At 34.7% G+C, this 72,089-nt stretch overlaps 1 protein-coding gene across 1 annotated transcript; it reads right to left on the reverse strand.

Moving 5' to 3' along the window:
- Nucleotides 1-34,802: 34,802 nt before the first annotated feature.
- LOC131162666 (uncharacterized) lies at nt 34,803-53,371 on the reverse strand. Its single transcript, XM_058119271.1, has 2 exons — nt 53,251-53,371; nt 34,803-35,017 (listed from the first exon to the last, which is right to left on the reverse strand). Exons 1-2 carry the CDS (start codon nt 53,369-53,371, stop codon nt 34,803-34,805), a joined length of 336 nt encoding a protein of 111 aa, XP_057975254.1.
- Between the last annotated feature and the right edge of the window lie 18,718 nt (nt 53,372-72,089).

Raw genomic sequence — 72,089 nt, forward strand, 5'->3', positions numbered from 1 at the left:
GTCACCCGAATAGACACATGAGAAAAAGTGAAGGTTTCATGTTCAAGTGCTTGAGGAATTGTTCAGTTTGCTAAACAAAATTCAGAAACACTATGCACACGGTTTAGGTGCCTGGAGCAAAGTTTGGTTGACCGAACTCAAGTGTTCGGTCACCCGGGGCCTATTTTGAACTAAAGTGTTCAGTAGCCCGAGTTGGTGAAAAGTGCTCTAACATGGGTTCAGCTGCCCGAGAGAGATGGGGTCATTTTTTTGTTTGGTCGCCTAAAGCCAGGTCAACCCGCTGACTTCTTAGCGATTCGGGAGCCCGAAGTGAACACAACGGGTTCGGTCGCCTGACCTCTCACAGTTTTGCCTATATGGTCCAATTCATTTTCAATTTGATCTCCTGATTGAGCAAGTTATTGTGGGGATTGTTTGTGCATATGTGTAGGGACCCAAGGTATTTTCTAAGGTCATTTTGAGATAGTTCCAAAAATTCGGCACCGGTCGACTAAAGGGTGCCCTAATGACATTCAGTTCCTTATGTTCAGTCTATGGTCATGTTGAGCATTTAGTCCAATCATGGATGCCATGCAGTTTATTACAAACCATATTATATTACAGACCAAATAAAAATGAATGCAAATACAATAGAAAATAGGTCTTCATTCTTTCGATTCTTTAGACATCATAAATGAAGCTTGATCTTCATAGTTTGTATGACTTGCTTAAGTTCCTACCAACAGTGCATACTTAGGATAAACCTGATCAAAAGATTCAGTGCACAGGTGAGAAACATTGGTTTTTTCATAATCAAAATGGGATCAGACTCATAGAGTCAACATTCTCCCCTTTTTTGATGATGACAAAACAACTTGCAAAAGTGGGCAAAGCAAAACAAGCTCCCCCTAAGTATATGCATAGAATTTAAATTTTAAGTGTAGGCATTTGACAAATGAAGACAAACATACACAAATTATGCATTCAGTTTTAATTGTTAATTAAAACTCAAATAGTATAAAATGATAATATGAATTGGGATACATTTAACGTCAATTAAAACTAAAATAGTATGAAGTGATAATATGAACTAAGATACACTTAACTTTCCCAACTTTGCATTAGACACTTCTCCCCCCTTTTTGACATCAACAAGAAGGGGCTAAGGTGGGAAAGGAAACACAAGACATAGTCAATTAAGTGAATGATTTAATTTTGGGAAGAACATTTTTAGAAAATTCGGCAGTATGTCGTTTGAAAATGGAGCATGTTCCCAAAAATTAAACCAAAGGCCTGATTGATTCCAAGTATGCACATCATTCAAATCAATCATGCAAGATATTTAGTATAGTCCAAAATAGTGCATTCTATTATTCAAATACATCCAAAATTCATGATCAGTATGAAGCACACAACTCAATATATACATTAAGAACATGAATGAAAGTGCTAGAATTGTTAAGGATTTTCAAAGCCGGAGAATTTTAAGTTAAGTTGCTCCCCCTAACAAATCAAGATTCATTTCATTATGCCTAGTAGTATAAGTTTCTTACGAACTATACTGGATATTGATTAAAACATAAAAAAAAAAATTAAACCAGTATAATTATCCCAACAAATCATACATGCATCAGAAAAATGATATTGAGTCATAACATGATGCTTATAAACCAAGAACAGTTCATATTAGATTATGAAGCTTTAAGTACTGGATATAATGTTCAAGGTTTTTCTGAAGAGTCTCAATATTTCAATAAACGACAATGATGCATATAAGATCTTTAAGTTTTTTCTCTAGGGATGGATCTTAACCTTTCTAAATATTTGATGATTATGCTATGATGAAGTTTAATATATTCAAATGATTTGCACTCATCCTTTCAAAAATATTTTAACATTAATTTTATCATTATCATCTTTATACATGGATTTGTTTTGGGAAAATTTCACCAAAATTTCGGTAGCATGCCGTCTGTAAATTGAACATTTCCCAAATTTTCATGCACCAAAACTTGATATATTCAAGCAATCAATTCAAAATAATTCAGTTTAAGCATGTGAGAACCTATAATCCACTACTAGCATGCAATTCACATCAACTGCATCCGTCATGCAAGAGGCATTCTAAACTAAGCATGCAATCAAGTAGTTCAAATATATGCTATCCAACAAATGATATAATCATTAGAAAAACAATGGATAGTGGGCTGCAGAGCTATTCTCATCAAGGCACATAAGCAAATAATAATGTGAGAGCATTAAATTTATTTAGACATGAAAGAGGGATGCTCCCCCTGAGTTATGTACTTATTCATTTTATGTCATTCTTTATCTTTTCAATTTCTCAAGTTCTTTAGCCAAATGTTTTAAGCTTTTCAATTATTTAGACTCGACTTTACATGATTAGGCTTAGAGGACGAAAAGGTCACAACTAATATTTCTTTTAAAGTCATAAGCCTACAATGCCTCTTCTCTTATGAATTTCAATATGTAAGAGGCCCCAAGTTGGAATGGCTTTCGATTTAAACTCCATGTGCATAGGTCACTTTGAGATATGCGCATTTTTCAAGATTAGGACTCAGGCAACCAATTTAGCCATTAAACACAATCAAGGTATATAGAGCTCTAAATGATTTGATTTAGAAGTTGAGAGCTTATGAGAGAATTTGAATAAATACTCTTAAGGATTAAATTTCTATTAAGGACAGAAGAGTATTCATTATAAGTGAACAAGAATTAAAGTATTTTCGTGAAAGTAATCATATCCAGGTTTGGGCAGAGAGCATATAGGAGAATATGAATAATTTTTTTAGCAATGCTCTTCAGAGAGTGGAAAGTATCCTATAGATATGATCAAGATTTGTAGCAAGGATGCAAACTGATGGATAGGTATAGACTTTATCAAATATGATATTGGTTTGGTAAAGAGTTCCTATGGAGGAAATAGGTTAACCAAGATTAGAGAATTTATATTTAAAACTCGAAAGGAATACTTTGATTTAACAGTGAAACTTGAATCCCCTAGTGAATGTCTCTAATTTTGATTAAGAAAAATATGTCTTTTAATAAGCACCAAGAGAATAAGGAGATGTGATTAGTGGTGCATAAACCTAGAGTGATGACTAAGAATTTTATTAGGCTTTTAAGGCTCCAAGATGAGTTTAGGATTAGATGATGCTTAATGTATTATTTATTTTCTAAAGCTTAGTCTTATGCAATGGACAGATTAGGCTTAACATTAGATATTCATATTTAAGCACGAGTTACGAAATTTGAAATTTAAATATAAGGCAAAAATGCCATGTCCATTTGGAAGTGAATTTTTATTCAAGCAGCCAATAATTTCATATATCAACTAGTGAATATATGCATTAAGTATAGATTGGCTATGTAATAACCCCAAAAATGGTTATACAAAAGTAGTAGGGTGATTTCAAAAAACTAAAAATAAAAAAATAAAAAATTAAATTAAATTAATAATAAATAAATAAAAATAATAATTAATTTTTTATTTTTATTTTTATTTTTATTAATTAAATAAATTATTATTATTAAGTAAATATTATATTATTATTATTTTATCATTATATATATATATATATATATATATATATATTAATACTTCTTGAAGCTTCAAAAGAAGCTTCAGCCTTAGTTGCAGGGAAGGAGCTATGCAACAGAGATCCCCCAGTCTCTCATCTCTCACTCCTCGTTCTCTCTCCCTCTTTCCTCATTCTTCTCGATGAATACTCACTTGATTAGAAATCAAAAGATATCATTGGACTCCATTTTCCATCGCCGTCATTTCTACCGGAGCGAATTGGTGGTAGTAGCCGCGTAAGCGTATCTACTGGAGTAAGCTAAATTTTCCCTTTTACCTCAATTTCTTGTAAATTTTAAGTCCAATTGATGATCGGACACCACTATGAGAATCTAGGGATAATTCTTTACAAGTCTAGCGGAGCAGATTTCTCGTGGGGTCATCGTAAGCATAACTCCAAATTTGGGATAAGGGGGTTATTAAGAGGCTAATTGTTATTTAATTAGTATTGATTTAGAAATGCTAGAATATTGAGCATTTGAGGTTGAAGTAGGATATTTGAAATTTAGGGCCTGGGGGAGTGCCACGAGTGTAATTTCGGGACCCCACAGGCATAGTTCAAAAAATCAGGTGAGGGTGTTAAATACTAGTTTAAATGTTAATTTGGGGTATATGGAGCCTAGGGATGATTATATGGGTATTATTTTAGAGAAATGAGTTAATTAATCTGGGAAAAATGGGAAGTGCAGGAGTTGAGTTTCGGACGCTAAGGGCGTAGGATTTGAGTTTTAACAAGACTCTCACTAAGTCAGGTAAGGGAAATAAATTATAGCGGTATTTTTTAGAACTACTGTTGAATTGATATGTGAAAATGAGCATATGATATTTTGTCTGAAAATTATTATGATATAAAAAATCAGATAAATTGTGTGACATTTGAGTAATATTAAATTGTGATATTTTGGAATATGAAATATGATTATAGAAATATTGTCTATAATAAATGGGGAAATATGAGAATATGATTTGTATTATTGAAAAGTGTGGGAATTTATGAAATGTGTTATATATATATATATTAATTTGAGATTGAAATATGTATATTGAGATGGGGAATTCTGAAATTGTGAATATTGGAAATGTGAAAATTGCATTGAGAATTCTGTAAGGTAAATACTAAAATGTGAAAATGGGAAATACGAATATTGTAATGTAAATGCTGCAATATGAATAGTTGAAACATGAATATTGAAATGGGTATACTGAAATGTAAATATGATGTTGTGAATATTGAGTTGAAATTTAATTATTGAATTGGTTATACTGACTGTGAATATTGGGAAAACATGAACATTGCAAATTGCAATTGCTACAAAGGGATCATTGAAATAAGATTGATGAAATGCCAATACCACATAATGATTGCGGGTATATGGTAATGATAACCCTAATGGATGGTTATGGAAACCCTAATGGTAGGTTATATTGAGCACGGTACCATTGCTAGTGGTGTAGTGCAAACACATAGACTCTTGGAGCGTGTGGCGTGACAATCGACTGAGATGTTTAGTAGAGTTGTTGTGCCCCCTAAGTCCAGATCAGGGCTACAGGCCAGCCAGTCATACTACAGACGCGAGATATATGATATGATATTTTGATCTAACCGGGTCAGCCAAGCGCAGTTAGATCTAGCCTTCAGGCCGCACAACCTTAACCATGGGGGGAAGCATGGCGTGAAAAGAAAGATCTTCAGGGTAGCCATGGGTTACAAACACGATGTTGGTACTAGATACCAAGGACACTCATGAGCCAAATAGTGAAGTGGAAACGGAAAGTGAAAGAATGATAGAAATGGGCTAAAATAAGAAGTGAAAGAAATAATGGAAAATGAGAAATAAGAATGATAAAATTGAGAAATGGATCTGAGTGAGTTAATGATATAAATAATTGAAGCAAAGTGAAACTCTCCACTTGAGGGCTTACTGAGTAAGGTGAGTGCCCTGTTAGGTATTAGATATGGTCATACCTGACTGCATAATGTGTTAGGGCAGAGTGAAGTTACTTGTATGGGCGGGTAGTCTTCCCTATTCTTAGGAACTTTACAGGTAAATATGTGTGAGAAATAATTGAATTTGAGAAATATTTTTAAAGCTTATAAAAACTTGTATTGTATATCTATATGATTATGAGAATATGTTTATTAGTGTATCTTTCTCAAATGAAATGATGATTTGAAGTAAAGTGTGTTATAACTGAACTCATATGGCCACACACTGTAAATAATTTGTTCCTTCTTACTGAGATGTGTCTCACCGAAATCATCTAAATTTTTCAGGGAACAGGGATAGGCAAGGTGATAGAGCTCCGAGACCATAGAGAGCTGAGACCCTGACACACAGGGTGAGTTCTTGGACCAGGGAGGGGTGTAATTCTCCTAGAGTTGAGTTGTTTTTGGGTATGTGGTTGTAATGTATTTATATATGTATGTTGATACTTTGGAATTGTATTCTAATTGTTATGTATATACCATCTTCTGCTATTAGGTTACATAAATGAAATGACTTTTTACCCGATACCCAGTGTGGGTCGAGTCATATGAGTGGTAACTGGGTTGTTGACATGGTCTATTTGTGAATATTGTTGATGATGAGTGAATATTTATTATTATTTATAAAAAAAATTTGTACAAAAATCGAGGCATCGCAGTTTTTTATCAGAGCCTAGGTTGCTAGGTTTTGTAGACTTTAGTAGATAGCGGAATACAATACCAGAGTATACGAGTGGATTTCGAGGGAAATAGGAGATGGGTAGATTGAAATGTGTTAGTGATTGTTAAAGGATGAGGTGAGAATTTAAGGTTCTATCTTGTGGCCTAGAGACAGGAGTACCAGGGTTGTTTCTATTTTTTTCCTCGGGTTACGATTTCAGGAAAACCATGGATACTATCGCTGGGTCTTGTTTCTAAATAGTAGGACTGAATCTTAAATGGGGATTAAGGATGTGAAGATAAATGGTCATAGAAGAGTAATTTATGAAATATAGCAGTGTATTGGTTGTGTGATAGTAATTGGATGCTAAGATTAGTTGCTCCCTTCGTAGGATGGATCCGGGGAACAGTAACACGAATGCAAGAGGTGATGGAGTAGGACCTTCCAATATGGGTGGTGGAGACCCTAACGCAGTGTTGCGTAGTGTGACCCAGCAAGTGATGGCTAAGATGGCCAGGAGCTCGGGGGAGCGAAGCTGCACGATCGAGTAGTTCATGGTATGTGACCCCCATCTTTTGCTGGACGAGCGGACCCACTAGTAACAGAGAACTGGGTTAAGGACATAGAGGACATATTGGAAAATCTCTCACGTACAGACGAGCAGAGGGTGTTATTGGCCACATTTAAATTGACCGGGGAAGCAAAGTGCTGGTGGAGGTCAGTGAGATTACTGGAGTGGCAGAGGCTTAACCCTATAGCAATGATGTGAAGTCGCTTTAGGGAGATCTTCTTTGAGCGGTACTTTCTCACCACGGTCTGGAGTGCAAATGCATCATATTTTCTATATTTGACACAAGGGCCTTTGATGGTGCAGTAGTATGCAGTGAGATTCATTGAGCTATCTTGGTTCTCCCCGTGTTTGGTTCCAGATGAGGAGAGGAAGGCAAGGAAGTTGGAGGAGGGCCTGAGGTAGAACCTATATGAGCTGGTGGTAGGTTTCTGAGCTCAGAACTTCTCAGAGATAGTGGACAGGGCTGCAGTAATTGAAAGCGGCCTACAGAGAGGCGCAATAGCACAGAGCTAGAGGAAGTGGCCCGTGCCTTCTAATTTTCAGGCAGGGTTCAATCGAGGGCTATGGAGGAGATATGACAGCAGAGGGGATGATGACAGGGAGGAGGAGATCGAGCAGTACAGGGGAGATAGATGCCCCCTCTTTGTCCTAGATGTTTCAGGAAGCACCCAGGAGAGTGCCAAGTGAGGGAGGTTGTTTGTTATTAGTGCCACCAGCCTGGACATATCGTAAGAAACTATCACGCACTACCAGTGGTAGTGCCTGCTGCTTGACCAAATAGAGGAGGCTATCAGGCACCTCGAGGTGGACAACATAGGATTACTGCTCCAACACTAGTTTATGCACTGACACCGGGAGATGTTGAGGCAGTATGAGATGTGGTGACAAGTACTGTTTCAATATTGTCATTTAAAGCTACTGCCTTATTTGATTCAGGGGCGACTCATTCTTTTATTGCTCGGGAATATGTTAAGTTATGTGGGTTTGAACCTCAGCAGTTAGATATTAGTCTGTCTATTGCTACATTGACTGGGGTTGTAGGGATATGTAGAAAGGTACTCAGGGACTATCTAGTGGGTATTTAGGGAAGGTCTTTGTCAGCTAATTTGGTGGTTTTAGATATGCATGGGTTTGAGGTAATCTTGGGAATGGACTGGCTAGCTGCCCTCTATGTTAGCATTGATTGCCATAAGAGAGAAGTAGTATTCAGACTCCCAGAGGGATAGGAGTACAGGTTCGTGGGATCATGTGTGTGCACCCCACCTCAATTACTATCTACTATTGAGGCATATAGATTGCTATCAGAAGGCTGTCAGGGATATTTAGCCTATGTGAAGGTAGTATCAGAAGAGGAGCTAAGGGTAGAGGATATCCCAATGGTGAAGGATTTTCCTGATGTATTCCCCGAGGATTTGCCAGGACTACCTCTTGATCGTGAGGTAGAGTTTGTTATTGATCTGGTTCCGGGGACAACGCCGATTTTGAAGGCTCCGTATAGAATGGTAGCGGAAGAGCTGAAAGAATTGAAAGAACAGTTGTAGGAACTATTAGATAAGGGGTTTATTCGGTCCAGTGTGTCGCTCTAGGGAGCACTGGTTTTGTTTGTGAAGAAGAAGGATGGATCGATGAGATTATGCATCGACTACTAGGAAATAAATAAAGTAACTATCAAGAATAAATACCCGCTCCCTCGTATCGATGATTTGTTTGATCAGTTATAGGGGACACAAATCTTTTCGAAAATAGGCTAGCATTGGAATGGCATTGTGTGAGGTGTTGTATGGCAGAAGGTGCCAATCCCTGTTATACTGGGATGAAATTGGGAAGAGATAGATATTGGGGTCAGAGCTGATACAGTAGACTCAGGATAAAGTCAGACTTATCAAGGACAAGATCAGAATAGCACGGAGTCGGTAGAAAAGTTATGCAGATACTCGCCAGCGAGAACTAGAGTTTGACATAGAAGATCACGTATTCCGGATGGTGGCACCAATGAAGGGAATTTATGAGGTTTGGGGGGAACGATAAGCTAAGCCCTAGGTATATTGGGCCATTCGAGATTTTTGAAAAGTGGGTCCAGTTGCCTATTGATTGGCATTACCACCTATCTAGGATCCATGACGTATTCCACGTTTCTATGCTGAGGAAATACGTCCCAGACCCCTCCTATGTGATCAACTATGAAGCACTGGAGTTGGGTGATATTTTAACTTATAAGGAAGTGCCAGGGCAGATTCTTGAGTGGAAGGAACCAGAGTTACGCACGAAGAAGATTCCACTGGTGAAAGTTTTATGGCACAATCATGCCATTGAGGAAGCTTCCTGGGAATTGGAGGATCAGATGCGCCTGAGATACCCACACTTATTCAGTGGAGTTTAATGTTTTCCAGTCAGAATAAAGTGAATAATATTGTGTATTTTGATTTGTATAGTGTAACGTAGGATAGAAAAAGTTTTTTGTTTTGGAATGTGAATGGCTTTGGGAGAATTTTGAATAGTCGTAATCTCTCAGAACCCTCTTTGTAATCACAGTGTTCCTCTACTATAAGTGAGGGTAATTAATAAAATTGGAAGTGTTTTCTCTAAGGAAGGGAAGTAGACGAATAGCAAATTTCGATGATGAAATTTTTATAAGGAGGGGACAATGTAATAACCCCAAAAATGGTTATACAAGATTAGTGGGGTGATTTAAAAAAAAAATTTAAAATTAAATTAAAAAAATAATAAATAAATAAAAATAATAATTAAATTTTATTTTTACTTTTATTTTTATTAATTAAGTAAACTATTATTATTAATTAAATATTATATTACGATTATTTTATAATTATATATATATATATATATATTAATACTTCCTTAAGCTTCAAAAGAAGCTTTAGGCTTAGATGCAGGGAAGGAGCTGCGCAACAGAGATCCCCCAGTCTCTCGTCTCTCACTCCTCGTTCTCTCTCCCTCTCTCCTCATTTTTCTCGACGGTACTCACCTAATCAAAAATCAGAAGATTTTGTTGGACTCCGTTTTCCGTCGTTGTCATTTCTACCGGAGCGGATTGGTGGTAGGAGTGGCATAGGCGTATCTCCTTGGGTAAGCTAAATTTTCCGTTTTACCTCAATTTCTTATAAATTTTAAACCCAATTGACAATTGGACACCACCACGAGAATCTAAAGATAATTCTCTACAAGTCTAGTAGAGCGAATTTCTTGTGAGGTTGTTGTAGGCATAACCCCAAATTTGGGATAAGGAGGTTATTAGGGGGCTAATTGTTATTTAATTAGTGTTGATTTAGAAATGCTAGAATATTGAGCATCTGAGGTTGAAGTAGAACTTTTGAAATTTAGGGTCCGGAGGAGCGCCGTGGGTGTAATTTCGGGACCCGGCAAGCATAGTTTAGAAAATCAAGTGAGGGTGTTAAATATTAGTTTAAATGTTAATTTGGGGTATATGGAGCCTAGGGAAGATTATATGGGTATTATTTTGGAGAAATGAGTTAATTAATCTGGGAAAAATGCGAATTACAGGATTTGAGCTTCGGGCACCAAGGGCGTACATAGGATTTGGGTTTTAACGAGACTCTCAGTATGTCAGGCAAGAGGAATAAATTATAGCAGTACTTTTTAGAACTACAATTTGAATTGATATGTGAAAATGAGCGTATGGTATTTTGTCTTGAAATTATTATGATATAAATATCAGATAAATTGTGATATTTTGGAATATGAAATATGATTATAGAAATATTGTCTATAATAAATGAGGAAATATAAGAATATGATTTGTATTGTTGAAAAGTGTGGAAATTTATGAAATGGGTTATATATATATTAATTTGAGATTGAAATATATATATTGAGATGGGGAATTCTGAAATTGTGAATATTGGAAATGTGAAAATTGTATTGAGAATTCTGCAAGGTAAGTACTGAAATATGAAAATGGGAAATATGAATATTGTAATGTAAATGCTTCAATATGAATAGTTGAAACAAAAATATTGAAATATGTATATTGAAATGTAAATATGATGTTGTGAATATTGAGTTGAAATGTAATTATTAAATTGGGTATACTGAGTGTGAATATTGGGAAAATGTGAACGTTTCAAATTGCAACTGCTACAAATGGATCATTGAAATATGATTGATGAAATGTCAATACCGCATAATGATTGCGGGTATGTGGTAATAATAATCTTGATGAATGGCTATGGAAACCCTAATGATGGGTTGTGATATTGAGCACGGTACCATTGCTAGTGGTGTAGTGCAACCACACGGACTCTTGGAGTGTGTGGCGTGATCGTCGGCTGAGCTGTTTAGTAGAGTTGTTGTGCCCCCTGAGTCCAGATCAGGGCTATAGGCCAGCCAATCATACTAAAAACGCGAGATATGTGATATGATATTTTGATCTAACCGGGTCAGCCAACCGCGGTAAGATCCAGCCTTCGGGCTGCATAATTTTGACCATGGGGGGAAGCATGGCGTGGAAAGGAAGATCCTCAGGGTAGCCATGGGTTACAGACGCGATGTTGGTACTAGATACTAAGGATACTCATGAGCGAGATAGTGAAGTGGAAACGGAAAGTGAAAGAATGATAGAAATTAGCTAAAATGAGAAGTGTTGACCTTATAGGTCAAGGTCGATTTTGATTATGACAAATACTCATTATATCTAATGGGTGTTTGAGGTTATGAGTAGGAACTTAAATTGAAAGTTCTTAATGCACATGGAAGAAAGTGAAGATTTAAGACCCAATTTTTATGTTGTAATATATTTCATTCATCTAAAGGGTCTGTAATATTAATTAGAGCTTTTGTGTTGTAGTTGGTGTGATCCCAAGAGAGGGGGGGGGGGTGAATTGGACATTTAAAACTTTTTAACTAGTATAAAACATTTTGCCGATTCACCACAACTTATATCCCATTCAACATATATAAGTGCATGTAAAATGAGTTTAACAAAAAAAATGAACATACACGTGTGCAGTATCTCATTTAAATCAAATGTGTGCATGCAAATAACTTTGATATTAAATAAACATTCATACACATGCTGAAATTAAGTTGCAAGAATTTAAATAAGATAGAGAGAGCAACAACAGATTTATCGAGGTTCGGCCAAACCAGCCTACATCCCCACCTCAGGCATACCCCCCAAGGATTCCACTATACTTGCTCACTTAACCGGGTGGAGCAAAAGCCTTTTACATTCTTTCCTTACGGAGCAAGGAAAACCCTAGCTCAATTACCAGGCTGAGCCGAACTAGTCTCACTTATGGGGGTGAGACTCCCTAGTTTAATTTTGGGCTGAACCGAATCAGTCTTATTTACGAGATTGAGACCTCCTAGTTCAATTCACGGGTTGAACCCAACCGTTACAATAAATCCATTTTTGTTCATGCAAATGCTTCTGAAAAATACAAGCAGAGATGTACACAATAAGCTCAATAAAAGTATGCATTCCAATGATATGAAATAATGCTCAAAGGAGTAACGGTGCTTAACTATATTTAAACCCTAATAAAAAGTTTTCTCCAAAAAGGTATTTCAATGAAGATATAGGAGATCCTAGGGTTTTTCTCTTTCAATGATTTTTGCACAAATAGAATGTATATGAAAGATTTATGCAAGTTAGAAATACTTGGAGAATTTAAGAGTTAAACTCAATAAAATATTTGTGCAATGAATAACTTCTCCCAAAATATATTTATCAAGGATATAATCCGGGAGAAAACCAAATTAGCTTTGGTGTATTTCCAAAGGGGGGGGGGTGAATTGGAATTTAAAACTTTTTCTCCTAGGTTAACTGGTTTTATCAACAATACATTCACAACCTAGGTCTATCTACCTAAATGCGTAGATAAGTATAATATGCAGAATTTAAATCATGCGCGTCATTCATAAAATAACATACACGTACGGTAAATATAAAGTGCGAAAATATAAACAGTTACACGATATGTTATTGGGGTTCGGCTAACTGTGCCTATGTCCCCTCCTCTAGCTCGCAAGCCCGAGGATTCCACTAATCCTCATTTAATGGGTGGAGCGGCACCGATTACAACCAGGTCAATTAGCACAGAGTTGATCTCAACCTTTGCAAATTCTCCTTGCGGGGCGGAGAAGGCCCTAGGTCAAATTCATAAGGCTGACCTCAAGTTGATCCTTCTAGGCTAGATCAAACCCCCTCAGGCCACGCCTGGAAATACAATAGTATTTTTCACAAAGTAACCGGTACAGTGATTATGCTTTCATGTAAAGTAGATATGTACCCAAATGCGCGCAATATAATCAATGCACCTCAATGATGTATGAACTATAAGCTCCGTACTCTATGTGTGCAATCAACACTCAAAATATTGACTTTATCAAATGAAGCACAAGCGTGTATATCAAACAAGCTATTCTTTGAAAACTAGATAAACTAAATCTCAATGTCAGATTAGGGTTTCAAAGATGTTAGCAATAATATTCAAACAAACTCAAAGATATTTTCTTCAATGTAGCAAGCACAAGAGTTGCTTGAAAACAAGCTTTGAAAATGATTTTTGCACACAAAAGTATAAGCTTAGGTTACTTGCAATGACAATGCAAGAACCACAATCTTCCAAGTCTTCCCACTCAAGATTTATCAAGTTAAATTAGAAGAAGAACTTGATGCTTTTACTCTCAATAAAATCAAACAAACAATAAAATCTTATGAGAGTATGAGCAAGCTAGATTGGACACAAAAACTTTAAAAATACTCACAACACTTGAAAGATCTAAGAAAATGAAGTGTATGGGTGTTTTTGAGTAGTATAGGCTAAAATAGGGTTTTGGATTTTGAGAGAGTTTTGCCCTAGTCAAATTTGCTAATCCCTTGCTAATTAAGACAAATGAATGAGTATATATAGGCAAGGAGGGATTTTTGACCGTTGGGGATGTAATGGGTATAATTAAAAAAGTTTAAAACAGGTTTACAAAAATTAACCCCATTTACCTCTTTAAAATAATTAGTAAAAATATTTTAACCCGCAAGGTTCGGGTGCCCGACCGGAGGTTTGGGTGCCTGAACAGACATAGTTAAAAATTCATTTTAAAACAGTTCGGTCGCCTAAAATTATGCTCGATGGCTGATTGAAAGTCAGTAGCCTTTGCCGCGCGGTTCGGGTGCCTAGTTCATTGTTCGGTTAGCCGAATTGCTCAATTCGATTGCCCGAGCCCATTTTTGAACGTAATCATTTGGTCGCTTGAGTAGTTGAAAAGTGCTCTGATATAGCTTCGGGTGCCCGAGGAAGATACATTCAAAATAGGTTCGGGTTCCCAAACACCAAGTCAACATGTTGACTGGTTCTGTCGCCCGAGCCATTTTACACGGCATAGGTTCGGTCGCCCGAACCATCTTAATGTTTTCTATTAAGTTCATTTTTAGCCTGACTTGATTCCCCTTATATAGTAAGTGATGTTGGAGACTTTCTTATGTACAAGTGCTGGGACATAGGGTCTTTTCTAAGGCCTTTTATAGTACACCAAAAACCTGGCGTCGGTTGACCAAAGGTCGACCGAAGGGTGTTTCCTAAGGTCTATACGGTCTTTGAGCTTTAGTTACTACATGCATATCATGCATAAATTATTACAGACCGTTCCTATATTACTATTACAGACCCATATAATATAAATTATAACAAGAAATAATCTTCTGGGTCCTTATGCTTTGCTTTCATGTGCCATTACTTGATCTGCTACAATGAACCTGCGCATACACTTGAAAGCCATCAAATGGCTGAGTATTTTTCATTATCAAAACCGGGTGTGACCTATAAGGTCAACATTCTCCCCCTTTTTGATGATGAGAAATACATTGTGTGAAAATGGGTATAGCCCTAGAAGGCTCCCCCTAACAATATGCATAATGTATATCAGTGCAAATATTTTTTATTTAAGTTCAATTCAACCCAATTTTTGCCTCTTCATCTCTCCCTTTTGGGAATAGCAAAAAGGGTCAGAAAAATAACTGCTCTAGGCAATGGGTAAACATCATTTTTATACATTACAAGTTTGGAAAGTTTTGAAAAATTTTAGCAGAGTGCTGTTTGAAAATAGGACTTTCCAAAATAAATCCTGTATAAACAATAACCTGTTTGAGTTAATATAACCTAGAAATTTATCCACAACTACTCAAACATTTCCAGTATGATCAAGATATATTACTTTCAACATCCAAAGAAATAATAATATAACCATACAATGGACAATGAATGATAAAGTATGAGATACAGCAATGACGCACCCAAACAATATAACTGGTTATTTAAAGAATTAAATGACATAACAAACATAATTAGACCAGAATTATCTACACACCATAACAGCGTAAATCATATCATAAGACCCGTGAAAGATTTGAGTTAAAAGCACATGATATATGATACCAAATAGTAGGTTTGAGCATAAAAATGATCTAACTAGTTCACATGTATTTCATGTATTTATCAATGAACCAGTTATGTGACTTTAAAACCATATATAATAATGAGGCAAAAGAGGAAAAAAGAATTTAGTTTTGAAATTAATTCTTGCCATAAAATATTACCATAAATATATATATGTATATACATGTAAATATATATCCCCCTTATGATGTTTGCAAAATAGTGCTGGGGGTTGTTTGCCAAAAAACAATTTAAAGATAATGGAAGCAAGCAACATTTTTCTGGTTATAGCATTTAAGTACAACTCATAATATAACCAGAAAATCACAACCACAATGATCCTAAAGATGTCAAACAATTTAAAGCATGGATCATATGGCAAAATCAAATGATTGTGGCAAATCAACATATTTCAAATTATGATTTTCAATAATGACTTTTCATTCAAGCACATGCCACACTTGATTTAATAACAAATCTAAGCTAAAAGTATTTGTGAGCAGAACAAGATGAATATTTAATTTTAGATGCTTCCCCTATCAATTTGAATTCTAACTTAGATGCAATAAGCTGCTTATACCAATTAAAGATCATTTTCAATATGCTTAGTAGTATAAGCCATCATTTTAAATCTCTTGAAATAAATATACAGGTAAAGATTAATTTACTCTTCCATGCAACCAGTATAGCTATCCCTATGTATTACACATGCATCAGAAAAGATATACTAAAGCATGAAATGATACTCATAACCTAGAACAATCCATATATATTCATAAACCATTAAGCACATGATATGATGTTTAGGGTTTTCTGAAGAGCCTTGATATTCAAAAGGTGAATTGATGCAGATGAGAGCATTATTCTCTTTCTCTAGGGATGGAGCTGGGCTCCACTAAATATGTGATGATTATGCAAGGATGAAAATTTGATATTTCTATTTAAGTTTTCACTCATCCTTTCAAAAATGTTTTAATATTAATTTTATCATAATCATCTTTAGCACAAGATTTTATTTTGTGAAAATTCTTGTTAAAATTTAGGCAGCATGTCATCTGTAAATCGAACATTTTCCCATAAAACTTGTGCCTAATAGGTTCAAATAAGCAATATATGATTCAGTTCAAAGCACACGAGAACCTATATCCACTACCAGCATGCAATACACATCAACTGCATCCACCATGTAGGAGGCTTTCAACATAAGCATGCAATCCAGCAGTATAAACAACTCAAGATATTCAATATAGCTTAATAGAAGTTCGTGCCAAAAAAAATATAAACTATCCATCAAAGAAATTTTAATCATTTATTGAATCATGGATAGTGCGGTGATGCTGTACACATATATAAGCATAAGGCATAACCGATACAAGGATATGAGAGCATTTTAATTTATATAGATATGAAGGATAAAAGCACCCCCTATGTTATGCACACAACCAAATCATGCTTTTCTATTTTTCAAATTCTTTATCCAAGTGTTTTAAGATTTTCAGTGATTATATCTTTGCGGTAGATGCATAGGCTTTAAAGGACCAAAGAGTCACAATCAATATTCCTTCAATGAATAAAGCCTATAGCTGCCTTTTTTCTTATGATCTTCAAAATGTGAGAGGCACAAGATTAAATGGCTTTGAATTATAAATACATGAGCATAGGTCAATAGAGACCTAGTGCAATCATATTAGTCATTCAACTTATCTCTAAGGATATGAAGCTCTAAAGGATATGACTTAACGTTTTGAGAGCTATGCGTGTGGAGTATATTAAATACTCTTTGAAAATTTAAATCACTAATGGGTACAGAAGAGTATTTACAATAGGCAGGACATTCATTAAAATAGTTTTATGATAGTGAATATGTCCAAACCATTTAGACAAAGAGCAACTAGAAGTATATGAGTTTTTGAACATTGCTCTTTGGTGATTGGAAAGTATCCTTCAGATATGATCAAATAGAGGAGCAAGGATACGAACCAAGGACGGTGAAACCTCACCAACTATGATCATGGTTTGGTAGGGATTTCCTATAGATGAGATAGGCCAAAATTAGAGGATTTTTATATTTTTGGTTCAAAGGGAGCATTTTGATTTTAATAAATGAAATTTGAATCCCTTAGTGGTTGCCTCTAATTTTGATTGCGAATGATGACTTTTAATAAGCACCAGCAGAATAAGAACTTATTATTAGTGCTTAAACCTAGAGTGATGACCAATTTTTGACTAATGAGATTAGGGAAAAGTGATACAAGGCAAGACGAATCCTAAAGCTCAATTCTGTGTAATGGACAAAAGTATGCTTAAACTTGTGATTTTCATGTTAGCATGGGTTAAGCAAATTTGAGTTAAATACCATGTCCAATTGGAAGTGGATAAAGTGTCTTAGTATAACAAGATAGTTTAGTGAGTGTGTATACTAAGAATTTCATTTTAAGCAACAATCACTTCCCAAACCTACAGTCATCACGACCCCTTTAACCTAAGCCTAGGAACTAAGGAAAAATTTAATAAAGTAATATTAATTTAAATCCATTTTTCCTTAGGACCTACGGGGTTTGCTTTCATGATAAGCCATATATTTTTCTTATTTAAGCCATGAGCATCTCTAGATGAACAATTACGTTTAGTGTGCCTCTTTCTTTTGCAGTGTAAGCAAGTTATGTATGTGCGTGACAGAGTATGCTTTTTGATTTTATGTTTGCCTAAAGAAGCATGATTGTGGGATTTATAATATGAACCCTTTTTGAAAAATTTATTTCTTTTGAATCTTAAGGGTTTATTATGATTATTCTTTTCACTTTTAATTTCGAGTGTTATGCTAAAATAATCATTTATTTCTTTCTCTAAGCAGATGATTTTCAAAATCTTCTTAACCTTTTTCTTTTCAAGGATGGCATGATACTCTTTTAACTTTTCTAATTGCTTTGCCAACCTATTACTCTCATTTTTCAAAAAGGTTTTCTTCTTAGACATCCCGACTAGAATCTTATGCATTTTAAATGATTCATTTTCTAGTGCTATATGTGAGGGCATGCTTTCATTGTAAGATTCAATGCATGATTCATCAGAAAGGTTATCACTATAACATTCATATGAATCAATGCATATAGTATTATCATCAGAACCAATAGATGACTCATCATACAATATATCATAGGATTTGACACAAGAGTCATCACAACATGCATCACATGGATTATTACATAAGCTAATAGAATAATTATCACTAGGGCAATCGGATGATTCACTGCATGATATATTCCAATATTCAACATGAGAATCATCAAGTGCATCAATAACATAACTATCATAATATTCAACAGATGATTCAGCATTAGGTACATCATAGCATTCAGCAATAGAATCATCAACGGAGGCTGAGATAGGAACATATACCTCACTGTCTGTTAATGCAATTGGCCTATTATTTACCACTTCCTGAGTGGTGGTCTCATTCTCCTGAAACTCTTCATATTTCCTTTTGAGTTCATCCAAGATATCCTGTGCACTACTACATGCTACAATCTCAACAAAAATATTAGTCTCTAAAACACAGTACAATATATCCATGGCATTAGAATTAATCATATTAAAATCATTTTCATTTATTTGTGCACATCTTCCTTTAGCAATCACAACCCAGACCCTCCAGTCCATAGATTTCAAAATTATGGTCATTCTAATTTTCCAAGTGGTGTAATCAACACCACAAAATAATAGAGGACTGGAAAGTGATTGTCCCTCACTGAATGGGGATACACCAATGTGAGCCATCTCGATCTTTTAGCAAAAATGTTTAAGTCAATGCTATGAGGCTCTGATACCAATTGCTAGCTTTGGTGTATTCCCAAGAGGGGGTGAATTGGAATTTAAAACTTTTTCTCCTAAGTTAACTGTTTTTATCAATAGTACATTTACAACCTAGGTCTATCTACCTAAATGCGCAGATAAGTATAATATGCAGAATATAAATCATGCGCGTTATTCACACAATAACATACACGTGCGGTAAATATAAAGTGCAGAAATATAAACAGATACATGATATGTTATCAGGGTTCGGCCAACTGTACCTATGTCCCTGCCTTTAGCTCGCAAGCCTAAAGATTCCACTAATGCTCACTTAATGGGTAGAGTGACACCGATTACAACTAGGTCAATTAGCACAGGACTGAACTCAACCTTTACAAATTCTCCTTGCGGGGTGGAGAAGGCCCTAGGTCAAATTCACAGGGCTGACCCCAACCTGATCCTTTTGGGCTAGATCAAACCCCCTTAGGCCATGCTAGGAAATACAATAGTATTTTTCACAAAGTAACTGGTACAGTGATTATGCTTTCATGTAAAGAAAATATGTACCCAAATGCGCGCAATATAATCAATGCACCTTAATGATGTATGAACTATAAGCTTCATGCTCTACGTGTGCAATCAACACTCAGAATATTGACTTTATCTAATCAAGCACAAGAGTGTATATCAAACAAGATATTCTTTGAAAATCGGATAAACTAAATGTCAATGTCAGATTAGGGTTTCAAAGATGTTAGCAATAATATTCAAACAAACTCAAAGATATTTTCTTCAATGTAGCGAGCACAAGAGTTGTTTGAAAACAAGCTTTGAAAATGATATTTGCACACAAAAGTATAGGCTTAGGTTACTTGCAATGACAATGCAAGAACCACAACCTTTCAAGTCTTCCCACTCAAGATTTATCAAGTTAAATTAGTGGAAGAACTTGATGCTTCTACTCTCAATAAAATCAAAAAAACAATATAATCTAATGAGAGTATAAGTAGGCTACATTGGACATAAGAACTTTAGAAATACTCACAACACTTGAAAGATCTAAGAAAGTGAAGTGTATGGGTGTTTTTGAGTAGTATAGGCTAAAATAGGGTTTTGGATTTTGAGAGAGTCTTGCCCTAATTAAATTTGCTAATCCCTTGCTAATTAAGACAAATGAATGAGTATGTAGGCAAGGAGGGATTTTTTACCGTTGGGGATATAATGGGTATAATTAAAAAAGTTTAAAAAAACTTTACAAAAATTAACCCCATTTACCTCTTTAAAATAATCAGTAAAAATATTTTAGCCTGTGAGGTTCGGGTGCCCGGCTAGAGGTTCGGGTGCCCAAACAGACAGTTAAAAATTCATTTTAAAACAGTTTGGTCGCCTAAAATTATGCTCGAGTGGCTGATTAAAAGTAAGTAGCCTTTGCTGCGCGGTTCGGGTGCCTGGTTCATTGTTCGGTTAACCGAATTGTTCAATTCGGTCGCCTAAGCCTATTTTTGAACGCAATTATTTGGTTGCCCGAGTAGTTGAAAAGTGCTCTGATATAGCTTCAGGTGCCCGAACACCTTGTCAACATGTTGACTGGTTTGGTCGCCCGAGCCATTTTACACGACATAGGTTCGGTCGCCCAAATCCTCTCAATGTTTTCTATTAAGTTGATTTTTAGCCTGACTTGATTCCCCTTATATAGTAAGTGATGTTGGGGACTTTCTTATGTGCCAGTGCTAGGAACTAGGGTCTTTTCTAAGGCCTTTTATAGTACGCCAAAAACCTGGCGTCGGTCGACCAAAGGGTGCTCCCTAAGGTCTCTACGGTCTTTGAGCTTTAGTTCCTAGATGCATGCCATGCACTAATTATTACAGACCATTCCTATATTGCTATTACAGACCCATATAATATAAATTACAACAAGAAATAATCTTCTGGGTCTTCATGCTTTCCTTTCATGTGTCATTACTTGATCTGGTGCAATGAACCTGCACATACACTTGAAAGCCATCAAATGCCTGAATATTTGTCATTATCAAAACCGAGTGTGACCTATAAGGTCAACAAAAGCTATACTCTCAAAACAATTTTCAAAGAATAAAGAATAAGTGAGAGTAAGCATGTAAAAATAAATACCCAACTATAAATATGTTCTCTTCAAGAGTAATTTTGAAATGAAAGAGTGGGAGAGAGTTGGAGAGTTTGTATAAAAATTTGGCCCCAAAATAATGATTTAAAACAATAAAAAAATTTTGGGAGAACTTTGATTAATAATGGATTTGAGAGAAAATTTGAGTTAATCAAAGTTACTAATCTAGAGTTATAAGAGGGTATTTATAGATTTTCAATAAATCTGACCATTGAGGGATACGCTCGGTATTTTGGAAAAGTTTAATTAAGTTTTAATGATGTTTTAAAGCTTAAAAAAAATTCCAACCCGAGAGCACCAGTTGACTAGGACAAGTTCGATCGATCGAAGTTCTTAAGGTTTGGTCAACCGGGTAGAAATTGAACTGGAAGCTCGGTCGACCAGGTAAGGGTCCTAAAGGCGATTTTTCTAAATAGCGCAGTTCGGTCGATCGGGAAGATTTAACCTATTAAGTTCGGTTAACCAAGGCGTTGGGGCATCTCCCGAGGACCCTCAGTCGACTAGAGCATTGGAATACATTTTGGGCTCGGTCGACCAAGTGGTAAAAAATTTGACTCCAACGTAGTTCGGGCGACCTAGCATAAATGAATTAAGTGAGTTCGGTCAACCAGGCTATGGTCAATCTATTGACCTAGTTTGGGTTCTATCAACCGGGAACTTCGGTTGACCGAGTGTGCACACTTTGTGCATTTCGGTCCTGTTTCAGAAAAAAAAAAACACCCTATTTAAAATGACTAACATATATAAGTGTATGAGTGAGTGTCCTAGGGTTATTTTTATGTCCTTTTCATAAACTTCGTTTTAGCCCCGATTTTGACCCCAAAGCTATTCCAAAAACTTTGTATGATTTTAGTCCTTTTAGAAAAAGGTTTTTGGTGAGATATGTTGGTCCCTAGGGTCTATCTACAATCATTCTAAGCATTCAAACACATCATGCCGATGCATGCATTATTAGAAACTAGAGATATAAAATTAAATGCATGTACTAATTAAAATTAACGTCTTTGTATTTTGCTCTTCAGTATTAAGGGAATACACCTGAAAAGTATGATCTCGGGTTCCTCTAGGTTTCCATGTACTTTACCTCATGTGTGTGCTGAATCATGAACCTGTTAAAAAATACTAAATGCACACATGAGATACTTGTGCTTTGTCAGCATCAAAATAGGGATCATAACCAAAAAGTCAACATTTTGGTCTGTAATAATCACACACACATCACATGCATGATCTAATAGGTAAGCTCAAAATGAATCATAAATAAAACTGGACTTATAAAATACCCTAGGACTCTCACACACTCACTTGTATGTGTTAGGCACTTGAATAGGGTGATTGTTGGATGAAACAAGACTAAATTGCACAAAATGTGCACATTTAGTCGACTGGCACCTCATGCGTATTTTGCCCCCGGTCGACTAAACCTTGTCCGGGTCAACAAGTTGACCGCAGCCTGGTCGACCAACCTATGTAGTTCATTTGACCCTGGTTGACCGAACTTGTCCTGGTCAACCGGTGCTCTTGGGTTGGACTTACTTATTTTTTTTATCGTGGTTAACTTGGTAAAACAGGTTTAAAATAATTAAGAATCATTGAATCTTTTCTAATTATTCCAACCATGTCCTTAACGGTTATATTTCAGGGGAAGTCTATAAATACCCTCTCATTTGAAATAATTAGCATGGGATTAAAAAAATCTTGAGAGAAATTCTCTAAAATTTTAAAACTCCGTACTACTCATTTTCACACTCCATTCACTCATACTTACGTTCTCCTATTGCCTAAATCCTTCATAGGTTTGTTTTGAGTGATTGTTTGCTCTAAGAGGGTTTACTCTCCTTTGGTGTGTGATTGTATGATATAACTTTTCTTGAGAGCCAAACCTTAAGTATTCTTAGGGGACTTTGTTAATAAGTCTATCCTAAGAAGACTTTGTTAGATCTTCTGAGATTGCATTTCATTGCAACATCTTGAGAAGCTCGTATTTCATTTTGGTTGCAAAATCTTTTCTAAATCATTTTCAAATATCTAGTGCAGTTTATCTTGAAAAATATTTGAATAGATATTTGTTTATGAGGTGAAAATCGTTGTTGCAATATTCATTGAGTTATATCTTCTATTGAACACAAAGAATGAATTCTCTTTTTGCAAACCAAAGTTATACGTTGCTTAAGCTTTATATATGATTGAGATATTTAGCTAATTGAAATATATGAGAGTTGATTGATATCTTTTTGTGAGCATTTAGATTGAATACTTATTGTGATAGAAAGATCATATTGGTTTGCACTTTCATGCATTGATTAGATTGATTGCAAATATATTTGAGAGTTAATATATTAAACCACATTGAGCTTACATATTATATCATTTGGTGGTGTATGTGATTGCTCGTAAATGGGTACATGTCTGCTTCACAAGACATAATCACTGTACTAATTTCATTTGATTGTGAACATATTATTGTATTTTTAGGCATGGCTTAAGGGGGCAGTAATCCAGTCCGGTAAGGATTGTGTAAAGGTTGGGGTCAACCCTGTGAATTTGACCTAGGGCCTTCTCCGCCCCGTAAGGAGAGTTTATAAATGTTGAGGTCAGTCCTATGCTAATTGACCTGGTTGTAATCGGTGCCACTTCACCCGCTAGGTGAGCCTTTAGTGGAATCCTCGGGCTTATGAGCTAGAGGCGGGGACGTAGGCACAGTTGGCCAAACCCCGATAACATATCATGCATGTTCTTTATATTTTCGCAAATTTATTTTCCACACTTTTATTTTCAGCACATGTATGTTGTATGCTTGATTCATTATATGTAGTACATGTGTTGATTGGGTTTATAATTAAATAAAAAGATCCTAGGTTTGTGTAATGCTGCTGCTAGATTAGCTAAACCTAGGAATAAATTTCAAATATCCAATTCACCCCCCTTCTTGGGAATACACAAATTCTAACAATTTGTATCGGAGTCTCATTACACATGACTTAAACGTTTTTGTAAAAAGATCGCAATGGCTCAAATAGGTGTATCCCCATTCGGTGAGGGTAAGTCACTTTTCAGTCCTCCTATATTTTGTGGTGTCGATTACACCATGTGGAAAATTAGAATGAACATTTTATAAAATCAATGAACTAGAGAGCCTGGGAGGTAATTGTAAATGGAATTTGTATGCCTATAAAAAATAATATTAATTCGATGCATGCAAAATCATATGCCATGGACATGCTATATTGTGCTTTAGATACTGATGTTCTTCATGAGATTATGGCATGTAGTAATGCACAAGAGATCTGGGTTAAGCTGGAAAAGAGATATGGAGAGACCTAGGACAAGGAAATTGCCACTTTAGAAGCTCCAAGATCAGATGATTTGATAGTGGCGAATCATGAGCTAGTAATCAACGAGAAAGTATATGATTCATCTTCTGTTTGTTATGCTATTGATGACTTTTATGCTGATTGTTGCAAAATATCATGTGAAGAATCATTTATGGCTCTTTGTGAAAATACTGGCGTTATCGCATGCAATGATTTATGTGAAAATTATTGTGCTAATTCGTTTAATGAATCATTTGATATTTCTTGTGAAATTACTATTGATATAGCATGTAATGATTTATGTAATAACAGTGATATATCTTATGATAAATCACCAATTGCTTTTGATAATAGTACTGTATGCATGGATTCATATGATAATTATAGAGATAAATCGTGTATTGAATCATGCAGGGAGGTGTGTGATGAAAGCATATCATTGAATAGACAACTAGAAAAGAAGTCATTTAAAATTCACAAGTCTCTAGTTGGAATGTTGTATCATAAAAATTTTCTGAAAAATGAAAACAAAAGGATAGTTATACAATTGAGAGAATTAAAAGAATATCATGCTATTCTTGATAAGAGAAAAATTAAAAAGATATTGAAAATTATCCGCTTAAGGATAGAAGTAAGTGATTGTTCTAGAGCTTCACCCAAAGTAAAATGTGGAAAGAATAATCTTACTAAACCCTTGAGGTTCAAAAGAAATAAATCTTTCAAAAAGGGTATATGTTCTGTTCAGCAAACCCACAGTGATTCCTCAATGAGTAAAGCTAAAATAAACAAGCATAATCCTTCACATATGTATAAAGTTTGCTCATCTTGTATGAAAAAAGGGCACGTTTGGTCTAATTGTCTAATCAGAAGTGCCAGAGGCTTGGAAAGAGAAATGGATTGATTGGTCACGATAGAAAATCCCTTAAGACTTAAGGAAAAGTGTGTTCAAAGTGAAATCATCTTCTAATTGATCCTTCGTTAGTCTTTAAGGTTAGGGATTGTGGTAACTGCAATACTAGGAAGTAATCTATGTTTAATATGTCAAATCTTGGTACGTGCTTTAATTATATGATATTACTTCTCCAAGGATCCTTAAAAATCATGTTAATATGAAAATATATGTAACATATCAAATCTGAACTTAAGGAAAATTTTTGGTAAAAATAAAGTCAAATCACAGAAATTAACTTGGACGATTCCATACTCTTAGATATGTACTAAACCCATTTCCCACTGCACTTCATGACAAGTTTAGGCATTTCTCTATCTCCATTGCTAGCCGGTTCACAGATTTGGAGAGGACCATGGCAATTAACTTCAATGAGTTAAATGACCGAATTCAGGAGATGCAGGACGAGCGAGACTGGATGACCATGGATTTCGACTTCGATGTAGGTGATGGTGTCGATGGCGGTGTTGATTGGGGAGACATCTAGATTTAGGAGTGCAGTCTGCAGATAAGAATTTATGGTTATGATTCATTTTTCATATATCATCTGGTCTGTACTTATGGAACAACTGTTACTTTTTATTTTCTTTCTTTCCTTTATTTCCTATTTTGTTAGATACTACACTTTGACCTTGGTTTATTTTGGACTCTGTTGATGACTGGGTTATCTAGCTTTATCTATTGTGTGTGTGTGTTATGCTTTGATGATTGTCTGTTGCTCTCTAGTTGAATATCACAAAAGCCATATATATATATATATATCACCATCTACCTACTTGCATGTTTAGGATAGAATGCCTCCTGCATGGTGGATGCAGTTGATGTGAAATTACATGCTGGTATTTGATATAGGTTCTCGCATGCCCTAAATCTCTGAAATATTAAAAATTAAGAATCTTTTATGTAGGTTTATTCAGGAAATGTCCAATTTACAGATGGCATGCTGCCGAAATTTTGACAAACTCTTCCCAACATAAAACCTTATCCAAAGATGATTATGATGAAATTTGCTTTAAAATATTTTTTGAAAGGATGAGTGAAAACTTAAATAGAAATATTAATCCTTCATCCCTGCATAATCATCACGTATTTAGAGGTGCTTAACTCCATTCCTAGAGACAAGTAAATAATAATCTCGTATGCATCATGGTTTAACTTATTGAATATTAAGGCTCTTCTAAGAACCCTGATCGTCAATATATTTTGTATGCTTTGATATGGATGGTTTTTCGATTATGTGCTTCACTTAATGCCTTAGTGTACGTATTTTGATGCTCGCGTGATTCTTAGGGGTGATTGCACTAATTGACTAAGAAAATGAACAAATCAGCAATCTAGGACATTTACATTTAAAAGACTTAAAAATTAACTTCTTATACTTCTTGTGATTCTTAATGAAATATCTATCTACTTAGTCTAAGCAGTTGCTTTTTATCCTAGCTTAAATTCAATTTGCTAGGGGGAGCTCTCAAGTAAAATTTACAAGTCTTAGCAATTAATATTATTGTTGATATGTCTTCCTGCCTTAGACTTTGTGAATGTTGATTATTGCTAATGTGCATAATTCCTGTATCTACTACATGATGTCATTGGACTCTATGTTTTATTGCATGGATCATTCCAAAATTGTTTGAGTAGTTGTGGATAAACTTCGAGGATTTATAAACTCAAATAGGTTACTATTTATACAGGATTCGTTTTGGAAAGACCAGTTTTCAAACGGTACTCCGTCGAATTTTTTTTAAAAAAAAACTTTCCAAAATTTACGATGTATAAATGTAATACTTACCCATTGCCAAGATTAATTAACTCTTATAGCCCTTTTTTCTATTGCCAAAAGGGGGAGATCGAGAGGAAAAAATAATTGGGTAAAGTAATTTGGTTAAAATAATTGGATGCATATTGATAGGAGGAGCCTTCTTAGGCTTATGCCTATATTTTTGCTGGCTGTATTTGTCATCATCAAAGAGGGGAAGAATGTTGACCTTATAGGTCAAGCCCAGTTTTGTTTATGACAAATACTCATTATAGCTGACGGGTGTTTGAGGTTATGTGCAGGAACTTACATTGAAAGATCTTAATGCACATGGAAGAAAGTGAAAATTAAAGACCCAATTTTTATGTTGTAATATATTTCATTTATGTAAAAAATATGTAATAGTAATTAGGGCTTTTGGTTTGTAATAATCACACACACATCATATGCATGGTCTAATAGGTAAGCTCAAAATGAATCATAAATAAAACAGGACTTAGAAAATACCCTAGGATACTCACACACTCACTTGTATGTGTTAGGCACTTGAATAGGGTGATTGTTGGATGAAACATGACCAAATTGCACAAAATGTGCACCTTTGGTCGACTGGCACCTCATGTGTATTTTTCCCCTGGTCGACCGAACCTTGTCCGGGTCAACAAGTTGGCTGCAGCCCGGTCGACCGACCTATGTAGTTCATTTTGCCCCAGTCAACCGAACCTCCTAGGAAGTCAACATTTTGACTTCCTAATCGACTGAGAGAAAAATGTATATCACCAACCTGGTCAACCGAGTTCCCACGTGTGGGAACCCAATGGTCTGATCGACCGACTAGTTTAGTTTAAAATGACCCTGGTCAACAGAACCTCACAAATATTAAAAAATAGCCCTCAGGCATACATGTCCAATCGACCGAACAAGAGGTTCATTTTTGGCCCGGTCGACCGAACCCCAACAACTTGGGTCAACCGAACTTGTCCTGGTCGACCGGTACTCTTGAGTTGGACTTATTTTTTTACCGTGGCTAACTCGGTAAAACAGGTTTAAAATAATTAAGAATCATTGTATCTTTTCTAATTATTCCAACCATGTCCTTAACGGTTATATTTCAGGGGAAGTCTATAAATAACCCCTCATTTGGAATAATTAGCATGGGATTAAAAAATCTTGATTAAGAGAAATTCTCTGAAATTCCCAAAATCCATACTACTCATTTTCACACTCCATTCACTCATACTTACCTTCTCCTATTGCCTAAACCCTTCATAAGTTTGGTTTAAGTGATTGTTTGCTCTAAAAGGGTTTGGCCTCCTTTGGTGTGTGATTGTATGATATAACTTTTTTTGAGAGCCAAACCTTAAGTATTCTCAGGGGACTTTGTTAATAAGTCTATCCTAAGAAGACTTTGTTAGATCTTTTGAGATTGCATTTCATTGCAACATCTTGAGAAGCTCGTATTTCATTTTGGTTGCAAAATCTTTTCTAAATCATTTTCAAATATCTAGTGTAGTTCATCTTGAAAAATATTTGAATAGATATTTGTTTATGAGGTGAAAATCGTTGTTGCAATATTCTTTGAGTTATATCTTCTGTTAAACACAAAGATTGAATTCTCTTTTTGCAAACCAAAGTTATACGTTGCTTAAGCTTTATATATGATTGAGATATTTAACTGATTGAAATATTTGAGAGTTGATTGATATCTTTGTGTGAGCATTTATATTGAATACTTATTGTGATACAAAGATCATACTGGTTTGCACTCTCACTCATTGATTACATCGATTGCAAATATATTTGAGAGTTGAAATATTAAACCACCTTGATCTTACATATTATATAATTTCATGGTGTATGTGATTGCTCGTAACTGGGTACATATATGCTTTACAAGAAAGCATAATCACTGTACGAATTTCATTTGATTGTGAACATATTGTTGTATTTCCAGGCGTGGCCCGAGGGAGTGGTAATCTAGCCCGGTAAGGATTGTGTAAAGGTTAGGGTTAGCCCTGTGAATTTGACTTAGGGCCTTCTCCACCCCGCAGAGAGAGTTTGTAAAGGTTGAGGTCAACCCTGTGCTAATTGACCTAGTTGTAATTGGTACCGCTCCACCCGCTAAGTGAGCCTTTAGTGGAATCCTCAGGCTTGCGAGCTAGAGGCGGGGACGTAGGCACAATTGGCCGAACCCCGATAACATATCGTACGTGTTCTTTATATTTCCGCAAATTTATTTTCCACACTTTTATTTTCAGCACATGTATGTTGTATGCTTGATTCATTATATGTAGTACATGTGATGATTGGGTTTGTAATTAAATAGAAACACCCTAGGTTTGTGTAGTGCTATTGCTAGATTAGCTAAACCTAGGCATAAATTTTAAATATCCAATTCACCCCATCTCTTGGGAATACACCAATTCTAACAAGAAGTGAAAAAAATAATGAAAAATGAGAAATAAAGTATGATAAAATTGAGAAATGGATCTAAGTGAGTTAATTATATAAATAATTGAAGTGAAGTGAAACTCTCCACCTGAGGGCTTACTGAGTAAGGTGAGTGCCCTGATAGGTATTAGATGTGGCAATACCTAGCTGCATAATGTGTTAAGGCAAAGGGAAACTACCTGTATGAGCGGGTAGGCTTCGCTATTCTTAGGAACTTCGCGGGTAAATATGTGTGGGAAATAATTGAATTTGGGAAATATTTTTAAAGCTTATAAAAGCTTGTGTTGTATATCTATATGATTATGAGAATATGTTTATCAGTGTATCTTTCTCAGATGAAATGATGATTTGAAGTAAAGTATGTTATAACTGAACTCATATGACCACACACTGTAAATAATTTATTTCTTCTTACTGAAATATGTCTCACCCAAATTATCTAATTTTTTAGGAGATAGGGATAGACTAGGTGATAGAGCTCCGAGACCATAGGGAGCTGAGACCCTGACACATAGGGTGAGTTCTTGGACCAGGGAGGGGTGTAATTCCCCTTGAGTTGAGTTGTTTTTGGGTATGGGGTGGTAATGTATTTATATATGTATGTTGATACTCTGGGTATTGTATTCTAATTTTTATGTATATACCATCTTACGTTGTTAGGTTGTATAAATGAAATGACTTTTTACCCAGTACCAAGTGCGGGTCAGGTCATATGAGTGGTAATAGGATTGTTGACATGGCCGATTTGTGAATATTGTTGATGACAAGTAAATATTTATTATTGTTTATACAAAAAATTTGAACAAAAATCGGGGCGTCACAGGTTATTTTCTAGGATTCGCAGACTGGCTTGATTCTTAAATTATCTTAGTATACCAAAGGTGGAATGAATTTTCTAGGATTTGACATTTTAGAGATGAACCACTTCGTATGCCAATAAACATCACTCCCCCAAAACCTAGAACCGAAGAAAAGCATTTATGTAACTCCTATTGGAATTCGTTCCTCCTTAAGTTCTAATGAGTTTCCTTTCCTTACAACCCATATCATTTTTCTATCTTTGAGTCTTGATGGGTTAGGACTAGGTGGTACTTTGACTCTCTAGGCCCGTTTGGATTTCACACCTTTCCTTTTAAACGGGCAATCAAATTTTATGTGCCCCTTCTTTTTACATAAGATGCATGTGGTGTGAGTGTATGGACTAGAGGAGGTACTAGCATAATGTTTAGATTCTCTTACAAAGTATCCCATGCATAGGTTCTTCCTTTTCCTATTTTCAATCTCATAAAAACCTATACCTTCTTTATCTAAGGTCATTTTTTGTGAGCCTAAGAGCTTGTCAAAGTTTTCTTTACCTCTAGTGAATGTATGGATGATCTTAGATTCGTCTTTTACTTTGTTTTCTCACTCTTGCATTTTTAAGTTCTTAAGACCTTTACAAACATCTTTTAGTTTAATAAACTCTTTAGTCATGTTGTTTTCTTTGCATTCAAGTTCTGCAATGAGAAGATGATGTAGGATGGGAATGGTTGACCTATGTTCTATGATTCAACCCTCACACAAGTACATAAACTTAAACTTTTTTAATTTAAGAATTTAATTATCCGAACATAAACACAATAAATCATGCTTTATTTCACATGTTCAAGGATTTTCAAAGGTGTATAACTTGTATAGCAATTAAGTCCCAATTGGTTCTTTCACAAAGGAATCAAGTTATATGTTGAAAAGTTGTTATTTCAAAGATTCAAGAATAAAAGTTCTATGTTAGCAAACTAATAGTCATACAATTGATTTTAACTAGCAAATACCAATATTGCAATCTATGGATCAAATGGGCTACTCAAAGATGTGATTTTAATCTACTAGTAAGGGTTCACAAGATATAGCAAAGGATTCAAGCACAAGTATTGAAGTTACCAAGGAATTGATTTGGATGACTTGACGTTGTTCCACACGTAGTTAGGTCACACCGTAAGTCCTTTGTACAAGTTTTGAATCACAAGATGGACGCAACAATGAAGTGTAGATGATGATCGTCATGTGGGTGTATGAAGGTGCTGGCCGTGTGGTATTGATGGGGGCCGTGGGAGTATTAGATGGAGGAGGGGTTGATGGAGTCACTGGATAGTTTAGTGATCTCTCACTACTTGATCTCCGAAGAGAATGTCATAGCCTCACACTACTCACTGACAAGGAGAGGAACAAGCTTTACAAGTTCAAGCAAAGAGATGCTTCTTCAATATTCAACTTCAACTTCATATCTTGTTCTTACAATAAGGAGGCTATTTATAGGCATAGCCTGGGAGACAAAACATTAAACATTCAATAACACTCAACAACTTTCAACAACAACTCTCAACAACTTTCAACAATTATTAACTTAACACAATTAATACTTACTAAAAAACAAGGAATTCCAACTCATAAGCACACAAGTCAAGCTTAGTTGTCTTGCATTATTACAATTCAAATTTGAAATTTAAACATATTCCAAAAGGAAGGCCAAAATTGTGTAGGGCCTAGAAGTTATATGGGGCCTGCATGGGTTTTGAGTTGGACTTTCTTTCAATACTTCACTTGGGTCTTCAAGCATTGTCTTCAAGTACCTACTAATCTTGAAATAACAAATCCATGAAAAATATAAATTAATACAATAACAAAATCTTCAAATAAAAAGTCTTCCATCAAATAAGTAGAAGATCTTCAATTGATCCCCTGTGTTCCTACAAAACAGATATAAACAATAATGGACATTTGGAGGTCGTCCACGTGTCACCATGTTAGCAAAGGAGTGGACATCGGGAGGTCGTCCATGTGTCATCATATCAATTAAAAGGATACATAAGGCATGTTGATCCCCTTAATCTCTCCCGGGCCCAAAAGAATTCTTCTTTGAAGAATTAGAGGTGATGTACAGGGAATACAACTCTGAGGTGTGATGAAGGAGGTCTTCTTTAAGTATCCAGCTCCTCTCAGAAAGCAGTTTGTATCTCCACTTAAAAAATAACTTTGGATATGATCCTACTCATGTGAACGTTGCCTTATCGTCCAAGATCTCTTCAATCTCATCGAGGTTTTTTGGTATAGGTAAAGTTGGATGAAATTGGAATAGATTTCCCAAGAGGGGGGTGAATTGGGATTTTTTTAAAATTTATTTCCATCTTCAATACTTTTGTGTTATAATAATAATCAATGCTTAACCACAATCAAAAAATCGAATCAGAAAAATTTCAATCAAAACAAAATGATCAATCACTTAATAAAAGCTCTGTAGTATTGTGAAAGGCTTGCTGAATTTGTATAAGCCCTGTTTTTAATTTCCACAAACACCCTTCTTCCCAATGTTCAACTTTTAAATAAACTTTCAATTTAATAAGCCAAGGATGATCAACCAACGTAGTCCCTTTCGGTTTCCGCAATCAATGCTGATCAAACCAAAATAAATTAACTTCCGATCTATTTAACAACCAAACACGTAGAATTCAGAGTTTGATATAGAATCCACGCAATTTATAAATTTTGCTGAAAAGTAAAGAATAAGGAAGAAAGAAGAACACAAGGTTTTACGAGGTTCGGTTCAACACAGCCTACGTCCTCGCCTTTGGTAAAACAACCAAAGGATTCACTATTACCGTTCCTTTACCAGGCAAAACAATACAAATTACAACACTCCTTGGTTAAGGCTAGAGCCTGCCTTCTCCAAACAATATCCTCTTGTTTAGTCCAACGATTCTACACTCAAAACGTCTATTAATCTGCTATAAAGATGTAAACAAGGCATACAAGAATTTGCTCCTTAAGAGCTGATTAGTACAAATAAAAGCTATATACTCCATTAAATTCATAAAATGAAATTTAGATTGAAGCTCTAGAGTTTTATCACCATAGTAATCTTTTAATAGATGAAAGAATTAACAATTGAAGCACAGAGTGCTTGAGAGAGAGTTTGATTACTGATTTGAAAACTTGGGGTCTAAATCAATGCATCTTGAGGGTATTTATAGAAGAGGAAAGGTTTCTTGCTCGTTCCCCAAGTTTACTTGGAGTTGGGTCCAAGTTTTAAAATAATTTGAGCTTCAAGTAATTGAAAATTTAAAAATATGCCCGTTGAGAAATTTGAAATTTTCCGCGAGCCAAACGACTGTGGGATCTCTTGAAGTCGTCTGTCCATGTATTTCATGCATATTTTTCACTCACAGAAAGGTGGCAATCGACTATCCTCAGGGTGGCAGTCGTCCGTCACTGAACAACTCAGTTTTAAAAAACATCAAAAATGGTGGCAATCGGCTGGCAAAACACACACAAACATCTCATTTGTCACTAGTAGTCGTCTATCAACAACTTGACAATCGTCTATCAGGATTTTGACTTCTTTAATTAAAGTCCTTTAATTGGTCAGCTGTCTATCCATATACAGACAGTCACTTGTCCAGTGGTTTTCCTTCTTTTCAAAAACATTTTTATCTTTCTCACTTATGCTTAGATATTCTTGGAATATAAACTTGTTTAACTTTGAAAAAACATGTTCCAAGACTTTAAAACTTCAGGTTTCTAAGTGTGTCTTTGCCTAATAAGCTTCAAAATGAAATTTCATACTTGAATCAACTTGAAGTACTTACAAAGCTTTGTTCTAAATACAAATTTGACATTTTCTTTTCTTTGAGACACTTCTTTGCTTTGAGTTCTTTTTGTCACTGATCTTGGATCTTTAAGACTTCTCTAAGCTTTATTGGATCACTTTATGTGAGGTTTTCCTTGTTCCTTGATCCTTGTGAGCTTTCATGCTAGGGTATTTGAAGTTTGGAGCAAATGATCTTTGCCTAAATAGTGTCACTTGGAAACACATTAGATAACCTTACTTTGTTAGCCTCAAAATCAAGAGTTGTAAGCCTAGCTAGGCCAACAATCTCCCCTTTTTGATGATGACAAAGAAAGAGCAAAGATACAAAAATAATACTCCCCTTGTCAATAAGCATAGTCTGAAAATATATAAAAACTCATAGTTCATAGAATTCATAATACATCAAACTAGAAACAAAAACATACATAGACTCATAGACTTTACTCACACACATACTCTCCCTTTTGACATCAACAAAAAGGAAAAATACATCTAGAAACTGAGCATGAGTAGCATACAAAATAGCAAAAAGTTAAAATATCATCAAAAGTCTATAGTTAAGTATCAGAAGCTGTGTCACTATCTTCAGCAATTCCTTTTCCCTTAGATTGCTGTGATCCTTCTTCTTCTTCAGCTACTTCTTCTTCTTCAGCTTCAGCAGTGTCTTCTTCTGATTTTTCCTGAGAGTCTTCATCATTATTCTCATTACTCTTTTTATCCGAATCAGTGTCATTTTGTGTGACACGTTGCTCGATTTTGTCAAGACGTTTATCTAGTAAAGTATATTTATCATCAATATTTGCGATCTTGTCTTGAAGAGAAGCAAAACCATCCCTCATTTCAGAACTGAAGCTAGAATAATGCTGATAAAAAGTGTAATGACCCGAAGAATAATGGTATTTAAATAATAAAGAGGGAGGGAAATGAAAATAGAAACAGAAGGAGGCAACAGACTTCGTCAACGAACGCTTCGCATTCATCGTCGACATTGTACTTTGGGAGTAATAACTGAAAAATTTAATTAAGGACTCGTTGATGAATACAGGGGATTCTTCGATGAGGATAACACAAGGTCTTGTTGATGAGGGTATGTATTGTTGACGAGAAAATACCGAGAGAATTTTTGGGCGACTCTGAATTTCGTCGATGAAGGGGAGAGTTCGTCGACGAATTTCCTATTGACCTCGTCGACGAAACCTAGTGTATAGATAGGGCCAACTTTAATTTTTGGCCGAAATATTGCACAAACATTCCTCTCTCTCTCCTCTACACCCTTATTACCTTCTCTCTACTATCTCGGGCCAGATTTCCACCGGTTCGACGATTTGAATCCACCACGACGCTCTTGGGAAAGTTCTCTACAAGTCTGCCGGAGCAGATCGTCTGTGGGGTTGAGTTGGAAACCATCCCAAATCCAGGGTAAGGCTTTCTACTCAGTATTTGGCTATTTGAAAGTTGTAGAAAGTGTAGTATGGATAGAAATACTGAACTTTAGTTATGGGAAATGTCATTATTAGGGTGTTGAGCGAGAAACCCTGCGGGTGCAGGAGTATTTCTTTTAGGGGCTTTTCAGGAATCAGGTAAGGGGATAAACTAAGCTAGTATTTTATGAAAAGTATGTATAATATTCTAGCATTTGATTTCAGGGAAATAAATATATTTATATACGATTTATATTTGGAAATACTGCTGAAAATGATGATATGTTAAATATATGAAAAAACCTATTTCGTGTGGCATGAGTAGAAATTATAATGAAAAACTGTTTTCTGGGAATATGATAAAGATTTGGATTTGTATAGTGGAAAATTGGCGTACGGGCCGAGATTTTTATATGTTTTGCCGGCGTACGGGCCGTGCTATGTGTATGATTTGCCAACGTACGGGCTAAGCTATGGATATATTTTGCTGGTGTACGGGTCGTGCTATGTATATGATTTTTCGGCGTACGAGCCGAGTTATCGATATGATTTACCAACATACGGGCCGAGCAATGGATATGATTTGCCGGTGTCGGGCCGAGCTATGGTAAAATATGAAATACCAACGTACGGGCCAATGATTTTCATGATATACGTATATATGCAAAATGATATGATTGATTTGATAATTAATGGTATGAAATATCCATGTATCACAGTAGTATAAGCTATATGATATCAGAACCTGGTTGGCTTGGTCTAGGCTAGCACTTGCACGGTACCGATGCTATGTGTCCATGATCATCATGATTGTGATATTTGTGTTAACGTCGCTATACCGAGTGGTGTGAGATTGGATGGTCGATGTGGTTTTAAGAAGTGTGAGCGCCCCTGGTGTACAAACTAGGTCTGGCAGACTCATCGGACTTACAAACTATACTTTTGACTTGGCAGTGGTCAGCCAACCATTGTTAAGTCCTGCCTTCAGGCCACACAACCCAGTCATGTGGGGGTAATACATGACAACAGCCAGCTAACCTACCAGGGTTGTTTTTATATTATTATTATTATTATTATTATTATTATTATATTAGATGAAATATGGTTATGAAAATGCAGTATGTGCTGCCATGTTATGATGACATATATGTTTTCCCAAATATGACATAATAGTTTACTAAATATGTTTCTATATGGTATATATAAAACACAGAATACTCATGTTGCCACACACTAGTATTAGTTTATTTCCCTTACTGAGAGGTGTCTCACCCCAAAATTTCATGAACATTTTAGGAGCCCCGGATAGGAGAGTGGATAAAGCTCCGTTGAGGTAGATACAGTTGACCTGCCCTTTCTGAAGGGTAAGTCGTTTGTTAGGGTTCGATGGTGAGTTTTTGGGTATCGACCCTAGGGTTGGTTTTTGGTTTATTTTGGGATATGTATTATGGATATAGTAAGCTCTAGTATTGTACTATATGATATAAAGTTATGTACATGGTTTTATGATTTCCTGCTGCATAGGCTTCCGTTATATGTGTTTGATGTATCCCTAGTACCCATGAGTACAGGTGGATTATGATCTACCTAGTTTATTATATTAGTTTTATTAACATAATATATATATATATATATATGGAAATTAAATAGATCGTCACAAAAAGGAAGAAACCAAGGAGGCATATCAGCTTCTTTAGGAGCTGGATTATGTTCTTCTAGTGCCGGTTGTGTAGGTCTATTACCCCTAAACATCCATCCCTCAGTGTACTTCTTGTAACCCATTCTCTTTATAGTAGTGGAGGAGAATATGTTGCAATCAGTTCGCTTTACTAGTTTGGAAGATGGAGTGAGGACTTGAAAATGAGCAAAAACTAAGGAAAGAATGCCACCGTATGGAGCCCAATTCTAGGAGATTCGAGCTTTATGACCATCCATTTGAGTACAAGGCTGGCTAAATCCAATTTCTTTCCTTTTAGAATGCCCCACATAACGAAACAATCAAAGAAGGAGATGTGATCAAAGGATCCTGATCTTGGAATTATATTATAAGCAATGATCTTATGAAGAATTTGTGCTTGCAGATTGAGCTATTTGTATTGTGGAGGGTTTCCAAAATATACGGGTTGATCGTTCACCACAAGATGTAGAAATTCTTGTGGGGAAAAACCCTGCTCCATTGTCCATTGTTTTTCTATTGGATTCCACTCAAAATCTCCATGCTTAATATGAAGTATTTTCCTTAGTGAGTGTGGAGTAAGTGTGATCTTTTGGCCAAATACTTCGGTCTCAAATCCAACATTTTTCTTTACCAAGTTTGAGTAGAAGAGCTTAATCTGATCAGGGTAATATCCTTTAACTTGGTGAAGAACAAACTTATCCCATCCAATATTTTTGAACAACTCAAGAATCTCAGGAAAAGTTTCTTCAAAGAAAGAGATATCTAGCACCTTACAAAACATTGGATCGATTGTAGAGATGTGATTTTGGTACAAAGCTTTTGCATGAGATGAAACTAACCATTTTTCAATTTCGTTGTTGCTGATAGGTCTTGAAGAAGAAGCTTTGTCCTTTTTATCGACTGAGTTAGTTCTTGGCATATTGATGTACCAAAAATTTGAGAAACCCTAGATGTGAAGGATTTAGGGTTTTGATGAAGTGACGTTGGGAAGAGGTTTGGAAAGGAGAAACTTAGAGAAGAGATGAAGAGAAGTTGGTTTCATGAAGGGTAGATGAATGGATAGGCATCTGGGGCTTCTAAAAAGAGTGTTTTTATGTTAAATGAACATGAACCGTTGCGAGATAGTCATCTGTCATAAAGTTAACAGTCGGCTGTCAACTGTCTTTCCAAATAGATAGTAGCCTGACAGGTGCCTGCCTGGTGTCTAGTGGTCGTCTGCCCTGAAGAAATTCTTTTCTCTCTTTAGTTAACCTCTCGTATATGTAACATTCCTAATTCCTGTCGGATAACTACAAATTAATCTTCAGCTAGTGGTTTTGTGAATATATCAGCTAATTGATCGTGAGTGTTAACAATTCATTCAAGAACTATTTCTTTCTTTTCTACATTATCTCTTAAGAAATGATGACGTATATCAATATGTTTGGTTCTTGAATGTGATACTAGATTCCTTGAGATATTTATAGCGCTGGTATTATCACACTTAATGGGGATTGTTTGGTATTGAATTTTGAAGTCCCTTACTTGTTGTTTCATATATTAAGTTTGAGCACAACACCTCCCAGCTGCTATGTATTCTGCTTCAGTTGTAGATAATGCTACGAAATTTTGTTTCTTTGAGAACCAAGAAACTAGTGAGTGTCCTAGAAAGTGACATGTTCCACTAGTGCTTTTTCTATCTATTTTGCATCCTGCATAATCCGCATCTGAATAACTTATCATTTCAAAATGAGTTCCCTTTGGATACCATAAACCTAGATCAAATGTGCCTAGTAAATATCTAAGGATTCGTTTAACTACGATTTGATGTGATTCCTTAGGAGCCGATTGAAACCTAGCACACATACATACACTAAACATGATATCTGGTATGCTTGCTATTAACTAAAGTAAGCTTCCTATTATTCCTCGGTAATGTTTGGCATCTACTTGTTTTCCTTTTTCATCCTTGTCAAGACTTGTTGAAGTTCTCATGGGAGTTCCTATGGGTTTACTTTCCTCCATATCAAACTTTTTTAACATGTCTTTGATATATTTAGTTTGATTTATGAATGTTCCATTTTTAGCTTGTTTAATTTGTAACCCTAGGAAGTAATTTAATTCTCCCATCATGCTTATTTCAAACTCTCTTTGCATAGTTGTAGCAAATTCATTACATAAATCTTTATGAGTTGCTCTAAATATGATATGGTCAACATAAATTTGTACTATAAGCATAACATTATTTTTAGTTTTTTATAAATAGAGTGCTATCTATCTTTCCTCTTGAAAAATCGATCTTGGAGTAGGAACTTGCTTAGTCTTTCATACCAAGCTCTAGGAGCTTGTTTCAATCCATATAAGGCTTTAGTTAACTTGAATACATGATTTGGGTATTTAGAGTCTTCAAATCTTGGAGGTTGTTTAACCTAAACTTCTTCATTTGTATAATAAAAATACCCTTTTTACATCCATTTGGTATAATTTAAAATCTTTATGTGCTGCATAGGCAAGAAGCATCCTTATAGCTTCCATTCTTGCCATGGGTGCAAAGGTTTCTTCATAATTGATTCCTTCTTCTTGATTATAACCTTGTGCTACTTGCCTAACATTATTTCTTACAACTACCTCATTTTCATCCTTTTAATTTCTAAACACCCATTTGGTTCCTATGATTGATTTATCTTTGGGTTTAGGTATAAGTTCCCATACTTGACTCCTTTTGAATTGATTTAGTTCATCCTGCATAGTTATGATCCAAGAATCATATTTTAAGGCTTCTTCTATATTCTTGGGTTCATCTTGAGACAAAAATGCATAATGATTACAAATATTTTTTTAATGAGGCTCTAGTGGTTATTTCTTTTGATGGTTCACCAAGAATTTGATCTCTTGGGTGACTTTTAGCATATCTCCATTCTTTAGGTAGTTCTAGATTTTCTATGATGTTTTCATTTGAAGCTTCATTCTATTCACATAAAAAAAAATGCATAAAAATTCAAAAGCTGCATTCGACTGTAGTGCCTGACATCATCCTGATGTTGTGATAGTCACAAACCCTACAAAGTAATATAACAACAACAAAACCAAGCTTTAGTCCCACTAAGTGGGGTCAGCTATTTGAATCTTTTTCTGCCAATTTATGCGATCATGAACCATTTCTTTTGATGGATTCATGGATATTAATTCCTTACTCACTATCTCCTCCCAAGTTATTTTAGGTCTACCCTTACCCCTTTTACTGCCCCCCACAGTAACTAAGTCAAACCCTTCAAAGTAATAATTATACAAAAAATTAGTATACGATTTTTAACACACACACACACACACGCACACACACACATACATATATATATATATATATGTATGTATATGTAAAATGATTTGATAGCAAAATGATCAAACATTTAGACATAGTTAAAAAATAATAATACAATTTTAAATAACTAAGTTTGATCAATCAGAATTGACCCCACTTGGTTTGGACTTTGTATGCCCAACTTGGACACGTGAGTGCTAAAATCCACTAAGTTTGCTAAGTTTATTTGTATTTTGACTTCATTTCTAAGTGGGCAAAAAGCTCTTAGGGAGGAGTTTATGGGCATCATCAGCTTTGACATGTCCAACCTAATGTGACAGATGTGTCACGACTGACCCCATTCAGTTTGGACCTTGTTTGCCCGAATTGGATACCTGAGTGCTTAAAATCAACTAAGTTCACCTCTATGCATATAAGTTTCAATCAGGGAGGAATTTTTTGACACCGTTAGCTCCTAAATGCTATCAATAATTCTTTAGGGGAAAAAATGAAGTATAGTTGAGGCAAAGGGAGGAAGGAACAATACTAAGCAATCGAATTGATAAACATTTTATATCCTTACCAAATTATACCTCCATGAATGGCACCCCTTTGGGGATCTTGAATCGACTTGTAAAGGTCAAGAGGATAATTAATTTTCGGTGATACTGCATAGATATGAGTCCTCTATAATTGGTAACCTATTGACCTTTTTCCTTGTCAACAAATGCATTATTAGTAAAAGTTTTAAAAATCATCACTAATATAAGACTATTAGTGATGGTATTTCTCTTCAAGAATTCTACTTAAGGACATGCTCTTCTCATTGTATTTTATCTTCAACTTATCCAAATTCTCATTTGTGGTGTCAAGCACACTAGCTAGGTTAGCCACAACATTATTTCTATCATGTTTTGCTTCCTGGAAAAAATCATCAACTATTGTTCTCTATCCACTGCTATGAAGGTAGTCTTCTACTAGCCTTTTTGAATTGTAATAATCTTCACGAGCAACTCACCCATGCATAGATATTTGAACCAAATTGTTTCTTTCATGCAATCCATTCCTTTTTACTGTGATGAACAACTTCAAATTAAAGATCTCTCAAACTCTATTGCATTTAAAAAATGAGTCCAATCATTGCAAAACTTCACCATAGCTTCCTTGGTTTGTACACGATCACTCCAAAAGGTATGAACTTCAAGAGGTTTAAATTTAGAGAATCTTTTCAACAACTATTTACTATCAATGACAACTCTTCCATATTTTTCGTCCACTATGGATTTTGAGAGATGGGTACGATGTTGGTTTAATAAGGTGAGGTGTTTGGTCTGACTCATCGGCTAGGTAAGTTTCTAGGTATTTTGCCAAGGCAACATCATTTTTATGTTTGCATTCACTTATTGCACTTGATGACCATTTTCGTTGCTCCATTAGAAGTCTTTGTGAATCAGTCTCTGCAAATATTTTTTGGTCACTGCATTTGAAGCACCCTACCCAAGTAACTAGATCGAAAAACTATTAATAATAGTCTTAAACTTTTTCCCTGTCAACAAATGCATTATTAGTGACGGTTTATAAGAACCGTCACTAATCTTCTTTACCTTTTTCCCCATAAAAAATGCAATATAAGTGACGGCTCTAAAAACCATCACTAAAATATAAGTCTATTAGGATGTACTTGCTCTTCTCATTGTTTTTTCTTAAACTCATCTAGATTCTTATTTGTGGTGTCACGCACACTAGTTAGGTTAGCCACAACATTATTTCTATCCTGTTTTGCTTCTTGGACAATATCGATAACTGTTTTTATCTGTCTACTGCTACGAAGATAGCCACCTACTAGCCCTTCTAAATTTTATTCATCTTCATGAGCAACCCACCCATGCATAGATATTTGAACCAAGTTGTTTCTTTTGTGCATCCCATTCTTTTTTATTGTGATGAACAGTTTCAAAAGATCTCTTAAACTCTATTGCATTTAAAAAACAAGTCCAATCATTGCAAAACTTCACCACAACTTCCCTAGTCGATATGTACATAGTCATTCCAAAAGGTATGAACTTCAAGAAGTTTAAATTTAGAAAATATTTTCAAGCAATATTCACTATCAATGATAACCCTTCCATATTTTTCGTCGGCTATGCTAAGAACAATCCTAGTCCATGGCTAGACATTATATATATATATATATATATATATATATATATATATATATATATAGATATATATATCATTTCGCTCTGAAGTTTGGTAGAGATGGGTGCTGGTTCGATCAACAGGGCGAGGTGTTTGGTCTAACTCATCAATTAGGTCAGTTTTCAGGTGTTTGGTCTTGGTGAATCAGTCTTTACAAATGGTTTTTGGCTGCTACATATGAAGCACACTGCCTAAGTAATTAGAAAAATCGTCACTAATATTCTTGACCTTTTTCCCCATCAACAAATGCATTATTAGTGACGGTTCTAAAAAATATCATTAATATAAGACTATTAGTGATAGTTTTACTAAACTGTCACTAATATTCTTGACTTTTTCCTAGTCAACATTGCAGTATTAGTGAGGGTTTAGAAAATTGTCACTAATAAATGACTATTAGTGTCGCTTTTGATTCCTCACTAATGCAAAATAAAAAACATCACTATTAGTTTCCCGCGATAGTTGGAGTAGGAAAAGTGGTTTTTAGTGATGAAAGTATTAATGACGCTTTCAATTTCGTCACTAAAAGTGCAGTATTAGTGATGAATTTTTTTTTTTAGTGTTAGAAAGTGGTGTCTCGATCACGTTATGTGAACCTTCTTTGACCAAGACACCTTAGGCCCCTTAAGCCTCCTACTTAGGTTATGGAGGTTTCTAACAACACGCACACATACCCACTTATCATATTTGATGTCCCTAAGAATGCCTTTTTGGAGTCTTGCTCCTTAAAGAGCCTATGTAGTTACCTTTTTATTAAACCTCCAGATAATGGGATTATTCTACTCCTAATTTCACTTATTCAAAGATATTATTTCCCTCCAAATTGCATCCAAGCAACTTCTTCCATACGAGTAAAGGGAATTTCACTTCAAGAAAAACATTGCAAAAATGATTTTTATGTCCATAAAGTCAGGTATGTTAGCCCCAAGGTTTCATTAACCTTGTTTTGATGATAACAACCTATTATGGACTAATGACTTTGTGCTTAAGTTGTGTTCTACAAGATTAAATCCCTTAAAGCTGAAGAATTGAGAGAATATATTTGAAGACTTTAATATGTAAACTTATGAGAATATGTTAATCGTCATAGCTCCGGAGCATATACATGTGTCCCATAGTGGATATACAATGTAGAGTCAGAGGGGGGGGGGGGTTGATTAACTCTTTTTAAGTATATTAAATTTCTCTACAAAATAAAATCTCTTGGAAAGATGGCAAGCGATTATATCACATTATAAAAAATATAAATCATGCACATGACAATAAAATAAAGAGTGGGAAGAGAAAATCAACACTGAGATTTTTACGTGGTTCAGCTCCAAGCCTACGTGAACGCCTTAGCACGAAGCCAAGGATTCCACAATCCACTATCAATGCTCCTTCCTTGGCGGAGCAAGCCTCACAACTCGGGTACACAACTCTACACTTGGGAACAAATCCCTATTTGCTCACAAAGAGCCTTTACCAAGCGGTTCACCAAGAACCGTCAAAATTGTTCACAAAAAACCTTACACGAAGTAAATGATTACAATAAGAATACTCATTGAATGAGAAAAAAACTAAATACAAAGCAGACTTCACGCTTCTCTCTTGAGAATTTTAACAAACAAGATTAGAGAACAAGAGAGATGAGCACTTGTGAATATGAACTAAGATGCAATGTGCTAGGTTTTGGAAGCAAGGATATTTTTCACTATAAGCTTGTATAAATCATCAAAACCATGTCTAAGTAAGCCTAATAGTTTGTAGTTATAGGAAAAATACCAAAATAGCCATTATTGGATAGTTGGGGGCAATTCCTCAACAAAACTAGCCATTTTTGCTCATTAGCGTCATTTTGCCCATTGGGCTAGTCAACTAGTGCTTTGAACTCGTTGACTATTGTCAACTAGTCACTCGTCGACGAATCCACTATTCTCGTCAATGAGTGCCCTTGAATTATATAAAGTAATCAACATTAAAGTTATAGGATTTTTTCTTAGCTTTCGAAGGACACCAAGATAGTCCTTTTTGGACTTTTCTAGAAAAAGTTATGCCCCAAATATTGAAGGGTATTTGGGACTCAAGGTTGCACTACGTCAGTCGATGATTTCTCTGTTTTTCCTGATTAAAAAGCCTTTTAATGATTTAAAACATTATTGAACAAAATTATATGAAATATATTAAGTCTAATTAAGTTTAAAACTTGTCCAAGTGAGTTTCCACTTAAATATAAGATATCATGATTTATGAAAACTTCTTTGAAAGATCATTTGATATCTTATATGCTTAGAATGTCCTTTATAAAGAGTATTTGACTTATTTGAAGCTTTAGGACATTAACCATGCTTTGACAAAATCGGGACCAAGTATAAAAATATTCTTAAAACTAGGATGTTAAGAACATATCCCTTTGAAAACATATTTTGAGTTTAGGATTGTTTTTGACAAACTCTTTGAATTTAACTTTGAAAACCATGAATATGTGTTTGTGACTTTAATGCAATCCTATAAACTCAAGTGTCCTAGTATGCATATGCAATGCTCAAATCTTGCTCAGAAATCATGCAAGAAACACACCCGCAAGAGTTACAATATAGACTACCTCAAACACTCCCCAAATACATATAAGACTACATTAAGCTTCCATTGGTCATGCTTGGGTCCTTCCGAATGCGTGTCCATTTGATCTTTCCTTAATGATGTCTACTCGGTGTGATATTTGCCTTTGATCCAGTACTTCATGTACCTATACTAAACATGATCTGCAGAGATAGGAAGGTTAATATCATCAAAACACTTTAAACAATGATGGTGTAGCCACCAAGGCTAACATTCTCCCCCTTTTTGATGATGTCTAACCTATTACTAATTTACTTAATCTTTGCATTTGTATTTATACTTACTAAGGCTTGATATGCAAATATAAGCTAACCTAGAACCACTAATGGGTTGTTATCATCAAAACAAGACAATTAGGCTTACGTAGCCTCTAGGACTAACATCCTCCCCCTTTTTGATGATGACAAACCATTAGTGTTCTCCTATAGGATATATTTTAAAGCTCCACCTCAATTTATGCATATTCTTAGATAAGACTAACATTTGCTCCCCTTTACAATATGCATAGAGGTAAAAATATTTAACTATATTTTTCATATCTATTAGAGTTTTAAACATGCATACCATAAAATAGAAAGTTCATGTAAGATAAAAAAAATAAGCAATTAGAATTTTGATATTATCTTTGAATTACCACATGCATTCTACCCCACATGCATTTTCCATGCTTTTCACTTCTCCCCTTCACATAACACCACACAACATTCTCTTTAACAAAAAGGACACCAAACTATCATATCCCCCTTTGATCATTAGGTAAAAATTCATTTTACCAAAAAATGATTTCTCTCCCTTAATCTAAGACATCATGGTGGTGAGGTGAGTGTGTGCTAGATACATATGCCAAAAAAATTTTTGCTAAACCATAACACTTGAAAAAAAAAAAACCAAAAATGGCTTTCTTGAAAAAACTTGAATAAAGATTTCTATGAATTATACCATAGGATATAAATCAATCATTCAATGCAAATTTTCCATAAGAAATCTACCATATATCCAAGCAAGAGCATATATCATCAAAACGCATCATAGCATGCTTTTGAAAAAATATAAAATAAAATTAAAACCTTAGAAATTCATATAAGAAAAACAAGGCCTTTCCATTTGTCACTCAAAAATTAATTCCTAAAGAACAAGCTTTGAATACATGCTATATCATCCCATAAACAGTAGCTAATACCTTCAACAAGGAATAAACCAATTTTCAAGATAAAAACAAATAAAGCATTTTATTGGTTTTAATCAATTGAACTCATCATTATTGGCATGATTCCTAAAATTTCTAGCAAAAATAATTTAAATAAATTAAAAAGCAAGAACTGGAATTTTCACATTTTGAGCTTAATCCATAAAATAAGTGTTTTTAAGTTATCACAAATGACGATTTACTTTGTCAACACTTATTCATTTCACCTAGGTGTGGTTTAAATCTAAACCTAATTCCTAATCCTAGGTCCTAAGGAAACAATTCAAAGAGGTCATGTGTTTCCTTTTGGTACTCATTCCTCCTCGAGTCCCAAGGGGTTGGTTTTCCTTATAACCCATTCCATTTTTCTTTCTTTGCCTCTTCCTCCTCTAAATGGGCAAAAATATCTAATATGACCCTTTCTTTCACAATGTAGACAAATATTGTTTTCGTGTGAGGGTCTTGACTTAATTGTATTATTTTTTCTCGTTGAGGCATAATGATGTGATTTATAAGAGGTTTTAAATTTCTTTTTGTAAGAATCATTTTTCTTATTTCCCAAGGAATTTTTGGAGTTTTCTTTCCCTCTTATGGCTATACCATGATTTTCATTTTCCTTTTTCACGATAACATTTTCCTTCAAAACATTTTCAATTTGATTATTCAAAATTTTCACCTTATCTTGAAAAGATACATGGTCTTTTTGAGCCTTTTCTAAAAACTCCTCATTTTCCTTTTTAAGAGAAATATTTTCCTCTTTTAAGGTGGAACAAAGGCAAGATTCTTTTCCATTCCATTTTGACAATTTATCTTCCAAGCCTTTGATTTTGACTTCTAAAGTTTCATTTTCTTTTTTCAATAAAGACTCCCTTAGTTTAACCATAGCAAGCTCTTTCTCAACATTTTCATTTCTTCTTTTTTTTTTTTTCTAAGACTAATTCATCATATAATTTAGAACAAATTTCTGCTATTTCATCATAAGAAGGAGTGTCATCACCATCTTCCAAACTTGTTCCTTCTTCTTCATGTTCATTGGCCATGAAGCATTGACGTGTTTCTTTCTCATTTTTTCTTATTTCTTTATTCCTAAAGTGTTGTTTACGTACAAGGGATTTCCTTAAGTCTCTTACAAGTGATTTCATATCATCCTTACTATCTTCATCATTTTCAAGAACTTTTTTGCAATTTGGACTAGATATAAAAGCAATGCATTTATCCTTCATAGGATTTTTAGGATCCAAATTCATATTTTTATTAAGTTCATAACACTTCAAAAAATAAGGTTATTAGTGAAGGATCAAAATCGTCACTAATAATCACAAAACCATCACTAATAGTATTAGTGACAGTTTTCAAATAGTCGCCATAACTGCGGTTACTAATACTTATTAGTGACAAATTTTAAAAGTATCACTAATAATAGAGTATTAGTGACAGATTATAACCATCACTTAAACCCTAACACCGTCACTATAAATTCTACATTGGCTATGCTCAAAATCATCACTAATAGTAGAGTATTAGTGATAATTTTCAAAACTGTCACTAATAGTAGAGTAGTAGTGACGAATTTCAAATGAGTCACTAATTGTAGAGTAGTAGTGACGACTATGAAAACCGTCACTAATAATTGGCTATTATTGACGGTTTCAAAACCATCACTAATACTTAGTCTTTAGTGATGCTTTTGATATTTGTCACTAATAGTGTGCTATTAGTGACGGTTTTGAAATTCGTCACTACTAGTCTAGTATTAGTGACAATTTTGAAACCGTCACTAATAATTGAAAATTATTATTATTTTTTTAATCATTAATTCCTGTAAAAAAATTTAATTACATTTATGCATACATAACATTAAACCATAATTACAAAAAAAATTCATAAATCATTGAAAATTCTAATTCAATTTCGAAATTCAAATACAAATACATTATAGAAATTCCATCCGTTCAGATAACAAAAAAAAAGTTCAAAATTCAAATTCAAATACGAATACAATATACAAATTCAAATTAAAATACATAAATTCCATTTGTTTAAATAATAAAAAAATACAAAAATTAAAATAAAATCAAAAGCTGCATCCAACTGTAGTGCATGACATCGTGCTGAATGTTGTGACAGCCGCAAACCCTACAAATTAATTTTGTTAAAAGAAAATTAGTATACAATTTTTGAACATATATGTATACATATTATCAGTATCAATGATTTGATAGCAAAATAATCGGACATAGTTAAAAAAAAAATGATACAATTTTAAATAGTTAAGTTTATCAGTTTAGAAAAATTTTGGCAGCATTTCGTCTGTAAATAGGACATTTTCCATAGAGATATGCTCTAAACCTGGGTGTTTACAATAAATAGTTCACAATAATCCAACTAGCAATGAATTTTATGAGTGCACCAAAGCTTCATATGATAAGTAATAAAATAATGTATTGTGTTCATGCATCCCACAAACAATCTATATATATATATAGAATATAGTTCTATGAAAAAATAAAATACGATGTTCATGGTTTACATGACTTCCTTAGGATATTTGTATTTCTTGTCTTTCTTTTTTTGTCCTTTATATACGGATATTGGAATAAATGTTTGTGTGAGGGGTGGGAGAGCTTTGGGTTTATGAAGAGGTTGACATCTTTAAAGTTGGCCTTGAAAAGATGGAATAGGGATTCCTTTGGTGACGTATACATTTGAAACTCTATTACCCAAAGGGAGACTTGAGGATATTGATCATGCAAAGGACTTGGGTAAATATCTCGAAGGATTTAGTTAGTAGGGGATTTTCTTTTAAAAATTATTTTAAGGCTTTGCTAATGAAGGAGGAGGTAAGCTGGAAATAAATAGTTGGCGTTCGGCACAAGCATACATTCCAGGGGTTCAATCTACGATTCATATAACATAATGCCATCCATAAAAAAGATTTAGTCATTCAGTGTATTATGGATAATAATTTGTAATGCTATTCACAAAAAGGATGAAGTTTAATATTCGTTTAACTTTCAGTCATTCTTTCAAAAAAATTTTAACATTCATTTTAGGATAATTATCTTTGCACATGGTTTTATTTTGGGAAAGTTTTGACGAAATTTTGGCAGCATGCCGTCTGTAAATTAGACATTTTCTCATAAAACCTGTACTTGAAACCTGGTTTTTTTCAGCAAATAAATCATTTCAAGCAATCAACAATCTAAATCCACTACCAGCATGCAATTCACAATATACTGCATCAGTCATGCAGTTGGCGTTCAACACAAGTATGTATTCTAGTAGTTCAATCTACAATTCATATAACTTAATACCATTCATAAAAAATATTTATTCATTTGGTGCATTATGGATTGTAATCTGCAATGTTGTTCACATAAAGGATGAAATTTAATATTCATTTAACTTTCACTCATTCTTTTAAAAAAATTTTTTAACATTCATTTTATCATAATTATCTTTGTACATGGTTTTATTTTGGGAAAAAATTTAATGAAATTTCGGCAGCATGACGTCTGTAAATTGGACATTTTCTCATAAAACTTGTACCTGAAACCTGATTGTTTTCAGCAAATAAATCATTTCAAGCATACAACAACCAAAATTCACTACCAGCATGCAATTCACAATATATAACATCAGCCATGCAGTTGGCGTTCAACGCAAGCATGTATTCCAGTAGTTCAATCTACAATTCATATAACATAATACCATCCAGTCATTCGGTGCATTATGGATAGTAATCTGCAATGTTGTTTACATAAAGGATGAAGTTTAATATTCGTTTAACTTTCACTCATCCATTCAAAAAAATTTTGACATTCATTTTATCATAATTATCTTTGTACAGAGTTTTATTTTGGGAAAATTTTAAAAAAATTTTGGTAGCATGCCGTCTGTAAATTGAACATTTTCCCATTAAATCTGTACCTGAAACCTTGTTGTTTTCAGTAAATAAATCATTTCAAGCATGCAACAACCTAAATCCACTACCAACATGCAATTCACAATGTACTGCATCAGCCATGCAGTTGGTGTTCAACACAAGCATGTATTCTAGTAGTTCAATCTACAATTCATATATCTTAATACCATTCATAAAAAAGATTTAGTCATTTGGTGCATTATGGATAGTGATTTGCAATGTTGTTCACATAAAGGATAAATTTTAATATTCGTTTAACTTTTACTTATCCTTTCAAAATAATTCTAATATATGCAATATTGGATTGGGTAACCACCGAGAACAAAACAATATAGAGAAATTCTAAAAAAATATTATCAGGATAAAAGTTAAAACACAATTCAACTAACCTTAAAAAATGTAATGTGTTCATGTATCACACAAACAATCTATATCAAAATATAGTTCTGTGAAAAAAATAGCATATGATGTTCATGGGTTTTTGAGTCTTTCTGTTTGCTTGGAGCCTTGACAGCAAATGTGAGTGGTGGTTTTCTTCGGTGTATGGACCTACTTGTAATGGATATAGATCTTTATTTTGTCTGAATTTTTTCTATGCTTTTGGTCTTCGTTTCCCTAATTGGGTCTTACGTTGAGATTATTATCACGATTTTCAAGACTTCATTAACCCCTACTAAGCTTTAAGCACAGCCTCATCACATTTGATGAGACCATTTGTGACCTTTTATTTGCCCACAATCCATCAACGAATGTAGTTTTAGTGTATTTTGGATCCTTTAGTTCAACTTACTAACATTGTATAGTATAAGAGAGGATCCATACCTTTTAGACAGAAAATAGTTGATTTTAGGATTCACAATGTATGCCTCATAAACATTATAAGGGAATAATCAATACCATCTACTTGAACATGTTACAGGGTAATTAATGAACATGGATAAGAGTTGGATGAAGGCTCGGAGTAGGTTTTTTTGCAGAATACGTTAAAGCAGTACATGATTTCATAGAGTTTGCACATCTTCATGTAGACAAAGCCAGTAGAATAATACTTATACCCTTTCTTTGCCTGCATTAATTACACTTCAACATGGTTAATATGAGACTCTCTTCATAGTAGTGGATAGGTAAAAACGAATGCTGATATTATCTAGGGAGCAAAACCAGATAAGTATCCAGTGATGTTGTTGCTAACCTTGCTAGTGTACTTAACACCACAAATGAAAATCATATGTGAGCTAAAGATAAAATAGAACAAGCAACCCATGTCCTTTTAAGTAGAATGCTTTATATATATAAGTAAACTCAAGATCCCCTTAAGGGTTGCATTATTATTGTGGGTTTTAAAAATCGTCACTAATATAATGGATTATTAGGCGATAATTTTCTTTAACTGTCACTAATAGTGTAAGTATTCGTGACGATTTTTTAAAATCGTCACTAATAATGCACGTTAACAAAAGAACAATCTATGTTTGATTGGTTGAGTTTAGACGATGAGCTACGGTCTTTCGTTAGGTGCTTGGGTGCTTGTGAGCTAGTTGGTATAGGTTGTGTAGCTAAGTATCTACCACATTGGGTGGCTATGCAATTTAGAATGGATCAATAACTTCCAAGCAAGGTTGACTTCTTGCCCGTCTCACAAAGATCATTCCAAGTAGGGGTTTTCATTAGGCACTACAACTGGTGGAAGGGTCATATGTTGACTCAAGAAAATTGTAATGATGTTTGTGTTTATGAAGATGAGTAAGCCTAAGACTTCACCACATGATCAAGCAAGAATGCACAGGGAGATGTTGCGATTCCTCTACATCAAGGAATCCTAAAAATCATAGTGAAGAACCTTCCAAGATGAAGGTAGAGATGGTAAGTGAATGGATCAACAAAGAGGAAGATTTCCCTCCAGATATGGAGGTTTAATCCATTGATGCAAGTGAACCTAATGTCAAATAGAAATTGGCACCAATGATTCCACCCAAAAAGGGTGAAAGTAGTTGTCATGACCCAATCGCATGAAGGAGTACTTTAAAACCATCACCATGGTGTAATGAAGCCTGTTGTCTCTTAAAATGTCATATTATGGTATCTCGGAGGACTTTGTTCAACATTTTATAGGTCGAATGAGGCATTAGGGTTGATTAGGGACAATTGCAAATTGTCGAATGCGGCCTTGGGGTTGATTGTGGACAGTTGCATATCATTGGCTTTGTGTTGTAGATTTTAGGCATGTTATTGGATGGCCACTCAAAATAGTAGGTGAAAATGATTGCATTGAAGCTAGCTCCAATTCTAGAATGTCTCTAGGAGACTGGAACTTAACCTTGTGGTGTTAAGCTCTATAACTTATCATTTTAACGTCTGGCACATAAAGTGGACCCTTGGTCTACTGGTGTTTTCAAATTTCAATATTTCATCGAATGCTTGATCAACAATAGTGTAGAGAACAGGAGATGAGTGCCACAAGAAACATACCTAAGTGCATCCAAACATCTTAAGCACTACTAGTGGCATACAATTGTCCACAATCAACCCAAAAACCGCATTCAACAATTTGTAACTATCCACAATAAACCCCAAGGCATCATTCGACCTATAAAATGTTGAAAAAAGCTCTCTGAGATAACATAATATGACATTTCAAGAGAAAACAGACTTCATTACACCATAGTGATAGTTTTAGAGTACTCCTTTATACGACTAGGTCATGACAACTGCTTTCACCCTTTTTGGGTGGAACCATGGATGCCACTTTCAATTTGACATTAGTTTCACTTGCATCAATGGGTTGAACCTCTATATCCAGAGGGAAATCATGCTCCTCATTGCTCCAGTCACTTACCATCTCTACCTTCATCTTGGAAGGTTCTTCGCTATGATTTCTAGGATTTCTCGATGTAGAGCAATCGCAAGATCTCCCTATGCATTCTTGGTTTATCAAATGGTGAAGTCTTAGGCTCACTCATCTTCATAAACACATACATCATTACAATTTTCTCGATTCAACATATGACTTTTCCACCAGTTGTAGTGCCTAATAGAAACCCCTGCTTGGAATGATCTTTGCGTGATGGACAAGAAGTCAACCTTGCTCGAAAGTTATTGATCCATTCTGAATTGCATAGCCACTCGATGTGGTAGATAATTTGCTACACAACCTATTCCAAATAGCTCACAAGCATCCAAACACCAAACGAAAGACCGTAACTCGTCCTTTAAACTCAACCAATCAAACACAAATTGTTCTTTCAATAATGTGCATTATTACGATTTTAAAAAACAGTCACGAATACTTACACTTTTAGTGATGGTTAAAGAAAATTGTCCCTAATAATTCACTATATTAGTGACGGTTTTTAAAACCCACACTGATAATGCAACCCTTAGGGGGATCTTGAGTTAACTTATATATAAAGCATTCTACTTAAAAGGACATGGGTTGCTTGTTTTATTTTATCATTAGCTCACAAATGATTCTCATTTGTGGTGTCAAGCACACTAGAAAACTTAGCCACAATGTCATTGGATGCATATTCTGTTTTGCTCCCTGGATAATATCAACATTCGTTTTTACCTATCCACTATTATGAAGATAGTCTCCTATTAACCATGTTGAAATGTAATGAGCACAGGCGAAGAAAGAGTATAAGTATTATTCTATTCGCTTTGTCTACACGAAGGCGTGCAGACTCTATGAAATCATGTATCCCTTTAACGTATTCTGCAAAAAAACCTACCCCGAGCCTTCATCCAACTTTTATCCATGTTCATTAATTACCCTACAACATGTTCAATTAGATGGTGTTGATTATTCCCTCATAATGTTTATGAAGCATGCATTGTGAATCCTAAAATTGTGAATCCTAAAATCAACCATCTTTTATCTAAAAGGTACGAATCCTATCACATATAGGAATGTTGTATTTACATTGCAGTCAATTGCTCAAATTCCTTCATCATAGACATTCTAAATTTCTGTAGCATCTCTCTATGACTCTCTAGGTACATGAGATAGGGGAAGTGAACATGTTGTTAGTTTTCCATCACTAATAGATTGTCACAACACCCCACTAAAAAGTTATTGATTTTCAAGGCACGCAAAGTTCATACCTTGAAGTTTGACCTTTAATGTTATTTAATTGGTTCATGTACATCTTATTGTACTGGCTTCTTCTGCACGAGGACACGTGAACTCTATTTTTTTCATGTACCCCTTGCACGTTGTCATCCAAAAACCTATCCCTGCAACTTCACACTTTTTCCATCAAGCATGCAGATGCTTTGAACTCAACCAACAAGCAATATCCTAGTGATGTAGGAAATTTATAGAAAGCATAAGGATGAAATTCAATTATTCATTTATTTACTCATCCTTTCAAAATATATAGGACATTGTACTCATTTTAGCACACATTTTAATGATTGTAGTCATGTATGGGATTTCTAACAACATTTTGGCAGCATGTCGTCTATAAATAGAACATTTCCCAAACCCGCAAATCCCAAAAACAATAAAAATATGATTCATTTGAATCCCTAAGATAGCAAAAATTTAGGCCAGCTCACTAAGGATGGAGCTCAGCTCCTCTCTGTGTTCTCATTACGTTCAATCCAAACATGTAACAACCTAAGCAACTACCAGCATGCAGTTCATAAGATTCTGCATCTGTCATGTAGATGGTGTTCACTTTAAGCATGCAATTTAGTATAGCTCAATAATAGTTCATATCAAAATATAAACTATCTATCAAATAAATTCAAGCATTTAGTACATTATGGATAGTAAGTGTAGTGATAATCTCACAAAACCATATAAGAATAAATAAGAAGAGATTGTGAGTGCATTTAAGTTATAGAACTATAAAATTACAAAGGGAGACACTCCCAGGCAAATAGTAGTTGGCTTGTAGAATGACTTGATCTAGTGATGTCGTGGAGACAATGAAAAAAATTTGGATATACTAAAGTACTAATACAAATTCTCTAACTAAAGGTTAGTTGATTTTTACCTTCACTATCTAGCACCTGCATAAGCATTTTCAACCACCAAAAAAAGAAACCCCATGCTTCAGCTCATAATGACACCTCATTCAATCCCAAGAGGAGAAAACATATTAGTAAGGAAGAATCAAAGAAAATTTCAATTCATCTGACAAGACCTTAGTGCACAACTTCTTTGCCACCTTATAATCCTTTAGCTTCAATTTACAAGCTGCATTGTTAAGATTGCAAGCAACCTTTAGTGTTTTGGATTGTTTCTTCTATTCCTTAACAAATGAGGAATTGTACTCAATGAACTTGGAAGCCTGTGTTTCAGAAAATTTTCAAATGAAGTTAGAACATTCCCAGAAGGGCTAAATATCATCAGAGTTTATCCTCACGAAATTCAGTTGGGCAAATGTACCTTTTCATATCTCTTTGAAGCTCTAAGATATTTACCAGTCTTGAACAATGCATTTCCTTCTTCTTTCTTTCTACTAGTAGCTTCAATCTTTTCCTGAGTGCTCATATCGTAGGACTCCTTCTCCTAAAGACAAATAAAAATCAAATACTTAAGAACAAAATTCCCATTTGCCCTCGTTCAACAAAGGAAAATACACCACAAAAAGGAGAAAAAAAAAAGTGAACACTTATCTGTGCAAGTAACATCCACACAAAATCCAAAAAAAGCCAGAAAAACGTAATGATATAGTAAAGCATAAAATACAGGTAGAAACCAAAAGCACCATGCATTTTCATTAATTTCAGAAGTAGTACAATGTAGATAGAAACATTAAAGCACACGTACAACCCTTTAAAAGCATAATTAAACAGAATATAAGAAAAAACAAATAAAAGAAAAGAAAAGAAAATAAAAGCAAAGTGTGCATGAGCACAATGCATAAGCAAAATAGAAGGCGCATCAAAAGATCCCAAATATCTAGCCTATCCTAATAAGAGTCAGAATCAGAATCAGAATTGGCTGAGCAAGGCGAGGCGGCTACTGCTCTAGCGGCGTCTCGGTCCCATGCCATTTCCTCCATAATATGACACAAGTCATGGGTAAGAGTGGAGGGTGGTGATTTGCATGGCCTGAGGATATGGAGTGGCACTAGCTAGTCATACGTGTTCGCTGGAGGCCTCATGGCAACATCAATGCCATGGTCGGCCTAATCATATGGAACAGCACTAGATGAGCAGGCATGTCCTCTATACGCCATAGGGTAACATCCAAGGACTGCTCTCTAATGCGTAGTGCAGTAGAACGTGCCGGGGGCAACTGCACATTCTCAAGAGTCACCCTTGGTGCTCTTGTCTCTTCTAAAATCCATTCGTGCTCAATCAAGGCTGCTCAACCCCTGGAAGAAGACTTTCCCCTTGGCGAGTCCTCAATCCTTTGCTACTTGATAGTGCATCGTGGTGAGTGGCCATGCTTTAAGGCAGCTCGAGGCTTCATTCGCGGAGGCATTGACAAGGAAAGACGAAACCGTAAGTGCGCAGGGATAGGGCATCGCACAAGGTGGGGCACAAACACCAATATCCATAAAAAAGATTTAGTCATTCGGTGCACTATGGATAGTAAAAATGTTAATCATCCTATTTACCATTTCATGAATTACATCATTTATTAAAAGCTGTTAAAGAAAGTAAAAAATAATCAAGATAACGAAAAATATATATTCAAACAATTTAATAAAGAATGAAATGAATAGTTAATACAATCATATTACTTTCAAAGCCTATTATTGTAAGTGATCACAAGATATAAATATTTTTTAAAAAGAAAAAGAAAGAAATATTAAGAGATTTAATATTTTTATGGAGCTACTTTGCTATGCATGTCTGTTTTTGAGATTTCCAAGAAGCAATAGCACTGAAAAAAGTAAAAACATAGCCACTTGTAAACTTGATATCATTTGTGTCTAATATCTAATTAGCATAAAAAAATTCTTTTATAACTATAGGGAATCCACAATCAAATAGTCCATAATTTTTAGTACCCTTAAAATATTTCAACTCCCTTTTTAGTGTTATCCAGTGGTCATTGCTCTATTTCTAAACCTCTCAAAAAATGATTTAGGGAATTATACATTAGATCTATAGGCTTTAATATTCTTTAAATTTCCACTGTGCCAAAAGATAAAAAATAGAACGAGGAGTAGTTCAATGAAGTTGTAGGATTTCAAAAAGTAAGTTCAGATTTCTATAGTAAATGAGTAACGTATAAATAAATGATTCCAAAATTTTTCATCACTCTTGCAAAGGAGACATTGATTCGTTTTCAATTTATAACTGGATGAAGCAAATATATCAGTAGGGAGGGATGCTCAAAGGTTGAAATTGTGTTGCACATAATTGCAACATTTATTTTATGAGATAGGAAAGTTGGAGGGAAATGGAAGGTTATGTGACTAATTAAGTTTTCTTGATATAGATGACATTGGAATTGAATGGCAAATGTTTGACAAGGATATTTTGGATAGTAATTTTTTTTTTGAATATAATAAGGATTAACAATTAAAAGGAAGAACACTCAAGATACTTTGACTATTTTGAAATTTGTAACCTAAGACTATAAAAAATTTAGTTAAATGTGCTTCATTTTTGAAATTGAGTACCTATGGAAGGGAAGAGGGGCTTTGTGGTCATGCCTAGGATTATGATTGTATCTACTATGTCTACATACTAAAAATGCAATATCTGGGTGTGTATATTTCATCAAACAGAACTGCAAAGGCTAGCCTGGACCAACTTCCAAAATTTTCCCACCAATGACAAACGACAATGATTTTTAAGAAAAAAAAATAGGTATTTTTTTGTCGGTCCCTCTCATACAATAAAATCACCTTAAACAACTTTTACAAGAATCAACTCCTTAACTAGTGAAATTTTGCAAGAACTCCTTAACCAAAATGTCTACAAGAATCAACTCCTTTTTATTAATTATTTTTTTTAAAATAATCTTTCCAAAATTTACGGGCGACAAAACTAATCCTAAGTCCTTGGCTTAGTGTTTCATGCATAGGAATCTTTTCAAACTATTATAACTATTAACTTGCAGTGAATAAGGCTACTGATGTGCAATTTATCCTAAATAAAAAAGATTAAGGTTTTTTAAATAATCCAAGTTTTCTTTTTCTTAGTCACTATTTCGTATAATTGTTAAAAATTATAAAAATTAAAATTATAAATTATAAATATATATATATATATATATATATTGTAAAATATGAGAGGGTGTTTGTGTCTTTTTGACAAACCTTCCTCCTCTACGGGTTGCGACGACGATGGGTGAGGGTCTCTGCAGACGATAACGAGCGAGTGGCTACAATGCTCTGCGAACGGCGACGAGCGAGGGGCAGTGACAAACAGTGACGGCGAGGGATTGCGACGAATAGTGATGGCGAGGGGTAGGGCTGCAACGGAGAGAGGAGGATCGAGAAGGGAGGAGGGAAATAGATCAGGGTGGGGGGGGGGGGGGGGGGGAGAAGGGAAAGGGAAAGGGAAAGGAGGGAAATGAGGGAATTTGGGGAAACCTAAGCGGCGCGGGTAAATGTACTTATGCGTATTAGTGACAAATCTAAACCGTCACTAATACCTCCCAAGCCGTCACTAATATATTTAACTAAATTATTTTATATTTTTTAAATAAAGATCTTATTAGTGACGAATCAAAACCATCACTAATACCATTTATTAGTGACGAATCTTCCCAAACTGTTACTAATAATTTTAACTAAATTATATTAAAATTTTTAAATATACGACTATTAGTGACGAATCTAAACCATCACCAATACCCTGTTATTAGTGACAAATTTTCCCAAACCATCACTACAATTGTTTACAAAATTATTTTAAAATTTTTTTAAATAAAAAGACTATTAGTGATGGCTCTAAACCATCTCTAATACATGTCATTAGTGAAGGTTTTGAAAATTCGTTACTAATAGTGTTAACTATATGATTTTTATATATTAATACAATAATAGTAGTGACGGTTACCTAATCATCACTAATAACGACCTTTAGTGATGGATTTTATTCCTCACTAATACTCATAAAATCGTTACTAATATTTTCTTGGAATAATTTCCGCGCAAAAAATAGTTTCTCGCGATAGTTTGGGTGGAAATTGGTTTGTAGTGACGAAGTTATTAGTGTTGATTTTAAAACCATCACTGATAGTGTTGTATTAGTGACAAGTGCTAAAACCTTCACTAATAGTTACACTATTAGTAATGGTTCTTAAAAACCATCACTAATACACACTTTTAGTGACAAAATTGTATCTGTCACTAATAATTTCATTACTAAAAATTAGTTTTTTTGTAGTGTAAGTCATAAGTGACCCAATAAGCTCATCTAGTGTGACTTTGGTTAAATCCTTTGCCTCCCCAATGGTGGTGGATTTTGCATGCCATGATTTAGATAAAGATCAGAGAACTTTTTGAACATTATCCTCCATAGAATAAGTTTCTACCGAGTACTTTTAGTTCATTTGTGATGTGTGTGAGCTGAGTGAATATGGATGTGATGGATTCTCCCTCATCCATTTTAAAAATTTCATACTCATTGACTAACATGTAAATTTTGGATTTCTTAACTTTTGAAGTACCGTCATATGTGACTTCAAGTTTTTCCCATATTTCTATACCGGTATCACAGCCATAAACACGATTGTATTCATCATCACTTAGAGCACAATAAAGAATGCTTTTGGTTTGAAAGTTAAGCTCAACTAACCATAGTTTGGTTTCCAATAACTCCTTAGGTTGTTTTGGTTCACCTTTGGCATTTATGAATTCATAATCTCCCTCTGAGATGACCCACAACATCTTGAAATTGTGTGCTTTTATGAAGGTAGTCATTCGATTTTTCCAAGCTAAGTAGCTTGAACCGTTTAACAATGGCGGTCTTGCCACGAATTGTCCTTGGGAGGAGGCACTCACCAAATACTCAATCTGATCTTGACGCTCTCGATTTTACACCATTAAATGCAAGCGTCTCACTCTGATACCACTTATTCAAAGATAGTATAGCCCTCCAAATTGCATTCAAGCAACTTCTTCCATATGAGTAAAGGGAATTTCACTTCGATAAAAACATTGCAAAAATGATTTTTATGTCCATAAAGTTAGATATGTTAGCCCCAAGGTTTCATTAACCTTGTTTTGATGATAAAAAAATATTATGGAGTAATGACTTTGTGCTTAAGTTGTGTTCTACAAGATTAAATCCTTTAAAGCTGAAGAATTGAGAGAACATATTTGAAAACTTTAACTTGTAAACTCATGAGAATATGTTCATCATCGTAGACCTGGAGTATATACGTGTGCCCCGCAGTGGATATACAATGTAGAGTCAGAGGGGGGAGTGATTCACTCTTTTTGAGTATATTAAATTTCCCTACAAAATAAAATCTCTTGGAAAGATGGCAAGCAATTATATCACAATATACAAAATATAAATCATGCACAAGAAAATAAAATAAAGAGTAGGGAGAGAAAATCAACACTGGGATTTTTACGTGGTTCGGCTCCAAGCCTACGTCCATACCTTAGCCCCAAGTCAAGGATTCCACAATCCACTATCAACGCTCCTTCCCCGCCGGAGCAAGCCTTATAACTTGGGCACACAACCCTACACTTGGGAACAAATCCCTACTTGCTCACAAAGAGCCTTTACCAAGCAATTCACCAAGAACCCTCACAATGGCTCACAAAGAACCTTACACGAAGTAAAGGATTACAATGAGGATGCTCCTTGAATGAGAAAAAATTAAATACAAAGCATACCTAACACTTCTCTCTAGAGAATTGTATCAAACTAGATTGGAGAACAAGAGAGATGAGCACTTGTGAATATGAACTAAGATGCAATGTGCTAGGTGTTGGAATCAAGGATATTTTTCACTATAAGCTTGTATAAATCATCAAAACCATGTCTGAACAAGCCTAATAGCTTGTATTTATAGCCAAAATACCCAACTAGCAGTTATTGGACCGTTGGGAGCAATTCCCAAACAAAACTAATCATTTTTTCCTGTTAGTGTAAACTAGTTGACTAGTTCAGGGCTTGTTGACTAGTGCCCTGAACTCATCGACTAGTGTAAACTAGTCACTCATCAACGAATCCCCTGTTCTCGTCGACGAGTGCCCCTGAATTAGAAATATTCATCATTATGCAAGTTGTAGGATTTTTTCTTAGATTTCAAGGGACACCAAGATTGTCCTTTTTAAACTTTTCTACCAAAAGTTATGTCCCAAATATTGAAGGGTATTCATGACTCGAGGTTGCACTACGTCAGTCGATGATTGCTCTGTTTTTCTTTGTCAAAAAGCCTTTTAATGACTTAAAACATCATTGGACAAAAGTATATGAAATATATTAAGTTTAATAAAATTTGAAACTTAACCAAGTGAGTTTCCACTTAAATATAAGATATCTTGATTTATGAAACATATTTGAAAGATCAATTGATATCTTATATGCTTAGAATGTCCTTTATAAAAAGTATTTGATTGCTCTGTTTTTCTTTATCAAAAAGCCTTTTAATGACTTAAAACATTATTGGATAAAAGTATATGAAATATATTAAGTTTAATAAAATTTGAAACTTATCCAAGTGAGTTTCCACTTAAATATAAGATATCTTGATTTATACAAACATCTTTGAAAGATCAATTGATATCTTATATGCTTAGAATGTCCTTTATAAAAAGTATTTGAATTTTGCAGAGCTTTAGGACATTAACCATTCTTTGAAAAAATCGGGACCAAGTATAAAAATGTTCTTAAAACTAGGATGCTAAAACCTTGTCCCTTTGAAAACATATTTTGAGTTTAGGATTGTTTTTGACAAACTCTTTGAATTTAACTTTGAAAACCATGAATGTGAGTTTGTGACTTTAATGCAATCTTATAAAATCAAGTGTCCTAGTATGCATATGCAATGCTCAACTCTTGCTTATAAATCATGGAAGAAACACACCCGCAAGAGTTACAACATAGACTGCCTCAAACACTCCCCAAATACATATAAGACTACATTAAGCTTCCTTTTGTCATGTTTAAGTCCTTTCGAGTACGTGTCCATTTGATCTTTTCTTCTTGACATCTGCTCGGTTGGATCTTAGCCTTCGATCTAATACTTCATGTACGAGTACCTATACTAAACATGGCCGGCAAAGATAGGAAAACACTAGGAACAATATATTGGTTAATATCATCAAAACACTTTAAACAATGATGGTGTAGCCACCAAGGCTAACATTCCCCCCCTTTTTGATGATGTCTAACCTATTACTAATTTACTTAATCTTTGCATTCGTACTTATACTTACTATGACTTGATATGCAAAGATAAGCTAACCTAGAACCAGTAATGGGTTGTTGTCATAAAAACAAGACATTTAAGCTTACGTAGCCTCTAAGGCTAACAGAATACATAAGGCATAGCACATATGAGCTAACATTAGAAAAGTGTGAAAAAAAGTATACCAAACTTTTGTGCCAAGGGCAATCATTGGACTCAGAGGTGGTTGACCCACCTTAGGCAAATACCAAAGGCAGTCAAGCGACTACTGAAGGCAGTTGACTAGTTTGGCATGTTTTGCTTACATTAGTCACTTTCCTCTCTCTAACAGCTAGTAACTGGTCGACCATACCCTATAAGTGGTTGACCAGACCCTATAAGCAGTTAATCAAACCCTAGAAGTGATTAACTGGTCTACAAAACAAAAGGGTAGAATAGGCATAAAACAACTAGTTTTCATCCAAATTCTATGTATATGCCATCCTAAGCCTTGAGAACGTTAAAGAATTAATCTATACTGAACTACCAAGTGCTCTAGCCTCTATTTCTCTTTTGATAAATTTTTATTCTTTATTTGCTCATCTTTAGGAGAAACTCTTGAGCTTTAATCATGATTATTCATTAAAAGTTTATCTTGAGCTTTGAATTGTAAATCCTTCCTTGTGAGAAATTTTTATTTGTAAGTTTTATTGTTTTCCTTGATATTTGTCAAGACAAGGATTATATTTGGTCTCTAAAAAAAAAAAGGTGTATTGGTTTCCTTTTTCTTCTTTAAAACCAAGGGATTTTAGTGGAACCTCAAGGCGGTTGGTTATAATTTCTCTCTCTCTCCACACAATTGGTCTCATCTCTCTCTCTCTCTCTCTCTCTCTCTCTTTCTCTCTCTCTCTCTCTCTCTCTCTCTCTCTCTCTTCTTCCACTATTCTATTCTCTCTATTTCCCCTTAACCTATTGTATGTGCTGCATGTGTGTGCATGTGTGTGTGTCCGTGTGTGTGTGTATGCATGTGCATGGATGCATGTATTTGTGTTGTTGTATATGATGAATGTATGCATGCAACGTGCATGTGAGCATATGCATGCACATGGTGTTACATGTATATATCAATGCGTACGTATATGATGCATGAATGTATGCATGTGCATACATGCATGTATGTTTTTAATGCATATAAATGATGGGCATAGATATGATAGGCATGTGATGCATGCATGTGAATGCATGCACTACAAAAACAATTTATTTTTCAGTGACGAAAGCATTTGTGACAATTTGAAATTTGTCACGAAAAGTGCAGCATTAGCGACGATTTGTACAAACCGTCACTAATAGTATAATTATTAGTGACAGTTTTAACAACAGTGACTAATACGACTATTGGCTTAGCTAGGCTTACAACTCTTGATTTTGATGATAACAAAGTAAGGTTATCTAATTTGTTTCCGAGTGATACTATTTCAGGTAAAGATGATTTCAGTAATAAAAAAGAAAATTCCGAAAGCTTAGACTTGAAATGACATATCTTGAAAGCTCACAAGGATCAAGGAACATGGAAGGCCTTATATAAAAGAAAGTGATCCATAATGAAACTCAAAGAAGTTTTGCGACAAAGTGAACTCAATGCAAAGAGGAGTCACCTAAGTTCTTAGGACAAGTCTTTGTAAGTACTTCAAATATGATTCAAGTATGATTTCTCATTTTGAAGCTCATTAGGCAAAGACATACTTAGAAACCTGAATTTTTAAAGTTATGGAACATATTTTTCAAAGTTAAACAAGTTAATATTCCAAGATTAATTAAGCAAGGATGAGAGAGATTAATTTTTTTTTTTAAAGAAGGAAAATCTAATCGACAGACGACTGCCCGTCTATAACAGTCAACTGGCATATTAGAGAACCATAACTAAGTTGACAGAAGCATGACAGACGACTGTCAAGTACTTGACAGACAACTGTTAGTGACAAATGATACGACTGCGTAGGTTATGTCAGACGACCGCTACCCTTCTGAATGTTATAAAAAAACTGAGTTGTTCGGTGATAGACGATTGCCACCCTGATGATAGGCGACTGATACCTTACTGTTTGTGAAATTTGTATTTGAAATGCATGGACATCTGACTACTAGAGACCACACAGTCATCTGGCTCGAGACAATTTCAAAATACTGAACAGATATATTTTTGAAATTTCAATTACTTAAGGCCCAACTTAATATAAAACTTTGACTGTACTCTAAGTAAACTTGGGGATCAATCTTGATACCTTTCTAAATCTATAAATACCCACAAGTTACATTGATTTAAAAACCAAGAAATCAATTCAGCAATCAAACTCTCTCTCAAGCATTATGAAAACATCAAAAGCTTTTTGTTGCTCACAAACTTCCACGAAGTTACTAAAGTATTGCTGATTTTCTCACCGATATTGAGCCACAATTGCTAATTCTTTCGTCCATTGAAAGAATCATATAGTGAAAAATTTCTAGTGCTTCAATCTCAATTTCATATTATGAATTTTTATTGAAGTATATAGTTTTTGATCTGTACTAATAAGCTCTTTGAGGAGCAAATTCTTGTACATCTTATTTCAAATCTTTGTAGCAGATTGATAGATGGTTCGAGTGTTGAATCGTTTGACCAAACAAACGAATATTGTTTGGAGAAGGCGGGCTCTAGCCTTAACCAATGAGTGTTGTAATCGGTATTGTTCCGCCTGGTAAAGGAACAGTGATAGTGAATCCTTTAGTGGTTTTGCCAAGGGCGAGGACGTAGGCTGTGTTGAAGCTGAACCTCGTAAAATCTTGTGTTCTTCTCTATTCCCTACTCTTTACTTTTCAGCAAAGATTATAAATTGCATGGATGTTTTATCAAACTTTGAATTCTAAGTGTTTGGTTGTTAAATAGATTGGAAGATAATTTGTTTTGGTATTGATCAGCATTGATTGTGGAAATTGAAAGGGACTACGTTAGTTGATCATCCTTAACTTGTTAAACTAAAAGTTTATTTAAAAGTTAAACATTGGTAAGAAGTGTGTTTGTGAATTTTGATACAAGGCTTATACACGTTTAGCAGGCTTTTCATATTGATACAGGGCTATTGTTATAAGAATTAAGTGGTTAATTATTTTGTTTTGGTTGTGATTACTTTGAATCAATTTTTTGATTGTGTTTGAGCATTGATTATTGTTATAACACAAAAGTATTAAAAAAGGGGAAATAAAATTTTTAAATCCCAATTCACCCCCCTCTTGGGAAAGCTATTCAAATTTAATTGGTATCAGAGCCAAGTTATAGTAATTCTTAACAAGAAATTATAAAAAGAGAATGCAAATCTATCTCCAACACATGGATTGGAAAGCTTGGGAAGTAGTTATGGATGGAGACCTAATCCCTACTAAGATAGTAGATGGAAAAAAAATTCCCACAGAGAAAAAAGATATGACTAATATTGACTATAAGATGCTCCAAATAAATTCAAGTGCTATAAATGCCTTATATTGTGCTTTAGATGCTAATGAGTTCAATAGGGTCTTAGCCTACAAAACGGCTAAAGAGATATGGGACAAATTAGAAGTAACATATGAAGGAACAATAGATGTTTGAGATAATAGGATAGATATGTTAACAAGTGAGTATAAAGCCTTCAAAATGAATTCAAAAGAAACAATCTCGAGTATGTATACCATATTTACCCAGATAATCAATTCCTTAAGTGCCGTAGGAAAGACTTAAACTGCCTATGAAATGATTAGAAAAATTCTACGAGACCTTTCCTCCATATGGGAACCAAAGGCTACTGTTATCACGGAAGGTAGAAATCTTAAGACCACCTCACTAGATGAACTCATAGGTTCACTACTTAACTATGAAATGGTTTTAAAGGAAAGAAATCTTGAACCTAAGCATAAAAGGTCCATTGCATTAAAAGCTTCTAGTAACAACTCAAGTGAAGAGGAAAGTAAATCAAGCGACTTAGATTAGGATGAATTAGCATTCATCACTAAAAGATTAGACAAGTTCTATAGAAAAAATAAAAGGTCTCCTAGAAATTTTAATAAAAAGAAATTTGAAAAAGGAGAGACAAGTAGAAAAGAAAATAAAAGTAAAAATGAACCTTTTGTATGCTATCATTGCCAAAAACCAGGGCACATCAAGTCAGACTCGCCGTTACTCAAGAAAGACAAGAAGAAAAAGAAAGAAGCTATGAAGGCCACTTGGGATGATTCAAGCTCCAGTGAGACGGAAAATGAGTCAAGTGGACAAGAGATGGCAAATATATGCTTCATGGCGAATGACAAAGAGGTAAATTCCTACTATTCCTCAACAGAATCTAACAATGAGTCTTGTAATAAGTCTTGCGATAGCATGCCCTCCTATAATGAATTACAAGTTGAGTTGTTTTCTTTACATAAAAGATTCATAAAAATTTCCAAAAGAAACATAACATTGAAAGAACAAAATAAAGAATTAATATAACAACTTGAATCCTCCAAAACCATTTGAGAAAGAAAAAGATTCTTGTATTAAAAAGTTAGAAGAGGAAATAATAGAAATAACTCAAGAGATAGGCAAAACTCAAGTAGATGATATAAATAAAAAGGATTTAGAGATAATTGAACTTAAAATATCAATAGAGGATAAAGAGAAAACAATTTATAACTTTACCAAAGGAAAAGAAAATTTTGAAAAAATTATTGGACAACAAAGATCATATGGAAATAGAGAAGGGATAGGTTATAATGGTAAAACAAATAAAATGAGTAAGAAGCTATACATGGGATATTTTGTCAAGGAAGCAAAGCACTATTCTAGTACTTCTTCAAACAACAAACATAAACACACCACTTGCTACATGTGCAAGAATAAAGGTCATGTAATGTTCAATTGCCCTCTAAAAAGAAAATATGTTAAAATTCAAGGAGAATGGAAAGTAAATAATGGAACTAAAAACAATTCAAAGAAAGTTAAGAGAATTTGGGTTCCAAAGACTAACACTATGAGTCCCTCATTGTAGGTGTACTTTAGGATAACATCATCAATAGATAAGTGGTACTTGGACAGCGGGTGTTCAAGGCATATGACCGGTGATAGAACAAAGTTCACCACATTCAAACAAAAGGATGGGGGATGCGTAACCTTTGGCGATAATGCCAAAGGTAAAATTATTAGCATCGGAAAAATAGGTAATGAACGTTCTCTTACTATTGATATTGTGCTATTGGTAGAAGGATTAAAACATAATCTTTTAAGCATTAGCCAATTAAGTGACAAAGGTTTCAAAATAACTTTTAAGAAAGAAAAATGTGTTATTCAAAACCCAAAGAACAATCAATCATAGGAACCAAATGGGTGTTTAGAAATAAAAAAGATGAAAATGGGGTAGTCGTAAGAAATAAAGTTAGGCTAGTAGCACAAGGCTATAATCAAGAAGAAGGTATCGATTACAAAGAAACCTTTGCTCCTGTAGCAAGAATGGAATCTATAAAGATTCTTCTTGCCTATGTAGCTTATAAAGACTTTAAATTATACCAACTGGATGTAAAAAGAGCATTCTTAAACAAATATATAAATGAAGAAGTTTATGTTAAACAACCTCCAGGATTCGAAGACTCTAAAAATCCAAATCATGTATTAAAGTTAATAAAGGCCTTATATGGTTTGAAACAAGCTCCTAGAGCTTGGTATGAAAGGCTAAGCAAGTTTTTACTCAAAAATAATTTTTCAAGAGGAAAGATAGATAGCACTCTATTCATAAAAACCAAAAATAAAGATATGTTTATAGTACAAATTTGTGTTGATGACATCATATTTGGAGCAACTCATAAAGATTTTTGTAACGAATTTTCTACAACTATGCAAAAAGAGTTTGAAATGAGCATGATGGGAGAATTAAATTACTTCCTAGGGTTACAAATTAAACAAGCTAAAAATGGAACATTCATAAATCAAACTAAATATATTAAAGAGATGTTGAAAAAGTTTGAAATGGAAGAAAGCAAACCCATAGAAACTCCTATGAGCACTTCAACAAGTCTTGATAAAGATGAAAAAGGAAAATAAGTAGACACCAAATATTACTGAAGAATGATAGGAAGCCTACTATATTTAATAGAAAGTAGACCAGATATCATGTTTAGTGTATGTATGTGGGCTAGGTGTTGACCTTATAGATCTCGCCCGGCTTTGATAATGACAAATACTACTGTATTTAATGAATATCTAGTTTATATGCAGGTCTATATTAGCAGACACATTGATGGCATGTGAAAGCTTAAAGCTTGAAGACCAATTCAAGTTTTTCAGTTGTAATATATATTTTTAGTAGGGAAATTAGTTTGTAATAGTAATTAGGATATTTGATTTGTAATAAGCACACACAATACATGCATGGTCTATTTTGTAAGCTCAAACCAAATACGAACCAAAAATGATCGTAGAAAGACCTTAGGGTTAACCCTTCGGTCGACCGACACTGGACTTTTTTGGTGTCTTAATTTTGGACATAAATAACCCTAGGACACATACATTTGCACATATATGTGTTAGGAACTTGAATAGGGTTTGTATGTTTCAAGACTGGACTGAAATGCACACATGGTGCACTTTTGGTCGACCGGCCAATACAGTTCATTTTGGCCTGGTCGATCGAACCAGACTTGGGTCAACTGTTGACCAAGGTCCTAGTCAACCGAACCTATGCAGTTCAAAACCCCCGACCGACCGAAATCCTCTCTGGTCAACATTTTGACCATCTGGTCAACCAAGCCACTTTTGTTCTCCAACTACCTGGTCGACCGAGGGTCCTCGAGAAAATTCCCAACGGTCTAGTTGACCAAACCTCAAAGAAATGGGAAATTGCCCACTTTCAGTCAACCGAGCCCTTAGTTCAAAATCCTCCTGGTTGACCGAACCATGTGAGCCCTGGTCGATTGAACTTGTTTTGGTTGATCGGACCTCTCGGGTTGCAGCTAATTTTTTACCGCAATTAATATTTTTAAAGAGGGTTAAAATGTTTTAAACATCATTAAACTTTTCTAACAATCCCTACTAGGTCCCCAACAGTAAAAATTCATGGGATGTTTATATATACCCCTTCATTTGGGTAAATTAGAGTAGTTGATTAGCAAATACAAAAATCCAAATTTCTCTCCCAAGCAAAATATTTTCTATTGCTCATACTATTTCCAAATCCACTCAAACTTACCTACTTCATCTCAGTATCATTTGTAAGTGTATTTGAGTGTTATTGGTTAAAGGTTTGCTCTCTCATTTTGTGAATGCTCGAATCGATTCTTTACGAGAGCATAACCTAAGCATTCTTAGGAGGCTTTTCTAATAAGCCTACCCTAAAAAGGCTTGCAGTGAACTTCCGAGTGTTGCATTCTCATTGCAATATCTTTGGAAGTTTGTATTTGTTTTTGGTTTGCAAAAACATTTTCAAACTTACTCAAACATCTTATGTTATTCATATTGACATTGTTGTGAAAAGATATTTGTGTCTGATATACAAATCTTTGTGGCAGTATCTATTCAAGTTTATATTATTTGCTGAATACAAAGATTGCTTAGCTTTGCAAACCAAGCATATACACTAGTTGAAATATTTGAAACTTGTATAATATCTTTGTTTGAGCATCTTGATTAAGATCACATTGAAATACAAAGATTGTTTGTTGACACTCTCACGTACGTATTACATTGATAGAAAATATATTTGAGAGTAGAACCTTTTAGACCACACTGAGCTTACATTTTAAATCATCTGTGGTGTTTGTGATTGTGCGCATTTGGGGTACAAATTTTCTTTACGTGAAAGCACCCTTATATTGTACTTTTTGATCGTATATCTAAGAGATTCCAGGTGTGGCCTGAGGGGGCGGTAATCCAACCTGGTAAGGATTGGTGTAAACGTTGAGGTCAGCCCTGTGCTAATTGACCTAGTTTGTATAGGTGCCACTCCACCCGTTTAAGTGAGCAAGTTATTGTGATAATCCTTGTGCTGGTTAGCCAAGGTGGGGACGTAGGCAGTTGGTCGAACCTCGATAACATATCTGTGTGTCACCCTTCTCTTTACTGCTTTCTCGTGCTTGTGTAATTGATTAAACTGCTTTATTTAATTTCTGATATTACTCGCACTAGATTGACCATAGGATTGTGAATGTACTGCTGTTAGGAGGAATACCTAGGGGATAGATTTTAAAAAATACCAATTCACTGCCCCTCTTGGGATCACGGTAAAGCTAATACTAGGTTTCAATCAGCTCCTAAGGAATCACATCAAATCATAGTTAAACGAATACTTAGATATTTGCTAGGCACACTTGATCTAGGTTTATGGTATCCAAAGGGAACAAATTTTGGAATGATAAGTTATTCAGATGCAGATTATGCAGGGAATAAAATAGATAGAAAGAGCACTAGTGGGACTTGTCACTTTCTAAGACACTCACTAGTTTCTTGGTTTTCAAAGAAACAAAATTTCGTAGCATTATCTACAGCTGAAGTAGAATATATAGTAGTTGGGAGCTTTTGTGCTCAAATGTTATATATGAAAAAAAAATTAATGGACTTCAAAATTCAATATCAAACAATTCCTACAAAGTGTGACAATACAAGTGCTATAAATATTTCAAAAAAATCCAATATCACTCTCAAGAACAAAACATATTGATATACGTCATCACTTCTTAAGAGATAATGTAGATAAGAAAGAAATAGTTCTTGAATTTGTTAACACACACTATCAATTAGCTGATATATTTACAAAACCACTAGGAGAAGATCAATTTGTATTTATCTGACGTGAATTGGGAATCTTACATATATGAGAAGTTAACTGAGAAAGAAAAGAGTTTTCCTATAAGGTAGACGATTGCCAGATACCAGGCAGGTGCCTGATAGGCTACTGCCTATCTAGAAAGGCAACCGATAGCCGATTGCCACCTTGCTGATAGACGACTGTCTCGTGGCAGTTCAAGTTTACTTAACATGAAAAACACTCTTTTTTAAGCCCCAGACGTCTGTCCATTCGTCTAACCTTCACCAAACTAGCCTCTCTTAATCTCTCCTCTAAGATTCTCTTCTCCAAATCTCTTCCCAAATTCACTCCATCAAACCCTAAATCCTCCTCACTTAGGGTTCCTCAAAATTTCTGATTCAGCAACATGCCAAGAACCAAAACAATTGGGAAAAAGGACAAAGCATCTTCTTCTTCAAGGCTAGTTAGCAACGACAAAATTGAAAAATGGTTAGTCTCATCTCACG

This window comes from Malania oleifera, chromosome 8 (genome assembly GCF_029873635.1).
Source record: "Malania oleifera isolate guangnan ecotype guangnan chromosome 8, ASM2987363v1, whole genome shotgun sequence".
Lineage (NCBI taxonomy): Eukaryota > Viridiplantae > Streptophyta > Magnoliopsida > Santalales > Ximeniaceae > Malania > Malania oleifera.

Bases quoted from the DNA above. Each gene is read 5' to 3' on its own strand.
- LOC131162666 (XM_058119271.1), bottom strand. From the start codon at position 53,371: ATGGTAAGTGACTGGAGCAATGAGGAGCATGATTTCCCTCTGGATATA. The intron at 35,018-53,250 runs GTGAAAGCAGTT...ATACTTTACTAG, and splicing joins CATGGTTCCACCCAAAAAGG to ATAAACGTCTTGACAAAATC.